This window comes from Triticum urartu, chromosome 3 (genome assembly GCF_003073215.2).
Source record: "Triticum urartu cultivar G1812 chromosome 3, Tu2.1, whole genome shotgun sequence".
In the NCBI taxonomy this organism is placed as follows: Eukaryota; Viridiplantae; Streptophyta; class Magnoliopsida; order Poales; family Poaceae; genus Triticum; species Triticum urartu.
Window position 1 is genome coordinate 667,927,165 of NC_053024.1, and position 72,089 is coordinate 667,999,253.

General features: G+C 45.4%; 1 protein-coding gene across 1 annotated transcript; it reads left to right on the plus strand.

The window, feature by feature from the left end:
- Positions 1 to 4,995: 4,995 nt before the first annotated feature.
- Positions 4,996 to 7,729, plus strand: LOC125545789 (G-type lectin S-receptor-like serine/threonine-protein kinase At2g19130). Its single transcript, XM_048709824.1, has one exon. The coding sequence runs from the start codon at positions 5,050 to 5,052 to the stop codon at positions 7,561 to 7,563; it is 2,514 nt and encodes an 837-aa protein (XP_048565781.1). The 5' UTR covers positions 4,996 to 5,049; the 3' UTR covers positions 7,564 to 7,729.
- Positions 7,730 to 72,089: the final 64,360 nt, after the last annotated feature.

A 72,089-nucleotide genomic window follows, 5' to 3' on the forward strand; every position in this document is an offset into this window, starting at 1 on the left:
AGTAATTATGCATTAGTAAGAATATTGGTGTTAAGGTTTGTGATTCCCTATGCAAGCATGAAAGTCAATAGTCATGCAATGAAATTACATCATACTTGTGGTGCATTATTCGGTGTTAATTATGCTTAATGCTCGCTTATGAGATTATTTGTTTCTTGGTTGGTCGCTTCTCAATCTTTTGCTAGCCTTCATTTTGCACTAAGTATGATCACTACTTGTGCACCCAAAATCTTTTAAACCAGTTTTGCCACATGAGTCCACTATACCTACCTATATGTGGTATCCTTTTGCCGTTCTAAACAAAATTTTATGTTCCATCTCCAATATTCAAAATAAATTTCTCTTTTGTGTGCTCGTACCGCTCACGAGGCGGTGAGGGGTGACTAATATTTTCCATGGTAGATGTGTTATTCTCACGATGAGTGTTTATTCACTTGTCATTGCACGAGAGTAAGGCAAAGGTATTAGGGATGCCTAGTCCCAAAATGAAAAAAATAAATTTACTTTATGTTGTCAAATAGTAAATTCCTTGGAAAGTGTTGGTATGGAAGGAACTCGTGGATACTGTTAGCCATGGAAAGTGAAAGTATGGTGGAAAAGGGAATAAACTTTATTTTCTGTTTGGGAACCGCCTATGATATATCTAGCATGGAAAGTGTTGGGAATTCTAAGTCGTTTTCTTTGGTGGGAGAAGTATGCCTCTCAAAATGTTTTTATGTCTTAATTTTCGCTTTGAGCTCTAGCACCTCTACAAATCCCTACTTCCCTCCGCGAAGGGCCTTTCTTTTACTTTATGCAATTTTTATTTTTAATTTGAGTCTCCATCTTCTCTTATAAAGAACCAACTAGGGGGCACTATGATCGTACTTGAGCATTGGGTGTAGTTAATATGCGAGTGTGTTTCATGAATGGATCAATGATTGAGGATGATGGGCTAGGGATAACTTATTTTAGCATTGATATTTTGAAAGACATGGTTGCTTGTTGATATGCTTGAGTATTAAAGTCTCATGTCAAAACTAGACTATTGCTTTGAATCATATAAAAGTCCAAATGTCCATGCTATAAAGAAAATAATATGAGATGACATGTTAGGCAGCATTACACATCAAAAATTCTGTTTTATCATTTACCTACTCGAGGACGAGCAGAAATTAAGCTTGGGGATGCTGATACGTCTCCAACGTATCAATAATTTTTTATTGTTCCATGATATTATATGATCATTCTTGGATGTTTTATAATCATTTTATAGTCATTTTATATCATTTTTTGGTACTAACCTATTGACATAGTGCCAAGTGCCAGTTGTTGTATTTTGCATTTTTTTAGATCGCATGTAATCAATATCAGACGGAGTCCAAATGCAGCGAAACTTTTTGTGGTTTTTTTTGGACCAGAAGACATCCAATGGGCCAGAGAAGCGCCCGGGGGTGCTCTGAGGGGAGCACAACCCACCAAGGCACGCCTGGAGGCCCAGGAGCGCCCTGGTGGGTTGTGCCCACCTCGGGTGCCCCCAGGCCGCATCTTTGCTCTATAAATACCCCCAATATTCAAGAAACCCTAGGGGAGTCGACGAAAATTAATTCCAGTCGTTGCAGAGTCCAGAACCACCACATCCAATCTAGAAACCACCAGGGAGGGGCTCACCACTTCCATTGGTGCCTCTCCGATGATGTGTGAATAGTCTTTTGTAGACCTTCGAGTCCGTAGTTAGTAGCTAGATGGCTTCCTCTCTCTCATTTGATTCTCAATACAATGGTCTCTTGGAGATCCATATGATATAATTCTTTTTGCGGTGTGTTTGTTGGGATCCGACGAACTTTGAGTTTATGATCAGATCTATCTCTTTTTAGCCATGAAAGTTATTTGAGTTTCTTTGATATCTTATATGCATGATTGATCATAGCCTCGTATTTCTTCTCCGATATTTGGATTTTGTTTGGCCAACTTGATCTATTTATCTTGCAATGGGAAGAGGTGCTTTGTAGTGGGTTCGATCTTATGGTGCTTGATCCCAGTGACAGAGGGGGAACCGACACGTATGTATCGTTTCTACTAAGTATAAAACGATGGGGTCTATTTCTACATAAATAGATCTTGTCTACATCATGTCATCATTCCTATTGCATTACTCTGTTTCTCCATGAACTTAATGCACTAGATGCATGCTGGATAGCGGTTGATGTGTGGAGTAATAGTAGTAGATGCAGGCAGGAATCGGTCTATTAATCTTGGACGTGATGCCTATATGATGATCATTGCCTGGATATCATCATGATTATTTGAAGTTCTATCAATTGCCCAACAGTAATTCATTTACCCACCATTTGCTATTTCTCTCGAGAGAAGCCACTAGTGAAAACTACGGCACACGGGTCTCTTTCTCATATTATTTGCCTTTGCGATCTATTTTATTTGCCCTTTTATTTTCAGATCTATTAAACCCAAAAATACAAAAATACCTTGCTGTAATTTATTTTATTTGGCGTTCAATCTATCAATATTTACAACTCTCTCATGTCTGTTTGCCAATTTCTGGCACCATTACCCGAAAGGGACTGACAATCCCTTTAATACGTCGGTTGCGAGTATTTGTTATTTGCGTGCAGGTGTTGTTTACGTAGTGTTGCTTGGTTCTCCTACTGGTTCGATAACCTTGGTCTCATCATTGAGGGAAATACCTACCGTTGATGTGCTGCATCATCCCTTCCTCTTTTGGGAAATACCGATGTAGTTCTAGCAGACATCAAGCACCAGTACCCCGAGGCCTGCACCCGAGCACCGGCACCTCGAGCGGCGCTGCCCAAGTCAAGTCTGTGACTCCACCTATGACGAGCTCAGACTTGTCCGACGCCAAGGACAACACCACCACTCCTCATCGGTACCATCGCGTCGATGACCTTCTCGGCGTGCCTACCGAACCGCCGTAGCTGGGGGAGCGCCTCTTCAATGATAAGGTGATGCATCTGTTGGTCGGGGAGGAGCTGACGACGTCGCTGAGGCAAAGCTCGAGGACTGGTGGCACCGCGTGATGCTGGATGAGTTGCAATCGATCGATGACAACCACACCTGGACACTCACTCGGCTGCCGGCCGGGCACCGCCCCGTAGGCCTCAAGTGGGTGTTCAAGGTAAAAAAAGGATTATCATAGCGTCATTGTCAGGCACAAGGCATGTCTCGTGGTGAAAGGATAAGTGCATCATCCCGGAGTGGATTTTGAGGAGGTCTTTGCACCGGTAGCCAGGCTCGAGTCCGTACGGCTGTTTCTCGCTCTGGCGACGCACCGGGGCTGGGAGGTGCACAACATGCATGTCAAGTCCGCCCTCCACAATGGAAACCTCAACGAGGAGGTCTATGTCTCGCAGCCACTGGGGTTCACCGCCGACGGACACGAGCACGAGGTGTACCACCTACATCAGGCGTTGTATGGCTTGCGCCAGGGCCCGTGCACCTGGAAGGCCAAGCTGGACGCCAGCCTCGTATCCCTCGGCTTCACTCGTAGCATCACCAAGCACGGGGTGTACGCGTGAGGCAGGGACGCTGATCCGCTCATCGTCGACGTATACGTCGACGACCTCATCATCACCGGAGTGAGGCAACAGGAGGTGGGCCGCTTCAAAGGGGAGATGCAGCGTCTCTTCGGGATGAGCAACCTCAGGCTCCTCCGATACAACCTGGGCCTCAAGGTGAGCCAGGGCGGTGCCAGACCACGGTGACGCAGGCGGCGTACGCCGGGAAACTTCTGGAGAGGGATGGCATGGGCGAGTGCAAGGCCACACACACCCCGATGGAGGGAGGCACGCTGTCAGCTGAGCAAGAGCAGCTCCTCATCACCGGTGGACGCGACGTTCTACCGCAGCGTCATCGGGAGCCTCAGGTATCTCGTGCACACGAGGCCGGACATTGCCAACATGGGATCTAGTTTCGAAGGTCTCGTCGCGACGAATCTTATTTGTGAAGAAAGTTTTTCATCAGACCGACGGTTTGAGATATAAAACATTTATAAAGTTTCGAAATAGGAATAATCTTTTGTTGACATCATATGTTTTGTCTTGTAGTTTGCATGCATGCATGAAATCACAAATCAACACCTACATGTCCTTAATCGGCCGCGAATGGGATTAGCAATTAAGGAAAAAGGAGAATTAGATGTGTAATTATCAATTAAGCGAGAGAAAGGGGCGTTCGGATCTGTCCCTAAATTCCGACTAGTCGGAAGTTAGAACAGTCCATATAAATTTCAGTTTGTAAATTATGTTGATGCATGAGATTGTGCTATGTATCCACACTGTATGGCATGTGTTGACAACCGTGGTTTTTTCTGGGGTTTATTGTCTACACATGCCTGGGACGATCCTCTGACGATCTCTTATGGTTTGGCGATGGTGACCGAAATAGCTCAATCCTTTTTTGTTAAGACCAGCATAAAAATATGCCGGGGTCGAAGATCGTGTGCGTGCGTCGATCGGCCTCCTTGGGGGCAGCGGCGTGGTAACCGTAGGGGGTGGTCGGGAGGTGGAACTTACACATATATATTTTTCTCGAAAATGGAAACATAAACGATAACTATATATCGAAAAGTATCAAAATCGAATACGGCCTGCTAGTTTTCGGAATTTCGGAAATCGATCACGAGAGTTCTCACTTCCATTTTTATCCCTCGTGCGGAAAGCTCATAAGAACATGTACCTGGTCCATGATTAGATGGTACGGTGCCACTACTAATACAAGTGGACAGACCCAGTGGCGGCTAGCTCGTCAAGAACATGTACCTGGTCCATGATTAGATGGTACGGTGCCACTACTAATACAAGTGGACAGACCCAGTGGGCAGTGGCGGCTAGCTCGTCAAGAACGTGCACCTGGTCCATGATTAGATGGTGCCTACTAATACAAGTGGGCAGACCCAGTGGCTGCTAGGCAAACAAAGGAGTCAGACCCAGTGGCTGGCTGCTCGGCAAACAAAGGAAACGTCTGACTTGACCCGCTGCATTGTTGCCGGTATCCCCATCGTCGGTGAACACGCATGGAAGTTGCATCGACTACATGCCCTTCCTCCATATATATAGCAGAGTAGCTAGCATTCTCATTCCGCCTCTTCGCCACGCCATGTCTCCTCTCTACATATTACTACTCTGGCCTCTTGTTCTCTACACACCATCATCTTCCGCCGCGGACGATACTCTGAAGGCAGGCCAGGCGCTCGCCGCTGGCGACAAGCTCGTCTCCAGCAACGGCAAGTTCACGCTCGGCTTCTTCCGGCCAAGCATCAGTAAGTCTGGAACAAACATCATCTCCCCCAACTGGTATCTTGGCATCTGGTTCAACAGGAAGCCGGTCTGTACTCCTGTATGGGTAGCTAACAGGGAGAATCCAATCACTGGCCCCAACCTCAAGCTAACGCAGCTCAAAATATCACAAGATGGCAATCTTGTCGTCTCACTAAGCAATGCCACCGAATCCATCATATGGTCATCCACTCACCTTGTCAATAGGAGCACTAGTGCCGTTCTCTTGAACAGCGGGAACCTTGTGGTCGTAGAGAGGAGCCCATCCAATGCAACGCTATGGCAGAGCTTTGACTACCCAACGGATATTGTGCTTCCCGGCGCCAAGTTTGGCCGGGACAAGGCCACCGACTTGAATCGTGAGGCCATCTCAAAGAAGAGCCTCATTGATCCGGGTCTGGGCTCGTACACCATTAAGCTAGGTGCCAATGGGATGGTCCTCACGCGCCGCAACCCCTCAGTGGTGTATTGGCATTTTTTCAATTGGCCATCCCCAAAATCAGTACTGCACGTCATACAGCTGATCAACATGACACTAGGCATAGATCCCCGGACCCGAGGTTTGATTAACCCCATTTATGTCAATAACAATGAAGAGGAGTACTATGCCTTCACTTTGTTGAATGAGTCAGCTTCTACATACTTTTCAATAGACATCTCTGGTCAGGTCATGATAAATGTTTGGTCGGAAGCCGGGCAGTCTTGGCAAAGTATATACGCCAACCCGCTCGATCCCTGCACTCCGTATGCTACCTGTGGGCCATTCACGGTCTGTACTGGTAATTCACATCCATACTGTGACTGTATGGAGGGATTCTCTCAGAAGTCACCACAGGGTTGGGACCTTGATGATCGAACAGGAGGGTGCATCAGAAATACTCCATTGCAGTGCACTAGCAAGAAGAACACGATAAATTCAACGGACAAGTTCCACCCCATTGCTCGTGTTACATTGCCCTATGAACCCCGAAGCATGGGCAATGCTACCACTCAGAGCGAATGCGCAGAAGCTTGTCTCGGTTCCTGCTCCTGCACTGCTTACACCTATAACAGTAGCGGGTGCTCTATCTGGCATGGGGAATTGCTTAGTGTAAATCTGAATGATGGCATCGGAATCAATGCTCAGGATGTACTTTACCTTCGTCTTGCCGCCAAAGATTTGCCAAGTTTGAGAAACAGAAAAAGGAAACTAAACATTGGAGTCGTTGTTGCTGCCAGCATTATTGGTTTTGGATTACTGATACTCATTATGTTGTTAATGATTTGGAGGAAGAGACTCAAGTGGTGTGGTGCATCATTACATGGTACTCAAGGTAGCGGTGGAATTATAGCCTTTAGATACACTGATTTGGCTCATGCTACTAAAAAATTCTCAGAACAGCTAGGAGCGGGTGGTTTTGGTTCTGTATTCAAGGGAGTGTTAAGTGACTTGACTACTATAGCAGTGAAAAGGCTTGATGGAGCCCGCCAGGGAGAGAAGGAATTTAGAGCTGAGGTGAGTTCACTTGGAGTGATCCAACACATCAATTTAGTCAAATTGATTGGTTTCTGCTGCGAAGGTGATAATAGGCTACTTGTGTATGAACACATGTTGAACGGATCTCTTGATGCCCATATTTTTGAGAGCAGTGCTTTGGCCCTAAATTGGAACACCAGGTATCAAATAGCAATAGGAGTTGCTAGAGGATTGTCCTACTTGCATCATAGTTGTCACAAATGCATCATACACTGTGATATTAAGCCACATAACATACTTCTAGATGCCTCATTTGTTCCTAAAATTGCGGACTTTGGGATGGCAGCAGTCGTCGGAAGGGATTTTAGCCGAGTTTTGACTGCATTCAGAGGAACCGTTGGGTATCTTGCCCCGGAGTGGCTTACCGGAGTTCCTGTTACACCAAAAGTTGATGTTTATAGCTTCGGTATGGTGCTGCTAGAAATTATATCAGGAAGAAGAAATTCAGCTCAAGTACACAGTGGCACTGGCAGTACTAGTGGTCATGTTGAATACTTTCCTGTGCGAGCCATCAGAAAGCTTCATGAGGGAGATGTGCAGACTTTGATGGATCCGCAATTACATGGTGACTTCAATTTAGAAGAGGCTGAAAGAGTTTGCAAAGTTGCATGTTGGTGCATCCAAGATAATGAGGATAACAGGCTTACAATGATTGAAGTAGTCCAGATCCTTGAGGGTCTACAAGAGGTTGGCTCTCCCCCGATGCCAAGACTACTAGCAGCTATGACCCAATCCTCCGACGGCGCTTCGGCGTAACAATTCATAAATACTTCATAGTTGGTGTCGGTGTTACTTATATCGTCGTTCTAGCGATTTCTGAATTGTATTGTTGTCTTGTGCGTGTGGTTCCAATTTCTCTTATGTAAGCAAAATTGTATGCTTTTCAATTACTTATAATTTTAGCTCGAAGGATTGGTTGCTCTATCTAAGAAAAACAGAGTCCGACAGTTAGTGAGCAGAGCACCCAAACAACAAGGATTCCCCCTTTATGACAGTTAAGCGAACCCGCCACAGCAATTCTATGTAGGCGTCTTGACTGATATCTGCTGGAGTTTCGTCTCCTGAAGGCAAGCAATGGTGCAGCACGATGTCTGTAACATCCCCCTGACAATATCACTCCAATTGAAGGTTGAAAGTGATTGATCATTCTTTGGCCGTCGACATGGCCGCAACGCTTTAGGGAATTAAAATCGAATACAGCAACAGGGACTAGACGGCTTGCAAAGATAGCAGGCAGTGGCATCACTTTGGGGAAATACAAGAACTAAGAGAGAGCGAAGCAGTAGGGTCTAGCATGGATGATGAGCGGCGATCAGCACTTCAGCAACATCGGGAACTAGATTGCACCGGCAGAGGAGTCTTGTCAAGGCGGCAGATGGGTGTAAAGTGCTTGCTAGACCTTTGATGACAGGGGCTTCTTGCACATCTTGTGCTAAACACCTTCCGATCTGTCTTAGCGTGACACCTGCATTTCTGTTACATGTTAAAAACTACTCCCTTCGTCCCAAAATTCTTGTCTTAGATTAGTCTAGATACGGATGTATCTATTCGTATCTACATACATCCGTATCTAGAGTAATCTAAGACAAAAAAATTTGGACGGCGGGAGTACTAAATTTTCAGATAAATTCAAACGGTTTGCTCGAATTTAGAACAAATCTCCAGAAACAATTTCAAAATAAAATTATGTGTTTTAAAATTTTGCATAAACCTAAACCATGTTGCATTTTTGTTTTATTTGAACTTTATTTTGCTTGTTCAAATTTAAGTTGATTTTTGGTTGAATTCCAGAAATTTAAAAAGCAGTTTCTAAATCCAAAAAGCCTTTCAAGCAGAGACTTAATCACAACCCAACCCGGTGTTTTTTTTTCTTTTTTCTTCTGTATTCTGTGAGGCGGTTCAACTCGAAATCACTAATTAAGAAGTACTTATTGCAAAGCACACTTCACCTTTCCAGGTCGCGACAAATGACGCACATGCAGCACGTCACTTGTCGCAACCTGGGAGCTTTTCCTTTTTTTCATAGATCCGTTTATTCAAAATATTTTATCTCTTAAACCGTGTGTTTAAATCTCGAATCGTTTTCACCATTGGATTCCTCACGTCGAGATCTTCAAAATTAGATCCCATGTTGATAGGTTTTGACGATTTTTTTTTCATGAAAAAAACCGGACGAAAAAAAGGACGAAAAACCGAGCCGGGAGCACGGTTTTTTTCCCTTTCCGAAAGAGGCACGCCCGTGCCTCTCGCGAAATCACAATCGTGCCTCTCGTGGAAGCAAAACCGTGGCCCTTGTGGAAGGAAAAAAACAAAAAAACGCGTGTTTTTTTGTGTGTTTTCGAGAGGCACGGCCGTGACTCTTGCAAAAGCACAACCGTGCCTCTGGCGAAAGCAAAACCGTGACTCTCGCGAAAGAGATAAAAACAGAAAACACGTTTTTTCCCTTTCCGAGAGGCACGGACGTGACTCTCATGAAAGCACAACCGTGCCTCTCACGGAAGCAAAACCGTGACTCTCGTGAAAGAAAGAAAAAAACAGAAAACGCGTTTTGTTTTTCCCTTTCTGAGAGGCACGGCCGTGACTCTCGCAAAACACAACCGTTCCTCTCGCGGAAGCAAAACCGTGACTCTCGCGAAAGGGAAAAAAACAGAAAACACGTTTTTTTTCGTTTCTGAAAGGCACGACCGTGACTCTCGTTAAAGCACAACCGTGCTCTCGCGGAAGAAAAACCGTGAATTTTCGCGAAAGAAAAAAAAGAAAACGCGTTTTTTCACGTAATTTTTTTCTTTCAAAAATTGTTTTTTGGTTGAAAAGTTAAGGAAGACCGGGGGAAAACCAAAACGTCAAAAAAACCTGAAAAAAACTATTTAAAAAGCCGAAAACGCGTGCAAAAAAATAAAAAAAATAAAATCCAGAAGAAGCGTCCAGAGCGCGACACATGGCGAATGGCTGTGAGCGCGCCAAATGGCGCTGATCGTTGCGAGGCTCCCGAAGGAGCGCTCGTTAACTAGTTGCTCTCGGTTCAACTCCTGTCCATCTTACCAGGCCTGCTCCAACCGCCACAACCTTTTGACCCATCCTGCTTCACCTCATTCTGGCCCAACATCACCTCCAGCCCGTGCGCGGCCTAGACACCACTCGGCCTCTTCTTTTCCTCCGCCCAATAATCAAACCAGCCTGAAACCAGGCATTTCCTATTTAGCGGTGCAGGCGCCGGTTATAGCTGTTTCCGTAAACCGGCGCCTGCAGCCGCGGTAACTGGGCCTGGCCCATCTTTTTCCTTTCCTTCCTGTCGTGAGGACAAAAAAGGCGCGCTTTGGATGGGAATCGATCCCGCGACCTCATGGTCGTTCGCCTCATGCACACTAATTCGTATTAGTTGCCCAAACTCCTGCTTCTTCACCTTTTCTTCTTACAACGATTCCTTTTTCCTATTTCTTTTTCCTTTTTATTCGGAACGGTTGTGTTATGTTTTTTGTTCTTTTTCTTTTTTCTTCTTTTCGGAATGGTTTTATTTTCTTTTGCTAATTTGAAAGAACTATTTTTCAAAATCGTTGAACTCTTTTTCAAAATCGGTGAACTTTCTTTTACAATCGATGAACTCTTTTTCAAGATCGATGAATTTTTTTCTAAATTGATGAACTTTTTTCCTAAATTGATGAACTCTTTTTCAAAACTGATGAACTCTATTCACAATCCATGAACTTTTTTTCAAAATGGATGAACTCTTTTTCAAACTCAATGAACTGTTTTTCAAAATTGATGAACTTTTTTCAAAATTGATGAACTTTTTTTCTAAATTGATGAACTCTTTTTCAAAACCGATGAACTCTTTTCACAATCCATGTACTTTTTTTCAAAATCGATGAACTTTTTTCAAAATCAGTAATCGGTGAACTGTTTTTCAAAGCTGATGAACTTATTTCGAAATATTTTTTCCCCAAAAAATCAATGATTTTTTTGGCTAAAAATCAATGAACTTTTCAAAAAACGATGATCTTGTTTTGTTAAAAAGAATTTAAGAAATTATATTTCTTATAAGGTAACGTTTTACTAAAGGAAACATTAACTAGGGCGGTTTTGTTTGCAATTCACAGAAGAGCTACGATGGCCTAGTGGTTATGGCGTTAAGCTGTGAATGTTGAGTTCAAATAACGTTTTCAATACTTTTTTTCAATATTTTTTTCAAATTAAGTGATGCAATAGATTTCTGCAATGAAATAGCGTTGTGTCCTTTGTTATTAAGCTTAAGCATTTGCCTCTGTAACTAATCATAGAAGTTAAATAGCTCGGTTGGCTTGGGTTGCCCAGCACGACCTAGCCTGCACCAGCCTGCTTCACTTTTATATGGCCCGAGACTGGCCAAGTCATCTCCCTCCTTGACTGTCACACTGCTAAGCGGGGCCCGCACCTTATTGTGTTCCCTAAGACGAAAATATGTGCCACCTGACCTCTCCTCTCTCACTCGTCGATGATGTCTTGGTATTCTTTGGGATCTTTTTGGTAGATATGTGGCAGTGCACACGTCCACCACTGACCCCGCCACAACAAGCATGTCGTGACAACCCTGACTACATGTCCACCACGATTCCATCCCCTGTCGACGCTCGTCCTCTACGCGCTCTCCCTGCCCTCTTGTCCGCAACCCACCGTCCCGCTTGTACTTGCTGTCGTGTTAAGGCGGATGTATCGCCGAACTTCCGACGACAAACATTGAGGAAGATGATCTTGGCTCTGCCGCCTGGTGAGGAGCCCAAAGTGAAACCATCTGCTCTGTAGCTCCATCACGCATAGCCCCTACTTGGCGCGTCAACCGTCGTGGGAAAGTCATGGCAGTAACCATTTATATCTAGTAATGGGGGTTCACGTGTTTTATCATGCGTGATGGAAGAAACAGATGGCTTACGGACACAGAGATTTATCCTGGTTCCAGCTCCCAAGATGGGATAATACCCTACTCCTGAGTACAAGATTCTCTTAGAGAGCTCAAAGTCTAGAAGAGTTGGATCTAGAAGAATCCATCATCCGGCTGGGCACTCCACCTATGCCTTACTCAGCACATGCGGGGCTTAAAGGGGCTGTGATTGTAGGGATGTGACCGGGAGCAAGTAGGCGAGGCCGTGCGTGATGTCGTCGGTCGTGACGTCGCGGCTGTGGCCAACCGTCGAAGCCGCGGCCAGCCGTCGCAGCCGTGGCCTCTCCAAGACACTGTGCATGACGTTGTAACCGCTGACCTCGCGCCTGTCATGGCCGGTCAGCTCCGCGGCACTGTGCGTGACGTCGTAGCCACGACTCGGTGTCGTCGCCCATCCCACCTTGTCTGCTCGCCGTCTTGGATGTCCGCCTGAGCAAGTAGGTGAGGCCAACTCCACCGCGCGACCCTATCCTATCCGGCCCCGTCCGTTTGGGGTAAAAAGGACAAAAAATGCGGCCCAGCGCGCGGGAGCAAACGGACTTTTGTCCGCTTTGTGTCCGCTTTCGACCCATCCCCGGCCCAAACTTGCGCCGGTTTTGGGGTGAAATGGACAGCGCGCGGACGGGCGGGACGCACGCGCTTGTCCTCCCCTGGCCCGCTTGTCGGTGGGAGAAACCAAAAACCCCCCACGGCCATTTGGCGCCATTTCCCCCAAACCCTCCCACGTCCCTCCCGCCGCCCCCCTCTCTCCCCCGTCCATGGCCGACGCCCCGCCGAGTTCCGGCGGCATGGCCGTCGACCCGACCGCAAAGGTGAAGAAGAAGGCGCCAAGGAAGCCGCGGTCGGAGTACACGCCGGAGGAGATCGCCAAGTTGGACGCGGAATCGGCGAAGAGGAGGGAACGGAGAGCGGTCGTCAAGATGAATGCCGCCACGGCCAAGTTCGCCGCCCAGCGCGAGGAGCTGGAGGCCGCGCGGCGCAAGGCCGCTGCCGACGAGAAGGAGGACCTCGTCAACAAAGCGCACGCCATCCTCATGCTTGGCATGGGCCGTCCGGCGGGGTTCCATGCAGCGGCCGTCGGCCCGGCGAGCACAGGCTCGTCGGTCGCCCGGCCTACGCACTGCCAGTCGCCGACGTCGTGTGCCGCGCCCATGTCGCCCGGCTTTCCTCCACCCAGGCACGACGGCCAGACCCGTTTCTCGGTGTCGCCGGACGTGGGCTTGTTCGCGCCGTCCACACCACGCCCCGCGGCCGTCATCGACCTCAACGTGACGCCTGGGTCCAGCAGCGGCGGGCGGCCTTCCGTCGAGATGCAAAGAAAGCAGGCGCGTGCACCGTTCACGGGCACCATGCCAGCCCCCCGCGTGTTGTTTGACGAAATGCCAACCTCAACGCGGACGGTGGACGACCCCTTCTACAACCAGTACATGGAGGACGTGATCTTCCAGGGTGGGCATGGCCGTGCCTACGACCCCGAGGAGACCCAAAGTCAGGATAGCCGCGCCCAGTATGTGCCCGATGAAGAGGCCGACGACCGTGCTGACTACGACCATGGTGATTCGTGGCATGAAGACGATGACATCTATGTCGAAGGTGAAGATGAAGATGAAGCCAATGATGTTGATATTAGTGGCGCTCCATTGTTCATAGACGAGCTCACCCAAAGAGCGGAAGCACAAAAGAAGTGGAAGAGCATTCGCACCGGTTCATATACACAAGATGAGGACAAGTTGATTTGCCAATGTTGGATGGAGATTAGCCAAGATCCAAGGACCGGCGCGCAACAAAAGGGCATTGTTTTTTGGACGAGAGTCCACAAAACATTCCATGAAAGGAAGATGTTTGAGCCCTACCAAATTACAAGCAACCGTGGCATCGGTTCGATTCAAAAAAGATGGTTGTTCATCCAACAAGAGTGCAACAAGTATTGTGCCGCATTTGAGAGCGTTGAAGCACGGCCCGTGAGTGGTCTCGGCGTTGGGGACATGGTATGCTCTTCTATTTCTAGCCCTTTCCTTGCTATGGCCATGATACTTCGGCCATGTATATGTTTGCATGTTCACTTGCTGTTGGTCATGTGGTGTAGGCATTTCAATCTTTGGAGGCATTCAAGGCCCGGCACAATGACAAGCCATTTACTCTTACGCATTGTTGGACGATCATCAACAATTGCCCTAAGTTCAAGGATCAATACCGTGAACTTCAAAGGAAGAGAGGCAAGAAGACGGCCAAGTTCGCCGGAGGTGGGGATGGCAAGGCGTTGAAGAGACCGAGGGGCAAGACCAACTCCAAGGTGGACGACATACGTGACGCCTCATCCATGGCCTTGCATGAGACTTTGCATGGCATGATGTCACATAAGGATGTGAGGGACGAGAAGAAGCGGCAAAGCAAGGACGAGCAAATGAAGCAATACCTAGACCTTCAAAGACAGAAGCTTGAGATGGAGGAGGCGGCCAAGAAGAGGAAGATAGACATGGAGGAGGTGGCCCGGCAAAGGCAGCTCGACATGGAAGAGGCCGCCCGGCAAAGGCAGCTCGACATCGAGGCCGACAACGTCAAGGCCAGGCAGAGGCAGCTCGACATCGAGGCCACCAATGCCGCCACCAAAGCGAAGGAGGTGGCCCTTGCGATCATGAGCGTGGACTTGTCGAAGATGAGCGACAAGACGAGGGCCTGGTTCGAGGCCAGGCAGAAGGAGATGCTCGACGCCGAAGGCCTGAACTAGGTCGTCCGATCGGCGTGGCCGTTCTTTTTGGAGGCTGGCATGGGTGTCGCCCGCCCGCTGGGCCGCTGGCAGTGTGCCGGCGAAAAAACATTCATTTTGGAGGTCGGCTGTGTTGCCGGCCGCTGGCTGTGTTGCCGGCGAGGACAACTATTCATTTTGGAGGCTGGCTGTGTTGCCGGCGATGGTCGTGTAGGCCGCTGGCTTTGTTGCCGGCGTGATGAACTGGGGTCGTGAACTGGGGCTTGGCATTTGAAACGTCCCTTTTTTTAGAATAGACGCGGACAGGATGGGGCAAAAGGATGCGTCCGCGCGCTGGGCGCACGGCCACCGCATCCCAAGACAGGCCCGGACACGACCCCAAATCCCTACCCAAAGGGACAAAAACCGGACAAAACGAACGTCTGTTTGGGGTCGCGCGGTGGAGTTGGCCTCATCTGACCAACTTGAGGGAGTCAGTCGTATTCAGGTGAGCTGCCTTGATGGCTTCTGACTGATGGAATCCCGGAGAGTTGGCCTGGCGAAAAGGCTTCCCGCCATGGGCCTAACCTATCCCGGCACAGCTGGGCTAACTTTAGTGTCCTGGGGATACCTGGTTGGTATTGCCCAGTCAGTAGCCCCCGAGTCTGTCATGACCTCGAGGTTGGGGCTGAGTCCTTCCCTGAGGGAAAACGCGTCTTGGCCGAAGGGCACCTTGTGCAACTCTGAGTCACCAACAATCAAGGTTGTGATGGACTCCAGAAGTTTTCCCTGGAGAAGGTGAGTCAGAGAAAATAGCGGAAAGACCCGGTGATACCCGATCATCTCTTCACAAAGAGGATGTCTATTGGCCCGCATGGAGGCATATCATGAAATTTTGAGTGAGGGAAGAGACGCCTGGATTTATCTGATCTGGTCGGCGTCGGTCATTATCCTCAGGACGAACGTCTTCGACCGTCAGCTCCTGAACCGAGTCTACGAACTTGGCATTTGGCTCTGCGCTAGAGTCTAATCTACGTCCCGGGGGGTATCAAGTTCGCCCCTTACTCCGAGTCGTCCGATGAACCGAGTCCATCAGGTTTTATCTCCATGCTGCGGCAAGGGAGGACTCCGAATGAATCGCATCCAGTGTGCCCCGGGTAGTTTGAGAAGGTTCGTCTGGGCAAATAGTTGAAAGACTCGGTGATACCCGATCATCTCTTTGGAAAGAGGATGGCTAGTGGCCTGCATGGAGGTGTATCATGAAATTTTGAGTGAGGGAAGAGACGCCTGGATTTATCCGATCCGGTCGGCGCCGGTCATTATCCTCGGAAGGAACGTCTTCGACCGCAAGCTCCAGAACTGAGTCTAAGAACTTGGCATTTGGCTCTACGATAGAGACCAATCTGTGTCCCGGAGGATACCGAGTCCGCCCTTTGCTCTGATTCGTCCAATGAACCGGGTCCATCGGGTTTTATCTCCATGCTGCGGCATGGGAGGACTCTGAGTGAAACGCAACTAGTGCGCCCTGGTAGTTTGAGAAGATTCATCTGGGCAAATAGTGGAAACACTTGGTGATACCCGATCATCTCTTCGGAAAGAGGATGGCTAGTGGCCCGCATGGAGGTGTATCATGAAATTCTGAGTGAGGGAATGAAGGAAATATGCCCTAGAGGCAATAATAAAGCTATTATTTATTTCCTTATATCATGATAAATGTTTATTATTCATGCTAGAATTGTATTAACTGGAAACATGATACATGTGTGAATACATAGACAAACAGAGTTTCACTAGTATGCCTCTACTTGACTAGCTTGTTGATCAAAGATGGTTATGTTTCCTAACCATAGACATGAGTTGTCATTTGATAAACGGGGTCACATCATCAGGAGAATGATGTGATTGACTTGACCCATTCCGTTAGCTTAGCACTTGATTGTTTAGTATGTTGCTATTGCTTTCTTCATGACTTATACATGTTCCTATGACTATGAGATTATGCAACTCCCGTTTACCGGAGAACACTTTGTTTGCTACCAAATGTCACAACGTAACTGGGTGATTATAAAGGTGCTCTACAGGTGTCTCCGAAGGTACTTGTTGAGTTGGTGTATTTCGAGATTAGGATTTGTCACTCCGATTGTCGGAGAGGTATCTCTGGGCCCTCTCGGTAATGCACATCACTATAAGCCTTGCAAGCAATGTGACTAATGAGTTAGTTGCGGGATGATGCATTATGGAAGGAGTAAAGAGACTTGCCTGTAACGAGATTGAACTAGGTATTGAGATACCGACGATCGAATCTCGGGCAAGTAACATACCGGTGACAAAGGGAACGACGTATGTTGTTATGCGGTTTGACCGATAAAGATCTTCGTAGAATATGTAGGAGCCAATATGAGCATCCAGGTTCCGCTATTGGTTATTGGCCGGAGACGTGTCTCGGTCATGTCTACATAGTTCTCGAACCCGTAGGGTCCGCACGCTTAAAGTTTGGTGACGATCGGTATTATGAGTTTTTGTGTTTTGATGTACCGAAGGTAGTTCGGAGTCCCGGATATGATCACGAACATGAAGAGGAGTCTCGAAATGGTCGAGACGTAAAGATCGATATATTGGACGACTATATTCGAACACCGGAAGTGTTTCGAGTGGTTTCGGATAAAAAACCAGAGTACCGGGGGGTTACCGGAACCCCCCGGGGGAGTTAATTGGGCCTTATGGGCCTTAGTGGGAGAAGAGGAGGGGCGGCCAGGGCAGCTGCGCGCCCCCTCCCCCTCTAGTCCGAATTGGACAAGGAGGGGGGTGGCGCCCCCCTTTTTCCTTCTCCTCCTCTCTCCCTTCCTTCCCTCTCCTACTCCAACAAGGAAAAGGAGGAGTCCTACTCCCGGTGGGAGTAGGACTCCCCCCTGGCGCGCCCTCCTCCTGGTCGGCCGCCTCCCCCCTTGCTCCTTTATATACGGGGGCAGGGGGCACCCTAGAACACACAAGTTGATCTGTTGATCTATTCCAGCCGTGTGCGGTTCCCCCCTCCACCATATTCCACCTCGGTCATATCGTAGCGGTGCTTAGGCGAAGCCCTGCGTCAGTAGCAACATCATCACCGTCATCACGCCTTTGTGCTGACAGAACTCTCCCGTGAAGCTCTGCTGGATCGGAGTTCGCGGGACGTCATCGAGCTGAACGTGTGCTGAACTCGGAGGTGTCGTACGTTCGGTACTTGGATCGGTCGGATCGTGAAGACGTATGACTACATCAACCGCGTTGTGCTAACGCTTCCGCTTTCAATCTACGAGGGTACGTGGACAACACTCTCCCCTCTCGTTGCTATGCATCACCATGATCATGCGTGTGCGTAGGAAATTTTTTGAAATTACTACATTCCCCAACAGGGAAGAGATGTCTGGACTTATCCGATCTAATCGGTGACGGTCATTATCCTCGGGAGGAACGTCTTCGACCGTCAGCTCCAGAACCGAGTCTACGGACTTGGCATTTGGCTCTATGATAGAGACCAATCTGTGTCCCGGAGGATACCTAGTCCGCCCTTTGTTTCGGGTCGTCCGATTAACCGGGTCCATCAGGTTTTATCTCCATGCTGCGGCATGGGAGGACTCCGAGTGAAACGCAGCAGGTGCGCCTGGGTAGTTTGAGGGACCGAGCCTTTCAGGCCTATCTCCGTGTTGTAGCTACTCATATGTTCTTCCTCTGCTCTCTGTTCTTCACATTCTTGGTGAAGGAAACAACAACCATCCCGCGTACGTGAGAGAAGTTAGGATTGAGAGCTTTTGCCAACAAAACTTTTCACCTGAAATTTTCAAATGAATTTAGAATTCAAAAACATATTTTTAAATATATTATACTTAACCCTGCATGTACAGAAAGTACAAGTACTTTCTGTTCAAGCAATCAGGGCCCCTTGCTTTGTTCTGAAGCTCGTGGTTTCGAGCCACCCCTACCGTGCCACGGCAAGGTGCCCCACAAACATGCATTCAAACTCCATTCAACATTAGCTAGGTGTTTAAATTCAATAAATTTGATCTTTCTTTGAAAGGCATAAAACTTTGCTTTGTGTGTGTGGGGGGGGGGGAGGGGGGAGGCCATCATGGCTAGTTTTATTAAATCAAACAAGAATTACATCATTCACTAGCTGGGTAATTAGGAACCCAGGGAGTTCAACAGTCCAACTAGATTCACACTTATTACAAAAACTGAATTTAGCTAGCTCATGAGTTACTGAATTTGTTTCTCGAAAACAATGAGTAAAGATGACCTGTCCTATCGATGTAGCCAAATCAATGCATTCGACGAAGACTGCCGCTCCTGCATCCCACCATTGGCTTTGCACTTGTTGACAACAATTTACCACGCTCAAGGAATCGAATTTCGCTTCTACCCTGTTAAAGGCCAAAGTGTTTGCCAAATCTAGGCCATCACGCATAGTCATGGCCTCCATCGTGACCACATCAGCTGCCCACTGAATGAATTTACACCGAGCTGCAATAAATCATCCATTCTCATCTCGTAAGACAGCAGCTATGGCACCTGATCCTTTGTCGGCATGAAAGGAAGCATCCATGAAAGGACATGGCATGCAAGAGGACCACGCGTACGTCCTCGTAATGCCACGTGGTTCAATGCACCAACCCATTCAGATCCCTAGCCAAAATGCTGGATATGAGCCCTAGTTTTTGGACTCTCTCTCCCTCCCTCTCTCTCTCTCTCTGAATAATAAGCATTGGTTGCAAAGTAAGAAGGACAAAGGGCACTCCGCTGCCTAGAAAAAATAATTCTCTTTGTGTGCCCCCTACTCATGTGTTCTTCGTCTGCTCTCTGCTCTTCACATTCTTGGTCAGGGAAACCACAACCATTTCGTGTACGTGAGAGAAGTTAGGATTGAGAGCTTTTGCCAACAAAATTCAACCCTGCCTTTTTCTTTCTTTTCAAGCTGAATTGAAAACTTAAACAGAACAGCCTTGTTTATGGGGAAAGCTGGACCGAAAAACCACACAAGCAATGAAGCCATATGAACCACACGATACTAGGCCATAGTTGCACCAAAACACACACCCGGATCCGGGGCCACCACTTCAACTTCCCCCGTTCACACGCGTGCTGCAACGTCGCACTGACTCATACACATTGTTGCCGATGCTACATGCAACAACCACCCACAGACCACAAACATTGCGCCAAACATCCGTGGCTTCCCCCGCTCACACGCGAGATGCAACGTTGCACCGACTCAAACACATTGTAGCCCATGCTACACGGAACGACCACCCACAGACCACAAACATTGCGCCAAACATCTGTGACTTCCCCCGCTCACACGCGAGCCGCAACGTTGCACCGATAAAATAGTCACTTGAACTCATCATTCTCGCTCTTCTTGACTGCATGTTAGAACTTGAGAACCGAATCAAATTCATAGTTGTCTAATCCTCTTTGTGGACAATCTTCTATATACCCCACGGCTATAGCACTATACCTCCTTCTGCATTTGTTACCCGCACTTCGACATGTACACTGAACACCACAAAATATACGACCATTGTTGGGGAACGTAGTAATTTCAAAAAATTTCCTACGCACACGCAAGATCATGGTGATGCATAGCAACGAGAGGGGAGAGTGTTGTCTATGTACCCTCGTAGACCGATAGCGGAAGCGTTATGACAACGCGGTTGATGTAGTCGTACGTCTTCACGACCCGACCGATCAAGCACCGAAACTACGGCACCTTCGAGTTCTTGCACACGTTCAGCTCGATGATGATCCCCGGACTCCGATCCAGCAAAGTGTTAGGGAAGAGTTCCGTCAGCACGACGGCGTGGTGACGATCTTGATGTTCTACCATCGCAGGGCTTCGCCTAAGCACCGCTACAATATTATCGAGGATTATGGTGGAGGGGGGCACCGCACACGGCTAAGAGATCAATGATCAATTGTTGTGTCTATGGGGTGCCCCCCTGTCCCCGTATATAAAGGAGCAAGGGGGAGGAGGTGCGGCCAGGCAAGGGGCGCGCCAGGAGGAGTCCATGTTGGACTAGGACTTGGGGGGAAGGAGAGAGAGGGGAAAGGAAAGGGGGTGGGGGCGCCGCCCCCCTCCTTGTCCAATTCGGACTTGGCGGGGAGGGGCGCGCGGCTGCCCCTTGTCCTCCTCTCCTCTTCCTCCACTAGGCCCATTAAGGCCCATTAGGTTACCGGGGGGTTCCGGTAACCTCCCGGTACTCCGGTAAAATGCCGATTTCACCCGGAACACTTCCGATGTCCAAACGTAGGCTTCCAATATATCAATCTTCATGTCTCGACCATTTCGAGACTCCTCGTCATGTCCGTGATCACATCCGGGACTCCGAACAACCTTCGGTACATCAAAACATATAAACTCATAATGAAACTGTCATCGTAACGTTAAGCGTGCGGACCCTACGGATTCGAGAACAATGTAGACATGACCGAGACACGTCTCCGGTCAATAACCAATAGCGGAACCTGGATGCTCATATTGGCTCCCACATATTCTACGAAGATCTTTATCGGTCAGACCGCATAACAACATACGTTGTTCCCTTTGTCATCGGTATGTTACTTGCCCGAGATTCGATCGTCGGTATCTCAATACCTAGTTCAATCTCGTTACAGGCAAGTCTCTTTACTCGTTCTGTAATACATCATCCTACAACTAAATCATTAGTTGCAATGCTTGCAAGGCTTACGTGATGTGCATTACCGAGAGGGCCCAGAGATACCTCTCCGATAATCGGAGTGACAAATCCTAATCTCGAAATACGCCAACCCAACATGTACCTTTGGAGACACCTGTAGAGCTCCTTTATAATCACCCAGTTACGTTGTGACGTTTGGTAGCACACAAAGTGTTCCTCCGGTAAACGGGAGTTGCATAATCTCATAGTCATAGGAACATGTATAAGTCATGAAGAAAGCAATAGCAACATACTAAACGATCAAGTGCTAAGCTAACGGAATGGGTCAAGTCAATCACATCATTCTCCTAATGATGTGATCCCGTTAATCAAATGACAACTCATGTCTATGGCTAGGAAACTTAACCATCTTTGATCAACAAGCTAGTCAAGTAGAGGCATACTAGTGACATACTGTTTGTCTATGTATTCACACATGTATTATGTTTCTGGTTAATACAATTCTAGCATGAATAATAAACATTTATCATGATATAACGAAATAAATAATAACTTTATTATTGCCTCTAGGGTGTATTTCCTTCAGTCTCCCACTTGCACTAGAATCAATAATCTAGTTCACATCACCATGTGATTAACACCCATAGTTCACATCGTCATGTGACTAACACCCAAAGGGTTTACTAGAGTTAATAATCTAGTTCACATCGCTATGTGCTTAACACCCAAAGAGTACTAAGGTGTGATCATGTTTTGCCTGTGAGAGAAGTTTAGTCAACGGGTCTGCCATATTCAGATCCGTATGTATTTTGCAAATTTCTATGTCAACAATGCTCTGCACGGAGCTACTCTAGCTAATTGCTCCCACTTTCAATATGTATCCAGATTGAGACTTAGAGTCATCTAGATCAGTGTCAGAATTTGCATCGACGTAACCCTTTACGACGAACCTTTTTGTCACGTCCATAATCGAGAAACATATCCTTATTCCACTAAGGATAATTTTTGACCGCTTGTCCAGTGATCTACTCCTAGATCACTATTGTACTCCCTTGCCAAAATCAGTGTAGGGTATACAATAGATCTGGTACACAGCATGGCATACTTTATAGAACCTATGGCCAAGGCATAGGGAATGACTTTCATTCTCTTTCTATCTTCTGCCATGGTCGGGTTTTGAGTCTTACTCAATTTCACACCTTGTAACACAGGCAAGCACTCTTTCTTTGACTGTTCCATTTTGAACTACCTCAAAATCTTGTCAAGGTATGTACTCATTGAAAAAACTTATCAAGCATCTTGATCTATCTCTATAGATCTTGATGCTCAATATGTAAGCAGCTTCATCGAGGTCTTTCTTTGAAAACTCCTTTCAAACACTGCGTTATGCTTTACAGAAAATTCTACATTATTTCCGATCAACAATATGTCATTCACGTATACTTATCAGAAATGCTGTAGTGCTCCCACTCACTTTCTTGTAAATACAGGCTTCACCGCAAGTCTGTATAAAACTATATCCTTTGATCAACTTATCAAAGCATATATTCCAACTCCGAGATGCTTGCACCAGTCCATAGATGGATCGCTGGAGCTTGCACATTTTGTTAACACCTTTAGGATTGACAAAACCTTCTGGTTGCATCATATACAACTCTTCTTTAAGAAATCCGTTAAGGATTGCAGTTTTGTTATCCATTTGCCAGATTTCATAAAATGCGGCAATTGCTAACATGATTCGGACAGACTTTAAGCATCGATACGAGTGAGAAAATCTCATCGTAGTCAACACTTTGAACTTTGTCAAAAACCTTTTTCGACAAGTCTAGCTTTGTAGATAGTAACACTACTATCAACGTCCGTCTTCCTCTTGAAGATCCATTTATTTTCTATGGCTTGCCGATTATCGGGCAAGTCAACCAAGGTCCATACTTTGTTCTCATACATGGATCCTATCTCAGGTTTCATGGCCTCAAACCATTTCACGGAATCTGGGCTCATCATCACTTCGTCATAGTTCGCAAGTTCGTCATGGTCTAGTAACATGACCTCCAGAACAGGATTACCTTACCACTCTGGTGCGGATCTCACTCTGGTTTACCTGCGAGATTTGGTAGTAACTTGATCTGAAGTTACATGATCATCATCATTAGCTTCCTCACTAATTGGTGTAGTAGTCACAGGAACAGATTTCTGGAATGAACTACTTTCCAATAAGGGAGAAGGTACAATTACCTTATCAAGTTCTACTTTCCTCCCACTCACTTCTTTCGAAAGAAACTCCTTCTCATGAAAGGATCCATTCTTAGCAACGAATGTCTTGCCTTCGGATCTGTGATAGAAGGTGTACCCAAATTTCTCCTTCGGGTATCCTATGAAGACACATTTCTCCGATTTGGGTTTGAGCTTATCAGGATGAAACTTTTTCACATAAGCATCGCAACCCCAAACTTTAAGAAACGACAACTTCTGTTTCTTGCCAAACCATAGTTCATATTGTGTCGTCTCAACGGACTTAGATGGTGCCCCTTTTTAACGTGAATGCAGCTGTCTCTAATGCATAACCCCAAAACTATAGTGGTAAATTGGTAAGAAACATCATAGATTGCACTATATCCAATAAAGTACGGTTATGACGTTCGGACACACCATTATGCTGTGGTGTTCCAGGTGGCGTGAGTAGTGAAACTATTTCACATTGTTTTAACTGAAGGCCAAACTCGTAACTCAAATATTTTACCTCTGCGATCATATCGTAGAAATTTTTATTTTCTTGTTACAATGATTCTCCACTTCACTCTGAAATTCTTTGAACTTTTCAAACGTTTCAGACTTATGTTTCATCAAGTAGATATACCCATATCTGCTCAAATCATCTGTGAAGGTCAGAAAATAACGATACCAGCCGCGAGCCTCGACACTCATCGGATCGCATACATCAGTATGTATTATTTCCAATAAGACAGTTGCTCGCTCCATTGTTCCGGAGAACAGAGTCTTAGTCATCTTGCCCATGAGGCATGGTTCGCAAGAATCAAGTGATTCATAATCAAGTGATTCCAAAAGTCCATCAACATGGAGTTTCTTCATGCGCTTTACACCAATATGACCTAAACGGCAGTGCCACAAATAAGTTGCACTATCATTATTAACTTTGCATCTTTTGGCTTCAATATTATGAATATGTGTATCACTACGATCGAGATCCAACAAACCAGTTTATTGGGTGTATGACCATAGAAGGTTTTATTCATGTAAATAGAACAACAATTATTCTCTAATTTAAATGAATAACCGTATTGCAACAAACATGATCAAATCATATGCATGCTCAACGCAAACACCAAATAACACTTATTTAGTTTCAACACTAATCCCGAAAGTATAGGGAGTATGCGATGATGATCATATCAATCTTGGAACTACTTCCAACACACATCGTCACCTTACCCTTTAACTAGTCTCTGTTCATTCTGCAACTCTCGTTTCGAGTTACTACTCTTAGCAACTGAACCAGTATCAAATGCTGAGGGGTTGCTATAAACACTAGTAAAGTACACATCAATAACATGTATATCCAATATACCTTTGTTCACTTTGCCATCCTTCTTATCCGCCAAATACTTGGGGCAGTTCCACTTCCAGTGATCAGTTCCTTTGCAGTAGAAGCACTTAGTCTCAGGCTTAGGACCAGACTTGGGCTTCTTCACTTGAGCAACTTGTTTGCTGTTTTTCTTGAAGTTCCCCTTCTTCTTCCCTTTGCCCTTTTATTGAAACTAGTGGTCTTGTCAACCATCAACACTTGATGTTTTTCTTGATTTCTACCTTCGTTGATTTCAGCATCACGAAGAGCTTGGGAATCGTTTCCGTTATCCCTTGCATATTGTAGTTCATCACGAAGTTCTACTAACTTGGTGATGTTGACTAGAGAATTCTATCAATCACTATTTTATCTGGAAGATTAACTCCCACTTGATTCAAGCGATTGTAGTACCCACACAATCTGAGCACATGCTCACTGCTTGAGCTATTCTCCTCCATCTTTTAGCTATAGAACTTGTTGAAGACTTCATATCTCTCAACTCGGGTATTTGCTTGAAATATTAACTTCAACTCCTGGAACATCTCATATGGTCCATGATGTTCAAAATGTCCTTGAAGTCCCAATTCTAAGCCGTTAAGCATGGTGCACTAAACTATCAAGTAGTCATCATATTGAGCTAGCCAAACGTTCATAACGTCTGCATCTGCTCCTGGAATAGGTCTGTCACCTAGCGGTGCATCAAGGACATAATTCTTCTGTGCAGCAATGAGGATAAACCTCAGATTACGGAGCTAGTCCGCATCATTGCTACTAACATTTTTCAAAATAGTTTTTCTCTAGGAACATATCAAAATAAACATAGGTAAGCAACAACGCGAGCTATTGATCTACAACATAGATATGCTAATACTACCAGGACTAAGTTCATGATAAATTAAAGTTCAATTAATCATATTACTTAAGAACTCCCACTTAGATAGACATCCCTCTAATCATCTAAGTGATCACGTGATCCAAATCAACTAAACCATAGCCGATCATCACATGAAATGGAGTAGTTTTCAATGGTGAACATCACTATGTTGATCATATCTACTATATGATTCACGCTCGACCTTTCGGTCTCAGTGTTTCGAGGCCATATCTGCATATTCTAGGCTCGTCAAGTTTAACCCGAGTATTTCGCGTGTGCAAAACTGGCTTGCACCCGCTGTAGATGGACGTAGAGCTTATCACACCCGATCATCACGTGGTGTCTGGGCACGACGAACTTTGGCAACGGTGCATACTCAGGGAGAACACTTTTATTCTTGAAATTTAGTGAGAGATCATCTTATAATGCTACTGTCAATCAAAGCAAGATAAGATGCATAAAAGATAAACATCACATGCAATCATAATATGTGACATGATATGGCCATCATCATCTTGTGCCTTTGATTTCCATCTCCAAAGCATCGTCATGATCTCCATCGTCACCGGCATGACACCATGATCTCCATCATATTGATCTATATCAATGTGTCGTCACATGGCCGTCTTGCCAACTATTGCTCTTGCAACTATTGCTATCGCATAGCGATAAAGTAAAGCAATTATTTGGCGCTTGCATCTTATGCAATAGAGAGACAACCATAAGGCTTTTGCCAGTTGCCGATAACTTCAACAAAAACATGATCATCTCATACAACAACTTATATCTCATCACGTCTTGACCATATCACATCACAACATGCCCTGTAAAAACAAGTTAGACGTCCTCTACTTTGTTGTTGCAAATTTTACGTGGCTGCTACGGGCTTAGCAAGAACCGTTCTTACCTACGCATCAAAACCACAATGATAGTTTGTCAAGTTGGTGCTGTTTTAACCTTCGCAAGGACCGGGCGTAGCCACACTCGGTTCAATTAAAGTTGGAGAAACTGACACCCGCCAGCCACCTGTGTGCAAAGCATGTCGGTAGAACCGGTCTCGCGTAAGCGTACGCGTAATGTCGGTCCGGGCCGCTTTATCCAACAATACCGCCAAACCAAAGTATGACATGCTGGTAAGCAGTATGACTTATATCGCCCACAACTCACTTGTGTTCTACTCGTGCATATGACATCTACGCATAAAACCTGGCTCTGATACCACTGTTGGGGAACGTAGTAATTTCAAAAAAATTCCTACGCACACACAAGATCATGGTGATGCATAGCAACGAGAGGGGAGAGTGTTGTCTACGTACCCTCGTAGACCGATAGCGGAAGCGTTATGACAACGCAGTTGATGTAATCGTACGTCTTCACAGCCCGACCGATCAAGCACCGAAACTACGACACCTCCGAGTTCTTGCACACATTCAGCTCGATGATGATCCCCGGACTCCGATCAGCAAAGTGTTGGGGAAGAGTTCCGTCAGCACGACGGCGTGGTGACGATCTTGATGTTCTACCGTCGCAGGGCTTCGCCTAAGCACCGCTACAATATTATCGAGGATTATGGTGGAGGGGGGCACCGCACACGGCTAAGAGATCAATGATCAATTGTTGTGTCTATGGGGTGCCCCCTGTCCCCGTATATAAAGGAGCAAGGGGGAGGAGGTGCGGCCAGGCAAGGGGCGCGCCAGGAGGAGTCCTACTTCCCACCGGGAGTAGGACTCCTTTCCTTGTTGGAGTAGGAGAGAAGGAAAGAGGGGGAGAGGAACAAGGAAAAGGGGGCTGCACCCCTTGTCCAATTCGGACCAGAGGGGGGGGGGCGCGCCTCCTTCCTTTTGGCCTCTCTCCTCTATTCCCGTATGGCCCATTAGGGCCCATATACTCCCCGGCGAATTCCCGTAACTCTCCGGTACTCCGAAAAATACCCGAATCACTCGGAACCTTTTCGATGTCCGAATACAGTCGTCCAAATATATCCTAGAAGTACGGACAAATAAAAGAATTATTTTAATTAAATTATAACCTGTATTAATTCCTTTTTTGATGCAGTGAGCACTTATATATGGCAGTTCGTTTATTCATTGCTATAACTGCACTTATTACACCCAGAAGAAATTGACGTATATAGCCAAATACGCCTTGAGATCATATTCTTAATCGCTTTAGCTTCGTTTATGACCTATAAAGTTAATGGGGCGTTCTAAACAATAGCGCTCCTATGGTGTAGGGACGTCTGAGTTGACTTAGGCAGACTCGCCCAATTTTTATGTGTTTTTATTCACTTGCTTTCTTAACAGTTCTCCTTCTTATGATATTCGTACTGTAGAATCTAATTATCATTGAGAGACCTGTCGTGGTTTAGGCGCTATGGTTTTGATAACTGGGTATCATCTGAGATCTATTTGGTATGAAAATGTAAGTTGTTTGGTTATGGGATCGACGACCACACGTAATAAGCACCTACGATGTGCAGGTAAGCAGCAAAGAAAGATCGTGTAGTTCGTTTGCTAGAGCTTTTCCAATGTCAAGACTCTTTTGCCTTTTGACCGGATGAGAGTACGAATAGTGTGACTCACATTGTTGAAACTGACATGTCTTAAAAAAAACCGCAAGAATACTTATCAGCCGCTTACAGAGAGGATAGTGGGCTTTGTGTCTATGTTCTATAAATTTGGGGTCACGAAGAAGCGTGCTAATATTTAGTTAGAGTTATTTTTGTCAGTGACTTATATGGAAAGTAGTTACTAATATAATATACATGGCATATGCTCCGTGCACCCACAATTAGTTATTTTTGAAGATACTTGTTTTTTTTTTTTTATTTGAATCGAGAGCTGGGATTGTGTCTACCTCCGAAATGTATGTACGTGGTAAGGCTACCAGATTACTGACAGACGGTGTTTGGTTGAAGCAATTCTGTTTTCGTGTGTGTATTGCTTAGATTTTAGGATACAGTAAGATGCCCTACTCGGTAATGCATCATTCATTATGAGCTCTTCAAATGGCGTATGGTGAAAACTCGCAAAGTGTTGGTGTATATAAACCATTAGAGAAGTTGTAAGTAGTCCAGGGGATCTAGAGTGCATTACGTGATCATAACGCACCAGTATAAATATAAAATAAATAATGAGTTTCATTACAGTAGACTTGAATGAAGTGATCTTTGTTTTTCTTCTTGCCGTAAGCGAGATTGAACAAGGTATTGGGTGGTGACGAGTACCGGACGCTCCAGACTCGAGATATGTTCTCGCGGCAAGTTAAACTAAGTCATATTTTGTTCCGTATTGACACCATATGTGAAGTTTTTCGAGAGTATTTGATTGGTGTAAAGATTTTGATACTGGGTGGATTTTATGGATAATCATCGAAACATCGTGAACAAGGTCAATGCGTGAGATCATTCGGGGAGTCTGTGGGAGCCATCATGGGTAGCTCCAGTCCCATTGTTATTGCTGAGAGTGTCATCGGTCATGTAGGTTTGTTATCGGAGGTAAAGGGTTCATAAGAAGCTAAGGGGGATGCCCATGTCACCCCCCAAGATAATCTAAGGACACCTAAAAGCCAAAGCTTGGGGATGCCCCGGAAGGCATCCCCTCTTTCGTCTACTTCTATCGGTAACTTTACTTGGAGCTATATTTTATTTACCACATGATATGTGTTTTGCTTGGAACGTCTTGTATGATTTGAGTCTTATTTCTTAGTTTACCACAATCATCCTTGTTGTACACACCTTTTGAGAGAGCCATACATTATTTAGAATTTGTTAGAATACTCTATGTGCTTCACTTATATCTTTTGAGTTATATAAGTTTTGCTCTAGTACTTCACTTAGATTATGAGTCTATATACTCTATGTGCTTCACTCTAGTTTTGCTCTAGTTTTAGAGCACGGTGGTGGAAGTTTGTCTTCACGAGTATAGAACTATTGATCTCTCATGCTTCACTTAGATATTTATGAGTTTAATAGCATGATTTATTCGGAATATGAATTCCCGGACGTCACGAGGAGTTCCGGAATGGTCCGGAGGTAAAGAATTATATATAGGAAGTGCTGTTTCGGCCATCGGGACAAGTTTCGGGGTTATCGGTATTGTACCGGGACCACCGGAGGGGTCCCGGGGGCCCACCGGGTGGGGCCACCTATCCCGGGGGGGCCACATGGGCTGTAGGGGGTGCGCCTTGGCCTATATGGGCCAAGGGCACCAGCCCCTATAGGCCCATGCGCCTAGGGTTTCCATGGGGGAGGAGTCCCACTAGTGGAAGGCACCCCTGAGTGCCTTGGGGGGGAGGGAAACCTCCCCTGGCCGCCGCACCAAGGAGATTAGATCTCCTGGGCTGGTGCACCACCCCCCCTTGGCCCTCCTATATATAGTGGGGGAGAGGAGGGATTTTATACCTCATCCTTTGGTGCTTCCTCTCTCCCCGTTACGTCTCTCTCTCGTAGTATAGGCGAAGCCCTGCTACTGTGACGCCCTGCATCCACCACCACGCCGTCGTGCTGCTGGATCTTCATCAACCTCTCTTCCCCCCTTGCTGGATCAAGAAAGGAGGAGACGTCATCCATTCCGTACGTGTGTTGAACGCGGAGGCATCGTCCGTTCGGTGCTAAGATCATCGGTAATTTGGATCACGTCGTGTTCGACTACATCATCCCCGTTCTTTGAACGCTTCCGCTCGCGATCTACAAGGTACGTAGATGCATCTAATCACTCGTTGCTAGATGAACTCCTAGATGGATCTTGGTGAAACCGTAGGAAAATTTTTGTTTTCTGCAACGTTCCCCAACAGTGGCATCATGAGCTAGGTCTATGCGTAGTTCTCTTGCACGAGTAGAACACAAAGTAGTTGTGGGTGTTCATTTTGTTCAATATGCTTGCCGTTACTAGTCTTATCTTGATTCGGCGGCATCGTGGGATGAAGCGGCCCGGACCGACCTTACACGTACTCTTACGTGAGACAGGTTCCACCGACTGACATGCACTAGTTGCATAAGGTGGCTAGCGGGTGTCTGTCTCTCCTACTTTAGTCGGATCGGATTCGATGAAAAGGGTCCTTATGAAGGGTAAATAGCAATTGGCATATCACGTTGTGGTCTTTGCGTAGGTAAGAAACGTTCTTGCTAGAAACCCATAGCAGCCACGTAAAACATGCAAACAACAATTAGAGAACGTCTAACTTGTTTTTGCAGGGTATGCTATGTGATGTGATATGGCCAAAGTTGTGATGAATGATGAATGATCTATATGTGATGTATGAGATGTTCATGCTATTGTAATAGGAATCACAACTTACATGTCGATGAGTATGACGGTGACAGCATGATCATGGAGCCCCAAGATGGAGATCAAAGGAGCTATGTGATATTGGCCATATCATGTCACTATTATTATTTGATTGCATGTGATGTTTATCATGTTTTGCATCTTGTTTGCTTAGAACGACGGTAGTAAATAAGATGATCCCTCATAATAATTTCAAGAAAGTGTTCCCCCTAATTGTGCACCGTTGCTACAGTTCGTCGTTTCGAAGCACCACGTGATGATCGGGTGTGATAGATCCTTACGTTCACATACAACGGGTGTAAGACAGATTTACACACGCAATACACTTAGGTTGACTTGACGAGCCTAGCATGTGCATAGACATGGCCTCGGAACACAGAAGACCGAAAGGTCGAGCATGAGTCGTATAGAAGATACGATCAACATGAAGATGTTCACCGACGTTGACTAGTCCGTGTCACGTGATGATCGGACACGGCCTAGCCAACTCGGATCATGTTATACTTAGATGACTAGAAGAGGGATGTCTATCTAAGTGGGAGTTCATTAATAATTTGATTAGATGAACTTAATTATCATGAACTTAGTCTAAAATCTTTACAATATGTCTTGTAGATCAAATGGCCAACGTTGTATTCAATTTCAACGCGTTCCTAGAGAAAACCAAGCTGAAAGACGATGGCAGCAACTATACGGACTGGGTCCGGAACCTGAGGATCATCCTCATAGCTGCCAAGAAAGATTATGTCCTACAAGCACCGCTAGGTGATCCACCCGTCCCACAGAACCAAGACGCTATGAACGCTTGGCAGACACGTACTGATGACTACTCCCTCGTTCAGTGCGGCATGCTTTACAGCTTAGAACCGGGGCTCCAAAAGCGTTTTGAGAGACATGGAGCATATGAGATGTTCGAAGAGCTGAAAATGGTTTTCCAAGATCATGCCCGGGTCGAGAGATATGAAGTCTCTGACAAATGCTTCAGCTGTAAGATGGAGGAAAATAGTTCTGTCAGTGAGCACATACTCACTATGTCTGGGTTATGTAACCGCTTGACTCAGCTGGGAGTTAATCTCCCGGATGATGCGGTCATTGACAGAATCCTCCAGTCGCTTCCACCAAGCTACAAGAGCTTTGTGATGAACTTCAATATGCAGGGGATGGAAAAGACCATTCCTGAAGTATTTGCAATGCTGAAATCAGCAGAGGTAGAAGTCAAGAAGGAACATCAAGTGTTGATGGTCAATAAAACCACTAAGTTCAAGAAGGGCAAGGGTAAAAAGAACTTTGAGAAGGACGGCAAGGAAGTTGCTGCGCCCGGCAAGCAAGCTGCTGGGAAGAAGAAGTCAAAGTATGCACCCAAGCCTGAGACGGAGTGCTTTTATTGCAAAGGGAAAGGTCACTGGAAGCGGAACTGCCCCAAATATTTAGCGGACAAGAAGGCCGGCAAAACAAAAGGTATATGTGATATACATGTAATTGATGTGTACCTTACCAGTACTCGAAGTAACTCCTGGGTATTTGATACCGGTGCCGTTGCTCATATTTGTAACTCACAGCAGGAGCTGCAGAATAAACAGAGACTGGCAAAGGACGAGGTGACGATGCGCGTCGGGAATGGTTCCAAGGTCGATGTGATCGCCGTCGGCACGCTACCTCTACATTTACCTAAGGGATTAGTTATAAACCTCAATAATTGTTATTTCGTGCCAAGTTTGAGCATGAACATTGTATCGGGATCTCGTTTAATACGAGATGGCTACTCATTTAAATCTGAGAATAATGGTTGTTCTATTTATATGAGAGATATGTTTTATGGTCATGCTCCGATGGTCAATGGTTTATTCTTAATGAATCTCGAACGTAATATTACACATATTCATAGTGTGAATACCAAAAGATGTAAAGTTGATAACGATAGTCCCACATACTTGTGGCACTGCCGCCTTGGTCACATAGGTGTCAAACGCATGAAGAAGCTCCATGCAGATGGACTTTTAGAGTCTCTTGATTACGAATCATTTGACATGTGCGAACCATGCCTCATGGGTAAAATGACCAAGACTCCGTTCTCAGGAACAATGGAGCGAGCAACCAACTTATTGGAAATCATACATACTGATGTGTGCGGTCCAATGAGTGTTGAGGCTCGCGGTGGCTATCGTTATGTTCTCACCCTCACTGATGACTTAAGTAGATATGGGTATGTCTACTTAATGAAACACAAGTCTGAAACCTTTGAAAAGTTCAAGGAATTTCAGAGTGAGGTTGAGAATCAACGTGACAGGAAAATCAAGTTTCTACGATCAGATCGTGGAGGAGAATACTTGAGTCACGAATTTGGCACACACTTAAGAAAATGTGGAATAGTTTCACAACTCACGCCGCCTGGAACACCTCAGCGTAATGGTGTGTCCGAACGTCGTAATCGCACTCTATTAGATATGGTGCGATCTATGATGTCTCTTCCGATTTACCGCTATCTTTTTGGGGCTATGCTTTAGAGACTGCGCATTCACTTTAAATAGGGCTCCGTCGAAATCCGTTGAGACGACACCGTATGAATTATGGTTTGGGAAGAAACCTAAGCTGTCGTTTCTAAAAGTTTGGGGATGCGATGCTTATGTCAAGAAACTTCAACCTGAAAAGCTCGAACCCAAGTCGGAAAAATGCGTCTTCATAGGATACCCTAAAGAAACCTATTGGGTATACCTTCTACCTCAGATCCGAAGGCAAGATCTTTGTTGCCAAGAATGGATCCTTTCTAGAGAAAGAGTTTCTCTCGAAAGAAGTAAGTGGGAGGAAAGTAGAACTTGATGAAGTATTGCCTCTTGAACCGGAAAATGGCGCAACTCAAGAAAATGTTCCTGAGGTGCCTGCACCGACTAGAGAGGAAGTTATTGATGATGATCAAGATACTTCTGATCAAGCTCCTACTGAAATTCGAAGGTCCACAAGGACACGTTCCGCACCAGAGTGGTACGGCAACCCTGTCTTGGAAATCATGTTGTTAGACAACGGTGAACCTTCGAACTATGAAGAAGCGATGGCGGGCCCGGATTCCGACAAATGGCTAGAAGCCATGAAATCCGAGATAGGATCCATGTATGAAAACGAAGTATGGACTTTGACTGACTTGCCCGTTGACGGCGAGCCATAGAAAATAAATGGATCTTTAAGAAGAAGACAGACGCGGATGGTAATGTGACCATCTATAAAGCTCGGCTTGTCGCTAAGGGTTATCGACAAGTTCAAGGGGTTGACTACGATGAGACTTTCTCACCGGTAGCGAAGCTAAAGTCCGTCCGAATCATGTTAGCAATTGCCGCATTCTAGCGATTATGAGATATGGCAAATGGACGTCAAAACGGCATTCCTTAATGGTTTCCTTAAGGAAGAATTGTATATGATGCAGCCGGAAGGTTTTGTCGATCCTAAGAATGCTGACAAGGTGTGCAAGCTCCAACGCTCGATTTATGGGCTGGTGCAAGCATCTCGGAGTTGGAACATTCGCTTTGATGAGATGATCAAAGCGTTTGGGTTTATGCAGACTTATGGAGAAGCCTGCGTTTACAAGAAAGTGAGTGGGAGCTCTGTAGCATTTCTCATATTATATGTAGATGACATACTTTTGATGGGAAATGATATAGAACTCTTGGACAGCATCAAGGCCTACTTGAATAAGAGTTTTTCAATGAAGGACCTTGGAGAAGCTGCTTATATATTAGGCATCAAGATCTATAGAGATAGATCAAGACGCCTCATAGGTCTTTCACAAAGCACATACCTTGATAAGATTTTGAAGAAGTTCAAAATGGATCAGTCCAAGAAAGGGTTCTTGCCTGTTTTGCAAGGTGTGAGATTGAGCTCAGCTCAATGCCCGACCACGGCAGAAAGATAGAAGAGATGAGTGTCATCCCCTATGCCTCAGCCATAGGTTCTATTATGTATGCCATGCTGTGTACCAGACCTGATGTAAACCTTGCCGTAAGTTTGGTAGGAAGGTACCAAAGTAATCCCGGCAAGGAACACTGGACAGCGGTCAAGAATATCCTGAAGTACCTGAAAAGGACTAAGGAAATGTTTCTCGTTTATGGAGGTGACGAAGAGCTCAGTCGTAAAGGGTTACGTCGACGCTAGCTTCGACACAGATCTGGATGACTCTAAGTCACAAACCGGATACGTGTATATGAATGGTGGGGCAGTAAGCTGGTGCAGTTGCAAGCAGAGCGTCGTGGCGGGATCTACATGTGAAGCGGAGTACATGGCAGCCTCGGAGGGCGTATGCGGCGTGAAGGAGTTCATCACCGAACCGGAGGAGCTGCAGTAAGGATAAACATCTACGCGAAACGCCGCCATGTCGTAGGGACAAGCCAGCAGGTGGCGGACCCATATAGATCAGGAAGGAGTAGAGAGGAGGTTCCAGCTCACCGACCCTTAGGAAGTCATAAAGCCCCCAATGCGTCGGGGGCTCGTGAATGGCAGATAGAGTCACTCTGGTTGGCGTAGGTGCACAACACTTAGAAGGCTCGGCACATCATTGTGGCCATCACGTTGACCCAGGACACCGCAGGCCTGTCACCATGGAGCAAAGACAAGTGCACATGTCAAAGCGTCTGACTAGGAAGAGAAACAATCAAGATCAATCTCCATTCGTGAATCGTCTCAAATAATTTGGAGACATACGAGATATGTAGTAAGTACGATGTACGTGACTGCTGGAGATGTAGCAGATCCGTGGCGAATAAACCTTGCGTCCTAAGGGCACAAACAGTGATCGAACAGATATGTCTATAGGGTTGTGTCACATGTCGATGTGAACTCTATGGGTGTTCGATTCATCATCATGTAACTAGATTATTGACTCTATGGTGCAAGTGGAGGAGACTGTTGGAAATATGCCCTAGAGGCAATAATAAAGCATTTATTATTATATTTCCTTGTTCATGATAATTGTCTATTTTCATGCTATAATTGTGTTATCCGGAAATCATAATACATGTGTGAATACATAGACCATAACATGTCCCTAGTAAGCCTCTAGTTAACTAGCTCGTTGATCAACAGATAGTCATGGTTTCCTGACTATGGACATTGGATGTCATTGATAACAGGATCACATCATTAGGAGAATGATGTGATGGACAAGATCCAATCCTAAGCATAGCACAAAGATCGTGTAGTTCGTTTGCTAGAGCTTTTCCAATGTCAAGTATCATTTCCTATTGACCATGAGATCGTGTAACTCCCGGATACCGTAGGAGTGCTTTGGGTGTATCAAACGTCACAACGTAACTGGGTGACTATAAAGGTGCATTACAGGTATCTCCGAAAGTGTCTGTTGGGTTGACACGGATCGAGACTGGGATTTGTCACTCCATATAACGGAGAGGTATCACTGGGCCCACTCGGTAATGCATCATCATTATGAGCTCAAGGTGACCAAGTGGTTGATCACGGGATCATGCATTACGGTACGAGTAAAGTGACTTGCCGGTAACGAGATTGAACAAGGTATTGGGATACCGACGATCGAGTCTCGGGCAAGTAACATACCGATTGACAAAGGGAATTGTATACGGGGTTGATTAATCCTCGACATCGTGGTTCATCCGATGAGATCATCGTGGAGCATGTGGGAGCCATCATGGGTATCCAGATCCCGCTGTTGGTTATTGACCGGAGAGTCGTCTCGGTCATGTCTGCTTGTCTCCCGAACCCGTAGGGTCTACACACTTAAGGGTTCGGTGACGCTAGGGTTATGAAGATATGTATATGCAGTACCGAATGTTGTTCGGAGTCCCGGATGAGATCCCGGACGTCACGAGGAGTTCCGGAATGGTCCGGAGGTAAAGAATTATATATAGGAAGTGCTGTTTCGGCCATCGGGACAAGTTTCGGGGTTATCGGTATTGTACCGGGACCACCGGAGGGGTCCCGGGGGCCCACCGGGTGGGGCCACCTATCCCGGGGGGCCACATGGGCTGTAGGGGGTGCGCCTTGGCCTATGGGCCAAGGGCACCAGCCCCTATAGGCCCATGCGCCTAGGGTTTCATGGGGGAGGAGTCCCACTAGTGGAAGGCACCCCTGAGTGCCTTGGGGGGGAGGGAAACCTCCCCTGGCCGCCGCACCTAGGAGATTGATCTCCTAGGCTGGCACCACCCCCCCTTGGCCCTCCTATATATAGTGGGGGAGAGGAGGGATTTTCATACCTCAGCCCTTTGGTGCTTCCTCTCTCCCCGTTACGTCTCTCTCTCGTAGTATAGGCGAAGCCCTGCTACTGTGACGCCCTGCATCCACCACCACGCCGTCGTGCTGCTGGATCTTCATCAACCTCTCTTCCCCCCTTGCTGGATCAAGAAAGGAGGAGACGTCATCCGTTCCGTACGTGTGTTGAACGCGGAGGCATCGTCCGTTCGGTGCTAAGATCATCGGTAATTTGGATCACGTCGTGTTCGACTACATCATCCCCGTTCTTTGAACGCTTCCGCTCGCGATCTACAAGGTACGTAGATGCATCTAATCACTCGTTGCTAGATGAACTCCTAGATGGATCTTGGTGAAACCGTAGGAAATTTTTTGTTTTCTGCAACGTTCCCCTGTCCCCGTATATAAAGGAGCAAGGGGGAGGAGGTGCGGCCAGGCAAGGGGCGCGCCAGGAGGAGTCCTACTCCTACCGAGAGTAGGACTCCCCCCTTTTCCATGTTGGACTAGGACTTGGGGGGGGAAGGAGAGAGAGAGGGGAAAGGAAAGGGGGGCGCCGCCCCCCCTCCTTGTCCAATTCAGACTTGGGGGGGAGGGGCACACGGCTGCCCCTTGGCCTCCTCTCCTCTTCCTCCACTAGGCCCATTAAGGCCCATTAGGTTACCGGGGGGTTCCGGTAACCTCCCGGTACTCCGGTAAAATGCCGATTTCATCCGGAACACTTCCGATGTCCAAACATAGGCTTCCAATATATCAATATTCATGTCTCGACCATTTCGAGACTCCTCGTCATGTCCGTGATCACATCCGGGACTCCGAACAACCTTCGATACATCAAAACATATAAACTCATAATGAAACTGTCATCGTAACGTTAAGCGTGCGGACCCTACGGGTTCGAGAACAATGTAGACATGACCGAGACACGTCTCCGGTCAATAACCAATAGCGGAACCTGGATGCTCATATTGGCTCCCACATATTCTACGGAGATCTTTATCGGTCAGACCGCATAACAACATACGTTGTTCCCTTTGTCATCGGTATGTTACTTGCCCGATATTCGATCGTCGGTATCTCAATACCTAGTTCAATCTCGTTACCAGCAAGTCTCTTTACTCGTTCTGTAATACATCATCCCGCAACTAACTCATTAGTTGCAATGCTTGAAAGGCTTAAGTGATGTGCATTACCGAGAGGGCCCAGAGATACCTCTCCGACAATCGGAGTGACAAATCCTAATCTCGAAATACGCCAACCCAACATGTACCTTTGGAGACACCTGTAGAGCTCCTTTATAATCACCCAGTTACGTTGTGACGTTTGGTAGCACACAAAGTGTTCCTCCGGTAAACGGGAGTTGCATAATCTCATAGTCATAGGAACATGTATAAGTCATGAAGAAAGCAATAGCAACATACTGAACGATCAAGTGCTAAGCTAACGCAATGGGTCAAGTCAATCACATCATTCTCCTAATGATGTGATCCCGTTAATCAAATGACAACTCATGTCTATGGCTAGGAAACTTAACCATCTTTGATCAACGAGCTAGTCAAGTAGAGGCATACTAGTGACATACTGTTTGTCTATGTATTCACACATGTATTATGTTTCCGGTTAGTACAATTCTAGCATGAATAATAAACATTTATCATGATATAAGGAAATAAATAATAACTTTATTATTGCCTCTAGGGCGTATTTTCCTTCAGTCTCCCACTTGCACTAGAATCAATAATCTAGTTCACATCACCATATACTCTCCAAGATTTTGACATTCAGACTTTCCACCAGTTCACAGATTCTCCATGGTCAACTCATGTCCATCTCCTGGTAACGATAGACCTAGTCACCAACTTGAACCTGATTCTCACCAACATTGCTTCATCCCAGTCTCAAACATTATCTAGCCTGCAATTTCCCTTTTTTGCCGTGTTTCGTGCATGCCACACGCCTTGACGCTACCGTCACGTCGAGTCTTTGTTGTCTCGGTCGGATTTCTAGGGACCCGAACTCACATCACCTCAACCCCCACTACAGACAACCACCGGTCATCACCGAACGATGTCGAGTTTCACGTATTTCTCGGGCCACCAAGATTCAACCCAGACAACATGTCTCCCCTCTTTCCCACTGAAATATGCTTCAACTCTCTGAGCTCTTACGTCGTACCCCCTCCATTAGCCGAATGAAGACTTCCATCAAACTCCAACTTCAACTTCAACTTGACTCCATGGTAGATAATCGGTCCATACCCATGCCTGTTGACTCTAAGCTCTGATGTGAGCACTATCTTGAATCAACACCACGACATCGCCATGTCAAAGCGCACAAGCCCTCGAGAATATGTCGCGTGTTCCCATGCCGAGAAGTCCATCACTATCAGCATCACGCTCCTATGTTGTTGTCGCTGGGAACATCATCCTCTTTTATTCTGATCGACGTCACTGTCAATCCATCAAACTGGCCGCCTACCTTTTGTGTCTGACCATAGTCGAATGTATCCGACGGCAACCATGCTCCACCTCACATCGTATCAATTCAACACATTGTCGTGCATTGCTTGATGTCTCGTAAAACAAGAACTTTGTGATGCACTCGAGGTTCCTCTGAGCCTTATTTGTCATGGTCCCATGTGCCCATGGAGCTTATCTATAAAGTTTTGCCATGGTTTATTTTGCTAGATTCCATTTTTTCCTAGGAGGGACCGGAAAAGCGGTTTCCGTAAAATCTTAGAATTTCCGGATTTTATTCACCTGAAATTTTCAAATGAATTTCGAATTCAAAAACATATTTTAAATATATTATACTTAACCCTACATGTACGGAAAGTACTTTCTGTTCAAGCAGTCAGCGCCCTTTGCTTTGTTCCGAAGCTCGTGGTTTCGAGCCACCCTAGCTACCTCGCCGAGGCAAGATGCCCCCCAAACACGCATACGAATTCCATTCAACATTAGCTAGGTGTTTAAATTCAATAAATTTGATTTTTCTTTGAAAGGTATAAAACTTTGTTGGAGGGAAAAGAAACGCTAGTTTTCAAAAATCTCGACCGAGAAAAAAAAACCTTGAGTTCTGCGGACTCATGTGTAACCTCCCAGCCTAACTTGCACAAACCTGCAGCGTGGTATTAATTTCAAAAAAAAAAGTTTCAAAAAACCTGCAGCGTGGTATCCGTCTGACGCGCTTCCTGGCATAGCTTCGGCCCTCCCGACTAGTATTGGCCGCCTAGGCCTCCACAGTCGAGTGGGGCTATGTCTCGCTTGAAGCGAGACAGTAGCTCGCCTCGCCTCAAGTAAGAGCATGTAGTGGAGCGACCCAGCGGTCGTTTCTCTTTTTGTTTCGTTCTTTTTTCTTATTGGTTTTTTGTTTGCTTTCGTTTATATTTCGAATATATTTTTAAATTACTTTACTTAAAGTTCAAAAACATACAGTGCACACTAAAAAAAGTTTATGCAGTGTAAAAAATTGTTCGCGCAATTTTTAAAATGTTTGTACCATTCAGAAAAATGTAGGTGACAGTTAAATATGTACTTGCCATTGAAAAATGTTCACAAGTTTTAAAATGTGTTCATGACATTTTTTCAAATTTTTAATGAAAATAAAAAAAATATTCACATTGTAAAAAATATTTCTACCATTCCAAAAAAATGTTTAGGGGATTTAAAAATGTTCACGCGGATAGGAGTATGGTTAACCTAAATACAAAAAATATTCAATGTGTACCAAAAAAAGTGTCTCGAAGTATTTTAAAAAAAGGGAAACAATCATATTCAACTGGCTGATTTCCACCGCTCCATCAGCCGCCTTTGGTGTCTGCCACGTGCCCCGGTGGTCCCATCCCACTCCCCACGTCCCAACCTTATCCATACCGAGAATTTTCATACTCATCTCTTCCTCTCCTCTCTCTCGTGTACCCGCTGCCCCCGCACTCAACCAAAGACCGCGGCCCATCAGTCGTCTACCACGGCTGCTGATGCTTGCTGCAACTCCGGCCCACGTGCTCCCAGCCTGCCGCTTTTGCTCCTGCATCTATTGTTGCTTCAAGCGTAGTTGAGAAGCACAACAGTGGCCCCGGCTCCCGCTCCACCGTTGTCGCAACATCCACCAGTGCATCACAGCTTCGCCGGAGTCGCCGGAGCCGTTTATGAAACTGAGCTATTGTTTCTGAAACAGAGCTATTGTTTTCGAAATAGAGCTATTGTCTTTTCACGCAGGTGTTCATGATTCAGAGTGGAACAAAGCTAGTGTCAAGAGCACATCGAAGATTTGTTGATGGGATTTGCTAGATGTAGCTTCAGGAAACAAGAGCATTGCTGCAGGAAATCAGAGAAGACCAGATCTTGCAACAAGAGCGTTGTTGTAGGAAATGCTCTTGTTACGAAACCGTGCGGGGCGCAGATCTATTGGGGGGCGGGAGCAAGAGTGCTAATGTTTCTGCAACAGAGCGGTTGTTGCGGGAAATAACTAGTGGGCAGCCGGGAGCAAGAGTGCTAATGTTTCTGCAACAGAGCAGTTGTTGCAGGAAATGACTAGTGGGCTGCGGGGTGCGGACAGTAGATCTGGCGGCTATCAGGTCGGACACCCAACGGTCGTCGAGGCGACGGATAAAATCAGAAAATCAGTCGGCGGACGAGTAGCCTCGCACAAAAAGCTTAAAAAATATATAATGAACGAAAATAAAGAAAGTGAAAATGAATTGAAACAAAAAATATAAATATCAAAAGAAAGGGAAAAGAAAACCGATAAAAAAAGAACTTAATGGACCGGCCCAGTTGATCCCTCGCAATGGATGCCTCGCAATAATCGAAATATTACTTTTGCGTCGACATCCTGCAAACATGCCTTGGGCCTTGCCCCACACCATGGGCCGCTGCCCTTCGGCAACTTGTCAGGCGTGGGCCTCATCGATGCTAGAGCCTAGTTCGGCTCGACCACGTGCCGCAGCTCGGCCTGCTGCTTCTCCCAACATGCCTTCCCGCGTAGCGCGGTGAATAGCGAGGAAATTCGCACCTCACGGGCACTAGCGTTGTTGTGTAGGCCAGCCCATTTTTGAGCTACCGTTGTGTCTTCCTCCCACCGATTTTGGGAAGGTTCTGAACTGGGATTTTCTATGTGTTTATTTTCTATTGGTTTTGTTCTTTTTTTTGTGGGAGGGGGGGGGGGTTATTTTTTCCTTTTTTTCTGTCTTCTTTTCTTTTTTTAATATTCGTTGATACTTTTTGAATTTCAGATTTTTTTGAAACCATGAACATTTATTTAAATTTATAAAATTTATAAAATTTGTGATTTTTTTGAATTCATGAACTTTTCAAATGCGGGAATATTTTTTGAATATGTGAACATTTATTTAAATTCATAGCAGTTTTTTGAATTGGCGAACTTTTATTAAATTCATGAACATTTTTCAAAATCATGAACATTTTTAAAATTCATGAAAAAAATCAAATTCATTAAAAAGTTGAATTCACAATTTGTTTGGAAAATTTAAAAACATTTTTCAAAATCATGAACATTTTTTCAATTTCTGAACATTTTTTAATTCACGAACAATTTTGGAATTTGCATAGATTTTTACAAATTCACATATATTTTTCAAAATCACGAACATTTTTGAAATTCAGGAACATTGTTTTGAATTATTGAACATTTTTAAAATCCGCAAACATTTTTTGTTTTCACGAACATTTTTTAAAATTCACGGATATTTCTCAAAATAAAGATCATTTTTAAATTCATGTATATTTTATATATTAGCAAATATTTCTTTAAATTTTGTTAGAATAAAAAAGGAAAAAAAAGGGACGCCGTGCATTGCCGCACTGGGCTGGACCACAGTGCGCGGGTGGGTGGGTGGGGGGGGGGTTATTGGCGACGGCCAAGTTCGAATCCTCTTGGCTAGGTAACAACATCTCCAGCCGTTGTGTCCCCCAGGAGGCATTTTTTCGGCTTCCTAGGGTTACCCTGGCGAAATTTTTGGTAGGAGGGGTGCATTTTCCTAGTCGTTCCCTAATAGGTAGTTGTTTTTTTTTCTTTTTTTCAATTTCAGTCATTCGAACAAGCACCTTCTGGGCATGCCCACCACGCCGGACTCGAGCTCGCCGACGACGACCCCAGGCCACCCTGTCCTTCCTCCTCCGCCATGACCGTCGGTGGTGCCGGCGTTCTGCTCTGCGTGATTTGCACCCCACAATTCAAACCCATGTCATCTGCTTCGCCATTACAGAGGATGTTCTCTGGATTCCGTACCTGCACGATGCCGTTGCAAGATGCACCTGAACTCGGGATACATAGAAGACACATAAGGGCTAGTCAACTCCAGGATCTGCGCCAGACAATACAAATCTAGCCGGCGGTGGCACCTGCAACTTAAATCCCCGAACTGCAATATAGGGTTCGCCCCAAAGTCAATGAACACAGATTTACCTGATGGCTCCAGAGAACACCCACCGGCTGCTGATCTCCTCGTCGGCGGTGCACTTCTATGTCCGTCTGCCGCTCCGTCGGAATCTGATGTTTCCCCTCCCCTTCCCTATCCAGCAACCGATGCAGCTACTCAGCTCCCTCCCTTCTCCATATGCTTGTTATGACCTGCGAAACAGAGATATCCGGGCTAATATCCTTCTGTTATGGCCCCAAATCCAAACAACGAATTGCTTTTAGAACTCCGCAAAAAACTACATCCCAACATAAAAAAAGGGACTATATTTACCTTGGTGGATCCGCACGACACCGCCGGCCCAGGAGATAACCAGCGGCGATGCTCGCCCGGGTACCCCGCGCAGGATAGCACCGCCCCCAGTGCTCGTGTCGGTGCTGTAGGCCCAGACCTGCCGGAGATTCCCATCCGCCTCTAGACTAGCAACTCACTCCTCCGCTCAAATCCGTGTCATCTCCATGATCAACCTCCAATGAATGCGCCTCCCCTGCCGCCTAGCATGCTCCTTCGGATAACCAAACGAGGGGGAACGTAGGTGGAAGTGGAACTGAGTCACGGGCAGCCTGCGGGAGTGACCATGTATCTGGGAAATACCCTTTGGCTCCCGCATGTATATACATTCTATATACGGATTATTTTATAAATAATTAAACAAAAAGTCAAAATAGTTTGAAAGTATTTTTAGATTAAACTTGACTTACTTGCGCAGTAGTATACAAATTTTCACGAAAAAACCCACCTTGACTTCATAGCGAAAAAAGACAAAAATTATTTGCTATTATAAGTCACTATTCACGCTATTTTGATCGAAAATTTGTTTTTTTTAAAAGAAGTCAAAGAGAAATTTTCTTTTTGTGGAACTTTTCTCACTAGTACAATGAAAGGTCAAGTTTATTTCAGAAATATTTTCAGATTTTTTAGACTTTTTGTTGAATTTCTAATTTATTTCCATATAGGGTACATATGTACCCAGGAACCAAATGTTCCCTTCCCCATATAGCTGTCCTTTTCTGTGGGCGCAGACCCAACTCGTACAGTACCCTAGAATAGATAGTAGGCGCCGATCACGATCGCTACCACTGCTAACCCTGCGAGATAACCATACCATGTGATTCTTATGGAAACAGCTGGCGCAAATCCCTATGTATATCGACGTCCAGGATAAGGGGACCGGGGTGCAGGTGATCTATTGAATATTTTCGGGGTGGCGTCCATGGTTATGTGGACGATAATCTCAAGGCCGAGGGTGAGGGCTACCTGCGAGGATGAAGGCGAGGACGAGCTCTCGGAGGCTCTGAAGAGGAGGGGTTCGATTAGAATGAGGAGGTGTAGGACGTGGAGCCAGCACTAGACCCTGCAGAGTACAGGTTGTCACATGGCTTATGGCCCTCGCTGGGATCAGCGATTGTGAGTATGTTTTGTTTTTCAGCCCATTTCACATTTCGCGTGGGTTGCTGATGTGCGGTTTTGCTTTTGCTTTGTAGGGCAGGCAGAGGAGCATGTTGAGGATCAGATAAACGCTATGTAGGTAGTGATTTATGTTTCCTTTTCTTGGATGGATTTAATTTTTGTATTTGAAGTTGGGAGCACTCGAGTTTTGATTAAATGACCTTGGACCGACAACAATGCTTATTTTGTTAATGCGTGTGACATACACTGTAGTAGGAGTACTTATTTATTTTAGTTGAAGCAGTGGCATAATTCCTTGGTAGAGGTAAATTACTCTTTGATATAGCAAACAAAGCCAAAAGCAACTTATGATGTAGATAGTATGCTATAAGGGGTAACATTTACCTCCTGCCATGTTTTCTCCGGGGATTGTGGGATGCACCTCTAATTCGTCAAATTTTATGCATGGAGAACTTTATCTTTGTTCAAATTGTGGTATCATGTTTTTGCTTACTTATTGAAGCCAGCCAAATTTGACAGAGTACATAACACTTACAAATAGGCATGTTACTGAAGAAACACATGATTCATGGCAAGGTTGATCCAGATGAGTACTCTTATGAGGGAAGTTATTTTTGCTTTATTCCCATTGGTGCCCGGGCTTGCATATGAAGTTCCAAGATGCAATGCTAATTGTTCTAGACTTCTAATCATGATTTCAGGAATTAGTTGCATTGGGTGAAGTGGTTGGTACATAAAGTAGAGGTTTCTCTGCTGATACACTTGCTTGCTTAGCTTCAGTAACTTACAACACAAAAGATATGCAAGATGGCAACACAGAACAGTACGTTCAAATACTTTAAGTTTCATAGCCGTACAATAATATATATTATTAAAGTGGCATGCTAATGTGTAATTATTGTTGGTAGATGTGTAATTTGCCGCAGGGAATTTGAGAAAGGTGAATCCTTGGTTGCACTTCCCTGCAACCATTCATACCATCCTGACACTACTGCAGGATGCTGCTAACGCGACACTACGATCAGAGACTCTTCGACGAAACTGTGTGCGATGTCATAATCGCAAATGGTGGTGTAAAGAAACTGTCAAAAAAGTTGCAAAACGTTTGCGATGACGGATGCATCAAACACGGTTCAGATTTTAGTTCCGTGTGCGAAGCAGGGCATACGGTTGATCCAGACGAACTGTTTGCGATTAGACAAAACAACAGAAACGGCTAGCCATATCAATGCGTGTGCGATATACGGCATACGGTTCACTCCGATGAACTATTTATTACTTAGGAAAGCAACAGAAACGGTCAGCCAGATCAAGGTGTGTGTGATATACGATATACGATATACGATTCAGTCGAATGAAGTGTTTTCGATTAGGGAAGAGAACATAAACGGTTCAACTTAACAAGATGTGTGTGATACGCGGCAAAAAGGCCCGGAGGTTAATTCAAGAACAAGTACACAGAGGTTAATTTGACATACATGACTTATAAGTTTCATAGAAATCATATCACTTTTTTTGGAAAACATTTAATTGCGTTGAATGTATATAGTGCTCCGTCCTATTAGTTGATTTAACCTCGAGGCCACTTCCCATCCGGTCATCCATCTGATGACTACTCCAGCCTCAACACACTTTGGGAGTTCTATTAGATGAGCTATCGGTAGTGAAGCTGGTCCTTGCTGCTGTAGGGTCCCTCTTTGCTTCCTTTATTGGGCACCCGGATGACCGACTATTGCCCCCCAATGGTCAATGCCACGTCCCCCGCATGGCAGTTTTTGCAGCGGGTAACTGCATCGTCGTGCCGTGCCTGGCGCAACCGCATGCACACGAACATGCATGATTGTGCGCTGGCCCCAAACACTGGCAGTACAACTTATAAATTGATGGATAGAGTACTAGTTACAGTGATGCATATAATTAAGCAAAGGGATCGCACATGTCTGTATTGACTGGAATGAGAATGCAATAGCACAATAAGAATTAAGGCCACGATGATGCGATCGCAGTGGTGGTTACATGAGGCAAGAAGAAAGATGCATCCATCAATGTACGACCTCCTCCTCCTCAACTCAGTGTGCCGAGCCACCGACCGGCGGCTAAGGAGCGGCGACTTTTGTGGCGAGGTCAAGGTGCTTCTCGGCCAAGGCATCCAAGGTTTCCAGCCGGCTGAAGAAGGCCAACGTCGTAGCGTCCTCACTGGCCTTGTAGATACCTATGTACACGATTTACGCGTACACATGGATGTGTAGGTCGACAGATTCTTGCAGGGCGAGGCGCCTCGCGGCGAGCGCGACCTCCAGGTGGACATTCTTCATGGCGTCGGTGGGCAGTCGCAGGGCCTCCAGTGCTTGAAAGAGGTTCCGACCATGGACGCCGATTAGGTGTTGGGTAACGTAGCATAAATTCCAAATTTTCCTACGTGTCACCAAGATCTATCTATGGAGTCATCTAGCAACGAGGGAGGAGTGGATCTACATACCCTTGTAGATTGCGCGCGGAAGCGTTCAAGAGAACGGGGTTGATGGAGTCGTACTCGTCGTGATCCAAATCACCGATGATCCTAGCGCCGAACGGACGGCACCTCCGCGTTCAACACATGTACGGAGCAGCGACGTCTCCTCCTTCTTGATCCAGCAAGGGGGGAGGAGAGGTCGATGGAGATCCAGCAGCACGACGGCGTGATGGTGGAAGTAGCGGGATTCCACCAGGGCTTCGTCAAGCGCTGCGGGAGGAGGGAGATGTGTCATGGGAGGGAGAGGGAGGCGCCAGGGCTTAGGTTGGGCTGCCCTCCCTTCCCCCCACTATATATAGGCCAAGGGAGAGGGGGGAGGCACAGCCTTGGCCCTTCCTCCAAGGAAGGGTGCGGCCAGGGAGGAGTCCCTCCTCCCCAAGGCACCTAGGAGGTGCCTTCCCCCTTTAGGACTCTTCCTTTCCCCATCTCTTGGCGCATGGGCCTCTTGGGGCTGGTGCCCTTGGCCCATATAGGCCAAGGCGCACCCCCTACAGCCCATGTGGCCCCCCGGGGCAGGTGGTCCCACCCGGTGGACCCCCGGGACCCTTCCGGTGGTCCCGGTACAATACCGGTGACCCCAAAACTTGTCCCGATAGCCGAAATAGCACTTCCTATATATAATTATTTACCTCCGGACCATTCCGGAACTCCTCGTGACGTCCGGGATCTCATCCGGGACTCCGAACAACTTTCGGGTTACCGCATACTAATATCTCTATAACCCTAGCATCACCGAACCTTAAGTGTGTAGACCCTACGGGTTCGGGAGACATGCAGACATGACCGAGATGACTCTCCGGTCAATAACCAACAGCGGGATCTGGATACCCATGTTGGCTCCCACATGTTCCACGATGATCTCATCGGATGAACCACGATGTCAAGGACTTAATCAATCCCGTATACAATTCCCTTTGTCTATCGGTACGACACTTGCCCGAGATTCGATCGTCGGTATCCCGATACCTTGTTCAATCTCGTTACCGGCAAGTCTCTTTACTCGTTCCGTAACACATCATCCCGTGATCAACTCCTTGATCACATTGTGCACATTATGATGATGTCCTACCGAGTGGGCCCAGAGATACCTCTCCGTTTACACGGAGTGACAAATCCAGTCTCGATTCGTGCCAACCCAACAGACACTTTCGGAGATACCTGTAGTGTACCCCTTTATAGCCACCCAGTTACGTTGTGACGTTTGGCACACCCAAAGCTACTCCTACGGTATCCGGGAGTTGCACAATCTCATGGTCTAAGGAAATGATACTCATGACATGTAGAACGAGTAAAGAGACTTGCCATAGGGTCTAGGGGTACAAACTGAGCAAATTAAACATCGACAATGTAGATAGTAAAGTGAGATCACACCCGACGATCAATTTCCTCGCGCGCAAGTATGGCCCGATATCGTATCAGACAACTAAACATGAGTGACTATGTGATGCATCAGGGGATGCATTTAAGTCCGTATGTACCTGGAGTCCGTCTGTCCATCAAGGCATCCAATCCCCGATGTACTTGATACCTAACAGATGTTGATCCGTGGACCCGTTATCACCATGTGATGGAAAGTGACATCCAACCTGTCCCAACCATGGATTATGGCTCCAGAGATACCACCCCCTGTGTTGAAGCCTTAATCTTTAACCGGTTAGAGTCAATCATTACAACGAGCCTAGTCAACTGAGAGGTCATGCTCTGCATGTCGCCCGACAACCCGCTTTAGAGGCTTTCACAGGGAACATGGTCGATTCTTACTCAATTTGAATATCAAGCGCACACTCTTCCTATCTGATGTTTCCTATGGCTAGAACCCTGCACAATTCTAGCTTAGGGTATGATAGAGAATAATTTAAAAAGTCATTGGCTCCCTTATCGGTAATAGCAACCCACAGAAAGGAAGTAATTTCCGATGAATAATAACTAAAGTTCTTTATTACTCTGCCGTGCTAGGTGCATATTATCTCCCCAAACAGTCTCCCCACTGGATCGATCCTAACCGAGAGAGGTTCCAATAAGTACCGAGTTCAGCTCTCGAGTATGGTGATTAACACTGCGGTAAAGAAGCGTTTCATCATCTACCTCATTAATGTGGAAGCTAACCACCAAACAGAAGCAGTGAGTTTACTTCAGGAGTCAACCTAAACTCTAGTTTCATCATTACGCAGTGCTGATTACCACTACGATGAGTTTTCGGGTGAGGCTCACCGGATTGACCGGGTTGAACCACCCCGGAATGTAGGTCATGCTCTGTGGCAGAGATGGGTTATAGTCCACAACCGGACCCGTGCTGAATCTGTGCAGAACCACATCCCGTCATTGTCCCACGTGGGTGTAGCTGTCGCCAGAACCTCACACTTATTGTCATCTGGGCCTGTAGATGGCTGAGCTGAGCTACGCTAATTTGGGGCCAGCTTGGTACTCATCCAAATAGACTTAATTCTACTGATAGGCGCACATACCAGTCTAACTTAGCTCAGAAGTGCAACTGGACATTCCAGCCCACAAATGAGTCAAAGGCTCCTATGCGCACCCCGAACGTAGAACACGACTTTACTGGAGCGAGACCGACCATATGTGATAACCCGTCACATAATCGGATCGCAAAAGGGAAGGTCTCACTCCTCCCTTAAGGGTGCCCTTTGGGAGAGGACCCTCCTTCCCCTGGCCGCACCCTTCCTATGGTAAGGAAGGGCCAAGGCTGCGCCCCCCCCCCCTCTCCCTTGGCCCTCTAGTATATATGTGAGGGGGGAGGCTAGAGGGCAGCCCAACCTAATGCCCTGGCAGCCTCCCTCTCCCTCCCATGACAACATCTCCCTCCTCCCTTGGCGAACGCCCGTGCTTTTTTGCCTGCTGATCCGAATATCATGCCGCGTGCATTCTTGCGTGAAATCCCTCGGCTATATCCCCTCCCACCACCCCACCCGCCCGTCCGTACTGACCTCTGCTCGAGATGGCACTCCCAATCGTGACGCAACCCTCCCCTTTCTCACGTGCCGGTACACCACCTGCATCATTGGGCCAAGAGCGAAAAGGACCGGTGTACCAGACCCGCCTATCGGTAACGTGGAATAAGCATACAGGAGTCCGTCTCGGCGCCTAAGCGGACCCTTCGTCCATTCTCTTTCTTCTGCCAAGTGGTCGAGCCTTTTAAGTATCATCCTGATGAACATATCTCCACTCTGAACCGACGATACCAGACTCATCCAACACCACCGGGCTTAATGCCTTCAACTTCTCTGTCTTTGACATAACGAGTCCTATTCCACGTCGAACACCGTCCCTAAGGAGTCATGAACACAAGGTATGTAGCTCATTTGAAAGTACCATTTAACGTCGTTCAAGTGTGTGAATGTAAGACTCCACTATTTCCTCTATCCCACCCGATCTTTCCCGGTTATGCTTTCAATGTGTCAAGTTTGAAAAGCCCTTAACCATTCACAGTGGCTTATCATCATTGACCCAATATTTTACACTTTCCAAAGTGAATCCGACAAGTTAAAGGTAATATATATTGACTTTTGAATCCTTATATGCCAGAACGTTTAAACCTCCAACGTCATTTCTGATTCAGTAAGGCCATCCCACAATGAGCTGTAACAATACAAGCGATTCAATTATTGGCTGGTATTGATATCTAGCGTAATTGCCAATTCTACTAGTGCAAAATACCCAGCTAAAGCTTCTTTGGATAATACAAAGATGTGTCTACATAAAACTTTGTAATAAACAACCAAAATCTTTCGACTCCATCCCAAGAAAGTGCCCATACTTCCAAACTCGTCGAGGGCTGTGTGCATTTTTACTCTCGTTCAATATGAGTCCCTTAACACGAAACGGAATTTGGCTGGATGCTCCCCGAAAATCTGGTCTCCCAACCCTTATTAGCAGTTCTTTTCATTGATGTGACAATGAGAATAAGGGCACCAGCCTTGCAAACGCCGTTGAACGTCCATCACATACAACCTTACTCAATCCCAGATACGTACCTTACGATTCAGTCAAAGGTAGAACGTTCAACCGTTTTGACATACCTTGCGCATCTCTGCACAAGATCATCCATTAAAATAATGCAGTGTAGATTATCACACTAAGTATTAAGCTTATCGCCAACCAGACCTCTTAGAGCATCGCGTGGTACTGATCCTGGAAATACTTCTCACTCCGTCCAAGCTTTTACAGACCAAGATCTTTGATACGGATTCTATGGTCAGAAGAGAAGAAATCCTCTATCTGATAAGAACGACGAAGATCAATGAGCAATTGAGGCCTATCTATAATGTTGTGCCAACCCGTTGCTCTTGGTTATCCTTGCAGTTCTAGTTGGTTCCAAAATCTAATAACACATTCCCTAAGATATTCTCTTCATCCTTGCAGGCTCAAACAGAACCCCATTTAGATGAGCCCATCGAAGTACTGAATTCGTGTCCAAAAGCCCTACCACTTTTTTCCAATACATAGAGAATCCTCTCACTTGCGGACCAAAACATACCCTATGCAGCTCCTATCGAGGAGAGCGCTACTTATAATCTGTGTTATTCATCCATGGGAACCCATCCAATTGCGCCCTATGTTGATTGTGACTCATGCGACATAGCTAGCAGTAAGAAGCTTCATTGATTGGTATGAATTCTAGAAGGCAACATGACTTTCAAGACTCAGGAGTGTTGATGATTATTACAGGTACCAACTCTTTGATGAGTCTAGTACTCCACGCATGCCTTTGTTTTTTCCCATTTCCACTGAAAGGTTTTCAGGGAATATGTAACCCGAGGTCGTGAATTGTTCGAGTCTAATCACGTATCATCAAGCTTCCAACTTCAATTGTGGTGGTATTGGATTGAGTCCCGAACCCGAAACGGACGCCCCACAACATCCTGTGCCCTGTCACACAACTCACGTTGAGAGACGCGTAATCAACAACAGCTCATGCGAGAGTTCTCGGCGCCTCTACTCTTCCAAGCTTCAAATTGCTTCCTCGACCGGAGAATAAAACTAATACATAATCCTCGAAAAAGGACAACTCGTATGTAAATCTATAGCACTATAATCCCTTATACTGCTTCAACAGATCTGAGGACTGGAGAGGTGAAGTACCGCAACTGGTATTTAAGGGTATGACATTCTGTCCTATTGAAGCAGTGCAAAAATTAAATCCGCCCATTTCCCGGGTTCTGGAAGCTTATCAGAGAGCCTGAGAACTTTTTCATACATAATCGTCGCAGCTCACAAAACTGGTTTAATAAATCGACAAGTCTTGAGGTTTCCCTAAACCATAGTTCATAGCACAGGTGGTCATCCTCATCGGAATCCTATGTGCGTGGCCCTTATTTAAAACGGTGAATGGTGAGAATTGGAACTTAATGCCTAGACCCATAAGACCTAAGTCTTGTATGATGTTCGGTACCTAAAGGATGATACAGTCATCCCGGACTATTGTGACTGCATCATATCCTCGATCTAGGGTTTCTGTCTGACTTTTAGTATACTAGTACTTTTCGGATTTTCGACTCACACTACTTTAGTTAACCAGAGCTACGATATGATAGTTTAATGTTGAAAATCAAAGTATTCGACCACACAACATCAGTCTATAATTCTTTGCCAAACTCTGGTACAAGATTAGCAGATGATTCATCTCCTATGACGCGATGACATAGATCCTTTGTATCCTCTGTGTCACGAACTGATCTTCTCGATTACTTTCTACGCCACAGTCGACCAACGTATCTCGTAATGAATCCTGGGGGTCAATATCTCAGACTTCGTGATTCACTCCAAGTAAATGCTACTCAACATCTACTCAAATGTCTCATCTGTCAATGATTCAGTAAGAACACTATCACTACAATGCTGCCAGGCGTACGACTCGACTCAGCAGTCTCATTGGCCCATGCAAATATCACTAACCAGGCCAACTGAACTATTCCACCATTCTAGCCAACGAAGTTGGACTTTCTAGTTCCTTAGTATCTGTAGCCTGCGTTATAACAACTGGAGTTACTTCCCTCAGTCACACACTGGCTTCTCGCGCCATGTACAGCATAATGAGATCTCCTGGCATGCCCCAAGGTGATTCAAAATCTAACCGAAGCGATCCAGAAACGTCCATTCCATATTTGCGTGGAGTTCTCATGCATTACACGCAATGCTGACGATGTTTCGCATCGTCTCAAACCTTTCAAATGAGTGAAGCCCGAGAGAGATTCACATACCACTATGGAGCACTTCGCTTCATGCTTCCTAACACCGAAAGTCATATGTAGACGATTAAAGTATTGCCCTGAGATTGCCATCGAGAGTAGTAGGTCATACTGATTCGTATCCTCTCATACTTTTGGCTGATGAATTCGAGGAACACAGCGACCTGATCCACACCGATCAGTATCTCACGAATAACACCAATCAGTTTCAAGTCGAGCTTATGATGAAGCACTCAAGGATTGAAGTGAGGAATTGTACCCTACTACAGAGTGAGAGTAGTTAAACAGCGAGGTAAGCCATAATCTCCTCTTAAAATAAATATATCCCTATCTGCGGAATAGACATAGATACTCACCAAAAGTGCATTCTTATGCTCACTATCGCCAACAAAATTATTAGTCACCGCTTAGACCTCGCCGATCCCACATAATTTATCCCTTATGTGCTTTTAATACCAATCTCGATGCGTAGACGGATGCGTGCGATTTAGCATAATGATTCTCACAGTATGCAACAACCTTGTATCTAAGTCTAGACAATGTTGACACGATCTCACAAGCTAATCTGTCAGCTGCAGCGCTTACTATACAGCGTTAGTCCGTTATAATCCGTCCTAGCGCAGTTTTGGATTTGTTCCTCATTGCCTTCATAGAAGGCTATGTCACCTTTAATGGCACCGCTCAGCTGTGCTCCCTTCTCTAACTAGCAAGCACATCCGAACTCCGTAATGGTACTGCGTAATACCCATATGCTGCTATCTAAGCGGAGAATTACTACATATATTAGTACTACATCAACATACACTACGTCTTATGAGTATTCTCCAATTTACTAAAATCCCCCAGTTATCTTAGATCTATCTTCTCGCAGCCCAGCCTTGCTGCACTCATACCCAGAGATATCATACCGGTCTATTTACTGCATCAACAAGTGGGCTCACTGCCTCGCCTTATCCAATACAAACATAGCAGCTCAAGTCTCACAGGATGTGTGGGCTTCCTGAGCCTATGGGTAATCTTGTCTCCACATAGTCCCGCAGACAAGCCGAATGCGCTACGTCTCTCACTGTCAAGACATTCCCTTTGGGTTCACAACTGACTCTCCGCTTCTACGAAACTTTCTCGTAGGTGTGTCACCCAATCACACAACATCAATTGATGCTCCGCTTCTTGAACAGTGACTTAACTTTCAAGCTCAAATTGTTGAGGCTGATGCTCAGATTGCTAAGGTACAAACCAAGGTCGTCCTCATCACATACTCGCGAATATCTCCAGAGTGGGATACATCTATTATGATGTACACCTCCTGATCCTACCATCAGTAGTTATTCATCACGAAGCTATGCTCTGCAGTGCGTTCTCCCGAGAAGTGTGGTAAATCATCTTTACGCCAACCAAGCTAGCTAGAGCTAGTACAGTCTCTATCACTAGTTTCATCTGAATGAACTAAGAATATCAAGATCAACTCCCACTCGATTCAAGCGATTGTTATACTCAGACAATCTGAGCACAAGCTCAACAATTGAGCTTTTCTCCTTAGTTTGTAGGCTAAGAAAATCGTCGGAGTTCTTATACCTCTTGACGTGGGCACGAGCCTGAAATCCCAATTTCAGCCCTCGAAACATCTCATATGTTTCGCGATGTTTCAAAAACGTCTTTGGTGCCTCAATTCAAAACCATTTAGCATTACGCACTGAACTATCATGTAGTCATCAAAACGTGTATGTCAGATGTTCGCAACATCCACAGACAACGTTCGAGGTTCAGCACACTGAGCGGTGCATTAAGGACATAAGCCTTCTATGAAGCAATGAGGACAATCCTCAGTTTACGGACCTAGTCCGCATAATTGCTACTATCAACTTTCAACTAAATTTTCTCTAGGAACATATCTAAACAGTAGAACAGAAACGTGAGCCATGACATAATTTGCGAAGACCTTTTGACTATGTTCAGGATAATTAAGTTCATCTTATGAACTCCCACTCATATAGACATCCCTCTAGTCATCTAAGTGATTACATGATCCGAGTCAACTAGGCCGTGTCCGATCATCACGTGAGACGGACTAGTCATCATCGGTGAACATCTTCATGTTGATCGTATCTACCATACGACTCATGCTCGACCTTTCGGTCTCTTGTGTTCCGAGGCCATGTCTGTACATGCTAGGCTCGTCAAGTTAACCCTAAGTGTTTTGCATGTGTAAAACTGTCTTACACCCGTTGTATGTGAATGTAAGGATCTATCACACCCGATCATCACGTGGTGCTTCGAAACGACGAACTTTAGCAACGGTGCACAATTAGGGGAGAACACTTCTTGAAATTTTAATGAGGGATCATCTTATTTACTACCGTCGTTCTAAGCAAATAAGATGTATAAACATGATAAACATCACATGCAATCAAATAGTGACATGATATGGCCAATATCATATTGCTCCTTTTGATCTCCATCTTCGGGGCTCCATGATCATCATCGTCACCGGCATGACACCATGATCTCCATCATCATGATCTCCATCATTGTGTCTTCATGAAGTTGTCTCGCCAATTATTACTTCTACTACTATAGCTAACGGTTAGCAATAAAGTAAAGTAATTACATGACGTTTATGTTGACACGCGGGTCATAAATAAATTAAGACAACTCCTATGGCTCCTGCCGGTTGTCATACTCATCGACATGCAAGTCGTGATTCCTATTACAAGAACATGATCAATCTCATACATCACATATATCATTCATCACATCCTTTTGGCCATATCACATCACATAGCATACCCTGTAAAAACAAGTTAGACGTCCTCTAATTGTTGTTTGCATGTTTTACGTGGCTGCTATGGGTTTCTAGCAAGAACATTTCTTACCTACGCAAAAACCACAACGTGATATGCCAATTGCTATTTACCCTTCATAAGGACCCTTTTCATCGAATCCGATCCGACTAAAGTGGGAGAGACAAACACCCGCCAGCCACCTAATGCAACTAGTGCATGTCAGTCGGTGGAACCAGTCTCACGTAAGAGTACGTGTAAGGTCGGTCCGGGCCGCTTCATCCCATGATGCCGCCGAATCAAGATTGGACTAGTAACAGTAAGCATATTGAACAAAATCAACGCCCACAACTACTTTGTGTTCTACTCGTGCATAGTAACTACGCATAGACCTAGCTCATGATGCCACTGTTGGGGAACGTAGCATAAATTCAAAATTTTCCTACGTGTCACCAAGATCTCTATGGAGTCATCTAGCAACGAGGGAGGAGTGGATCTACATACCCTTGTAGATCGCGCGTGGAAGCGTTCAAGAGAACGGGGTTGATGGAGTCGTACTCGTCGTGATCCAAATCACCGATGATCCTAGCGCCGAACGGACGGCACCTCCGCGTTCAACAACACGTACGGAGCAGCGACGTCTCCTCCTTCTTGATCCAGCAAGGGGGGAGGAGAGGTTGATGGAGATCCAGCAGCACGACGGCGTGGTGGTGGAAGTAGCGGGATTCCAACAGGGCTTCGCCAAGCGCTGCGGGAGGAGGGAGATGTGTCATGGGAGGGAGAGGGAGGCGCCAGGGCTTAGGTTGGGCTGCCCTCCCTTCCCCCCACTATATATAGGGCCAAGGGAGAGGGGGGAGGCGCAGCCTTGGCCCTTCCTCCAAGGAAGGGTGCGGCCAGGGAGGAGTCCCTCCTCCCCAAGGCACCTAGGAGGTGCCTTCCCCCTTTAGGACTCTTTCTTTCCCCATCTCTTGGCGCATGGGCCTCTTGGGGCTGGTGCCCTTGGCCCATATAGGCCAAGGCGCACCCCCTACAGCCCATGTGGCCCCCCGGGGCAGGTGGTCCCACCCGGTGGACCCCCGGGACCCTTCCGGTGGTCCCGGTACAATACCGGTGACCCCAAAACTTGTCCCGATAGCCGAAATAGCACTTCCTATATATAATTCTTTACCTCCGGACCATTCCGGAACTCCTCGTGACGTCCGGGATCTCATCCGGGACTCCGAACAACTTTCGGGTTACCGCATACTAATATCTCTATAACCCTAGCATCACCGAACCTTAAGTGTGTAGACCCTACGGGTTCGGGAGACATGCAGACATGACCGAGATGACTCTCCGGTCAATAACCAACAGCGGGATCTGGATACCCATGTTGGCTCCCACATGTTCCACGATGATCTCATCAGATGAACCACGATGTCAAGGACTTAATCAATCCCGTATACAATTCCCTTTGTCTATCGGTACGACACTTGCCCGAGATTCGATCGTCGGTATCCCGATACCTTGTTCAATCTCGTTACCGGCAAGTCTCTTTACTCGTTCCGTAACACATCATCCCGTGATCAACTCCTTGATCACATTGTGCACATTATGATGATGTCCTACCGAGTGGGCCCAGAGATACCTCTCCGTTTACACGGAGTGACAAATCCCAGTCTCGATTCGTGCCAACCCAACAGACACTTTCGGAGATACCTGTAGTGTACCTTTATAGCCACCCAGTTACGTTGTGACGTTTGGCACACCCAAAGCACTCCTACGATATCCGGGATTTGCACAATCTCAGTCTAAGGAAATGATACTTGACATTAGAAAAGCTTTAGCATACGAACTACATGATCTTGTGCTAGGCTTAGGATTGGGTCTTTGTCCATCACATCATTCTCCTAATGATGTGATCCCGTTATCAATGACATCCAATGTCCATGGTCAGGAAACCGTAACCATCTATTGATCAACGAGCTAGTCAACTAGAGGCTTACTAGGGACATGGTGTTGTCTATGTATCCACACATGTATCTGAGTTTCCTATCAATACAATTCTAGCATGGATAATAAATGATTATCATGAACAAGGAAATATAATAATAACTAATTTATTATTGCCTCTAGGGCATATTTCCAACATTAGGGTGGCAGGCAATGAGGAGCCCGGGCGCGCGGGCTGGAGGAGTACGGCGATGTCGTCCGCGAGCTTCTTGACAATGGTGAACTTGTTGGTGGTGCGAACGATCAACTGGTCCAACTGAGAGTCGTAGCTGGTGTCGACGGCGGCCATCCACCAGCCGGTCGCCAACACCGTGTGGAGACGATCCACGGTGCCACGCCGCAGGCCGGCGTCATGGACCATTTGGCACAGCCGCTGGCCGCTCGCGCACATCGCCTCCATGGGTCTGGAGTGAGCACTTTTGCGCTTATTAGTGTAGGTGCTTAGGCAAATGCTTAGGTGCGTACGATGTGGTAGATGCATTTGAATGGAGGGGCGCCTTTATATGAGTGCAAACTGAGTTGCATTCACATCGTGCTGCCTATTTTCCCGATCCTCCTCCCATTACTTCCCTCATGCATTCACACGATGCTAATTGAAGGAGGATGCATCATTGGCCGTTCAACATTTCGGGAACCGCTAATCTCTCCCTACTCTGCATTAAAGCCGTATCAGGAACTGCGCCGCCCGCTGTAAAATCAACGATGCCCTGGAGCATGTGCATGTAGTTCAAATTTGAATTATGCACATAAAATGGCAACATACCCAATATGACAGCTGCAAATCTTACCAAATTGTTTGTACGTGGTTGCACACGGGTCATCCAAAACAACCGTTTGCGTTGAAGGGATGCACAAATCCTGCGCTGCTCTCACTTTGCATACGTGTGTTCTATCTAAAACGTTTGTGATCAAGAGCCATTAAAACCTATAGCCATTAAAAACCAAGACACGTGGCATCATGTGAATGGTTAACATAACGCACACGGTTTGAATTATACAAATGTTTGAGATATTAAAGTGGCAGCTATTTTTTCAAAATGCCTTTGTTGGCTGTTATTCGAGTGCGCCTTCTCTCAAAATGGCCACGAAAAATACCACAGCATGTCGGGTGCCACTCTATGATAGAATGCCAAGTTTCATGAATTTCAGAAGAGTTTTGGATTTACTAGAATTTAAAAACAAAGTATCTCAACATTTTGCCAGAAATCAATGGTGCCCTGTTGTTTGAAATTCATTCCCATTTCTTCCATGAGACCGAAGCATGCACCCAAGGACACAGATTTGATTTTTTAACCAATTTATATGCACTGGAGCATGTGCATGTATTTCAAATTTTAATTATGCACATAAATGCATTGAAAACTCACTTAATGCATAAAAATGTCCAAACGAACCCCGAAAAATCACAAAAAATGACACAACACTCCTGTTGTTCTATGTTGACACAAGAAAAAAAAATTGAATGCAATAAGAGGCAATGGATGTCGTTTCGTCCCCAAAGATGGGACGTTCCTTATCGAAACCATCATGCTTGTTGTGAGAAGCTTATACCAAAACTGCCCCAAATGGGACAAAAAATTTACCACGACATGTTGATGTCGTTCCATGATAGCATGCCAAGTTTCATGAATTTCAGACGAGTTTTGGATTTACTAGAATTTAATAACAAGGTATCTCAATATTTGCACCTGAGTGACGGTGGCAGGGTGTTTGACATTCATTCCCATTTCTTGTATGGGACCTAAGCATGCAACCAAGAACACAAATTTGATTTTTTAACCAATTTATATGCACTGGAGCATGTGCATGTAGTTCAAATTTGAATTATGCACATAAATACATTGAAAACTAACTTAATGCATAAAAATGTCCAAACGAACCCCGAAAAATCACAAAAAATAACACAACACTCCTGTTGTTCTATGTTGACACGAAAAAAAATTGAAAGCAAGAAGAGACAATGGATATCGTTTCGTCCCCAAAGGTGGGGCGTTCCCTACCGAAACCATCATGCTTGTTGTGAGAAGCTCTGATTTGTGAGAAGCATATATCCAAAACTGCCCCAAATGGGACAAATAATTTACCACGGCATGTTGATGCCGCTCCATGAGAGCATGCCAAGTTTGATGAATTTCAGACGAGTTTTAGATTTACTAGAATTTAAAAACCAGGTATCTCAATGTTTACGGCCGAGTGACGGTGGCAGGGTGTTGACATTCATTCCCATTTCTTGCATGGGACCTAAGCGTGCACCGAAGGACAAAGATTTGATGTTTCAACCAATTTATATGCACTGGAGCATGTGCATGTAGTTCAAATTCAAATTATGCACATAAATGCATTGAAAACTCACTTAATGCATAAAAATGTCCAAACAAACCCCGAATAATCACAAAAAAATAACACAACACTCCTGTTGTTCTATGTTGACACGGGAATTTTTTTGAAAGAATTAAGAGGCAATGGATATCGTTTCGTCCCCAAAGGTGGGACGTTCCCTATCGAAACCATCATGCTTGTTGTGAGAAGCTCTAATTTGTGAGAAGTTTATACCCAAACCTGCCCCAAATGGAACAAAAAATTTTCCACGGCATGTTGATGCCGCTCCATGAGAGCATGCCAAGTTTCATGAATTTCAGATGAGTTTTGGATTTACTAGAATTTAAAAACCAGGTATCTCAATGTTTGCGGCTGAGTGACGGTGACAGGGTGTTTGAAATTCATTCCCATTTCTTACATGGGACCTAAGCATGCACCCGAGGATACACATTTGATTTTTCAACCAATTTATATGCACTGGAGGATGTGCATGTAGTTCAAATTTGAATTATGCACATAAATGCATTGAAAACTCAGTTAATGCATAAAAATGTCCAAACGAACCCCGAAAAATCACAAAAAATGACACAAACACTCCTGTTGTTCTATGTTGACACGAGAAAAAATTTTGAAAGCAATAAGAGGCAATGGATATCGTTTCGTCCCCAAAGGTGGGACATTCCCTATCGAAACCATCATGCTTGTTGTGAGAAGCTCTGGTTTGTGAGAAGCTTATACCCAAACCTACCCCAAATGGGACAAAAATTTTACCACGACATGTTGATGCCGCTCCATGATAGCATGCCAAGTTTCATGAATTTCAGACGAGTTTTGGATTTACTAGATTTAAGTACCAGGTATCTCAATGTTTGCGACCGAGTGACGGTGGCAGGGTGTTTGACATTCATTTCCATTTCTTGCATGGGACCTAAGGATGCACCCAAGGACAAAGATTTGTTTTTTCAACCAATTTATATGCACTGGAGCATGTGCATGTAGTTCAAATTTGAATTATGCACATACATGCATTGAAAACTCACTTAATGCATAAAAATGTCCAAACGAACCCTGCATAATTCCAATTCTTTTATGACACACATATAGTTGCATGTTCACTGCAGATAAAAGGTCTATCAATTCAAACACCGTCCATGGCCGCTGTCACCCCATTATGTAATTCAAATCAAGATGAAAAATCAAGTAGATCCCACACAGTTTATTATAACGAACCATGTGAGATGGAGCACAAAATATCTTGGAGCACCGTCGGAGTATAGTATGCCACCTTGCTTACACGAGAAGGTGCGACGGCTACAGTCCACAGCCCGCTTTGAATAAGGGACCGTGTCTGATGACACTTTGCGCGCCAGTTTTTTCGCTGAAGCAATTCCAAATTTTCGGCTTCCACGGAAATATCTACCTCCCCGCCCCTCCCCCTTATCAAAAGCCACATTTCCCCTGCTTCCGCCTACCTTTCCAAGTTGAAACCTTCACTCCTTGCTTGCAGTGCTGCCTCCTCGTCGGCGATCCTCCTTCACGCTGCTCGGCCTCGCCTATCCAGGAAGGTAATCCACACCCGACCCCCATCCTCCTCCTCCTTCCACATCCCACATGCCCCGACCGTCGGTGCGATCGCGACACCTTCCACCCAAATCACCGATCCCTCCACCAAATAAGCGTCGCCCTAAGCCATGGTGCACATAGTATAGCCAGGATCTCAAGGAACATTTGGCAGCGGAGAAGCAAATCGCGGTCGCACGTGCGGATGAGGTCGTGATGGCTGCCATTCGTGCTGACCCCCAGATCTTGGAGGAGCACCTCGCCGTCGAGGCCACTGTTGATGCGTCGCGCGCCGACGCCGCGACGCGGTTGGCTACTTTAAATGACAGTTCGTGGCATTTTCTTGAGGCCACCGTCGGTGCCTTCTACGAAGACTACGAGGTGTTTTCTCAACGTGCACGTGCTTACCTCATCTCGAGAGCCAGCAGGTTGGTGCCCGGAGCGGCTCAGGCAACTCACCACTACAACGAGGGCACCCACGATGCGGAGGCCTCGCCCTCTTCCATGTCCAAGGAGCCAATCGTCATCGATATCTCCGACAATGAGGAGTAGCTTATCTTATTAACTCACTATAAGGACCCATGTTCATTTTGCTAGCTACTGCATTTCCTTAACAAATTCTAGTGAATTGTGCTATCTACTTTTACCATGCAATCTTCTGCTATAGTGTATATGTTTTATATGTCGTGCAATGTGGTGTTCAGTTAACTGCTTGGTTCAATTCTGCAAATGTGATGTTCAATTCTTCAGGATGCAATATTTCCAAGTTGTTAAGCATGCTTGGTTTGGTTAACTGTCTGATCTTCTATTACGAGTATGTTATATTGTGCAATGTGGTGCTTAGTTAACGTTTGGTTCATTTGTTGTGGTGTTTAGTTAACTGCTTGGTTCAATTCTGCAATGCAATGCTCAATTGTTGTGGCTGCATTCTGTTATTGTATACCATGTGATGAATAAATCGAATTTGGCTGTACTAAATACATGAGAAACAAATACAATTGCTATATTTCCAAGTTGTTAAGCATGCTTGGTTTGGTTAACTGTCTGATCTTCTATTAGGAGTATGTTATATTGCGCAATTTGGTGCTCAGTTAACGTTTGGTTCATTTGTTGTGGTGTTTAGTTAACTGCTTGGTTCAATTTTGCAATGCGATGTTCAATTGTTATGGTTGCATTCTGTTATTGTATACCATGTGAGGAATAAATCGAATTTGGTTGCACTTAATACATGAGAAACATATACAAGTGCTATATTTCCTAGTTCTTAATCATGCTTAGTTTGGATAAATGAGTTTTCCATGTGGCTTGAATTAATCTGATGAATCTGCAATGTGCTTATTTATCATCAACTTATTTTACTGATAGCATGCGAACCCTTACTTAACCTGATGACTAACTACATTATATGTGCTGCAGGGAAACAATGGGAAGCACCGAGGTTTACAAGATGGTACTAACTATTATACTTTGCCTTTTTTTATTCCTTTGCCCCATTTCCAATATAGAGAAGATATTTATGCACATCCTTGTTTTCAGACTTCACTGATGATTACCTCTCAAACCACCTCTGTGGTCAGGAGGCGAGGAAAGTTTTCATACAACACCACGGTTCAATATTGAAGTGTTCCTGAAGAGGTCGAAGGACGGACGGTCAATCATCCACAGGCACTGGCCTAAAGTTGCAAAGACCTTCAACATGAATGAAGGCTCAATATTTGCCTTCCGCTTCAGCAGTTTTCCAGATGAGATGCATCTCTCTATGTACCGTCTATGATGGTAATTTCGAAAAGTTCTAGATATTGCATGTGAAACTTGCTGCAGGTGCAGTTGTGTAATGGGCTAGCTGAGTGCTGAAGCTATATCATGTTGTACTCCGATGTATTTCAATTATGAAATCCTGCTTCCTTAATATGGAAATGGAATATATTATGTGCTTAATATGAATGTCAATTAGATTAGTAAATGGATTACTAATAATAGGGCAATCAGCCTGCTAATTGGCCAATTAGCTTGCAAATTGGGTTTTCCTATTGCAAACGGTTATTGAGAAAACACCATGGGTGATGATCTCAGGCAAGGCACACAGTTTCTCAGTATAAACCGTGTTGGATCAATGAACAATCACACACGACGTTCTGTTGAAAACTGTTTGCGTTACGCCACCTTCCGCAAACGTTTTCCTTGGAGCGACTGTGTGGGATGTATATATGAACGGAAACATTTAGCGGTGACTAAGTGTGGGATGTACTTACGACCATAAATGATTTCGCCTGTATAACTGTATTATTTTGAGCACTACTATACGTATTTCTATATTTGAGTGCTCGCCGATCGCACACGACCTCATATTGCCAAGCGTGTGTGCAAGGAGGGCATATCCCCGACGGTTTCTGGGTCGTGTGGGAAGGACCCCCCTATCGCCCACACTCACTTGGCGAAGGTTCCAAATGCCGTCGCGAAAAGGGGTTAAAAACCGTTTGTATAGCACCGTGATACGTCTCCAACGTATCTATAATTTATGAAGTATTCATGCTATTATATTATCTATTTTGGATGTTTAATGGGCTTTATTATGCACTTTTATATTATTTTTGGGACTAACCTATTAACCGGAGGCCCAGCCCAAATTGTTGTTTTTTTGCCTATTTCGGTGTTTTGAAGAAAAAGGAATATCAAACGGAGTCCAAACTAAGTGAAACCTTCGGGAGAGTTATTTTTGGAATGGAAGCAATCCAGGAGACTTGGAGTAGACGTCAGGGAAGCTTCGAGGTGGCCACGAGGCAGGGAGGCGTGCCTGCGCCCCCTGGGCACGCCCCCCACCCTTGTGGGCCCCTCGTGGCTCCCCTGACCGACTTCTTTCGCCTATATATGTCCATATACCCTAAAAACATCGGGGAACAGAATAGATCAGGAGTTCCGCCGCCGCAAGCCTCTGTAGCCACCAAAAACCAATCGGGGCCCTGTTCCGGCACCCTGCCGGAGGGGGGAACCCTCACCGGCGGCCATCTTCATCATCCCGGCGCTCTCCATGACGAGGAGGGAGTAGTTCACCCTCGGGGCTGAGGGTATGTACCAGTAGCTATGTGTTTGATCTCTCTCTCTCTCGTGTTCTTGAGGTGATACGATCTTGATGTATCGCGAGCTTTGCTACTATAGTTGGATCTTATGATGTTTCTCCCCCTCTACTCTCTTGTAATGGATTAAGTTTTTCCCTTTGAAGTTATCTTATCAGATTGAGTCTTTAAGGATTTGAGAACACTTGATGTATGTCTTGCATGTGCTTATCTGTGGTGACAATGGGATATTCACGTGATCTACTTGATGTATGTTTTGGTGATCAACTTGTGGGTTCCGCTCGTGAACTTATGCATAGGGGTTGGCACACGTTTTTGTCTTGACTCTCCGGTAGAAACTTTGGGGCACTCTTTGAAGTACTTTGTGTTGGTTGAATAGACGAATGTGAGATTGTGTGATGCATATCGTATGATCATACCCACGGATACTTGAGGTGACATTGGAGTATCTAGGTGACATTAGGGTTTTGGTTGATATGTGTCTTAAGGTGTTATTCTAGTATGAACTCTTGAATAGATCGATCCAAAAGAATAACTTTGAGGTGGTTTCGTACCCTACAATAATCTCTTTGTTTGTTCTCCGCTATTAGTGACTTTGGAGTGACTCTTTGTTGCATATTAAGGGATAGTTATATGATCCAATTATGCTATTATTGTTGAGAGAACTTGCACTAGTGAAAGTATGAACCCTAGGCCTTGTTTCCTAGCATTGCAATACCGTTTAGGCTCACTTTTATCGCTTGTTACCTTGCTGTTTTTATAAATTCAGATTACAAAAACCTATATCTACCATCCATATTACACTTGTATCACCATGTCTTCGCCGAACTAGTGCATCTATACAATTTACCATTGTATTGGGTGTGTTGGGGACACAAGAGACTCTTTGTTATTTGGTTGCAGGGTTGTTTGAGAGAGACCATCTTCATCCTACGCCTCCCACGGATTGATAAACCTTAGGTCATCCGCTTGAGGGAAATTTGCTACTGTCCTACAAACCTCTGCACTTGGAGGCCCAACAATGTCTACAATAAGAAGGTTGTGTAGTAGACATCACACCGACACGCACCAGTGTGACTGCATTATTCAGTGGTGTCAAATAAATAAGGTACAGTGCCACTTTCAACCTAGTTATTGTCAGAACATATAGTTCCACATAGATGAGTATTGCATTTTTTTCATGGTATGAAGCATATCAGGCAATCACACCCGCGCCATGGAAAATGCAGGGTTCCTTTGTACCTCTACTACACAACCACACGTCTATGTTTATTAATATAGTCACCTGAATAGAAAATGTAGGGTTCCTTTGTACTTGTGCCACTTTTTTTTACATATTTTAGTATTTGTATTTGTAGATGTCTTGGGCCTCTAGAACTCGGGTTTGGCTATCTTATTTTTTTGGGGGGTTTTATATACTGGGCTATTGGTATTCCATGTAGAATTTTGGCACCTCCAACAGTGTATGTAAAAATGGGTATTTCAAAAATTGCATTGGAAGTGCTTAATGTAATATGTCCATAGATGCATGTTTCAGCAACATACATATATGGTGAGTATTTACAATATGATGTCTTGTCTGCAATTATTTACATGTCAGGACCATTTACTTTTCACTATAAATGATCCGATGTATCATGATACTTTTGTGCTAGCAAATTTTTATTCAAATTCAAGTTAAATAGAAAGCTTCTGATCTCGCTAACATGTGTGTGTGTGTGTGTGTGAATTCATACTAATGCTCAAAGTTAAGGTTCTAACACCCAATTAATGCTGAAAATTAGGGCATAATGATTGTGATGTCTGATGAGACTTGAATATAGTACCATTTATGGAAGTTCCATTTTATATTATTGCACATATAGTATAGAGAAGTAGAAATATGCAAATGGACGAGCATTTAACTTATGTAGTGTTGTGTACAAGAAATCAACGTTTACTCCTGCCTTATCAGGTTCTAGCTGTATATACTGATGTTGTTTATCTCCTGCTAAGCTGGTTGTAACCTTCTTTCTGTATGGTGTCCTCTTAGTGGGTAATCCCGTGTGTGTTCTCCAGGCTGTTGCTTCCATGTTTTTCAAATGGACAAATTGGTGATCATCAACTCGTCATGATTCACGAGCTTTCAGGTAAAGCATCTTGTCTGACCGCCGCTGCAGGCCATTGTTGCGCCTGATAAAATCTTGTGTGATGTTGATTTGCTTCGGGGGCAGTTCTTCTTCTTAGGTTTTTGGTTACTCCGGGCATATTTCAGTATGCACCTAGGTGTTTTGCAGGTTACTCAGGCCGCATTTCGATTGATTATAAGTTACTTTATAAATAAAATATGCAATTAAGTTTTTCTATCGTTACAGATCTGGACGCAGCTGGCCTCCTCAACATGTAGCTGCATGCATTCATGCACTGCATGCACGCACGCCGTCTCCAAGGCTCCAACCTCGCTCGTCAATGCATGGCCAAGCAAGCAGAGGTAACGTAGCACTCGCCGCCAAACGCTTCTGCGGGAGAGTCTCATGGTCCCACAGGTTTTTACTTTTTAGAGAGAGAGAGAGATGTCGGCTAGTACGTGGAGGACCCATGCAACGAGTCGACCGGACGCCCATCTGGCTGCATCCGGTATCCTCAACCTCTAGCTCCTTAATGGGTACTGGACGCCCATCTGGCTCCATCCGGCCAGTACATGAAGTTACTTATCGATCTTTGTAACTTCTATGGTCCCTATTAATTGGTATCAAATGGTATATCTTTGCAATTTTTGTTGACCCCAATGGGTAGATCTGAGTAATTTTTGTGAAAGTTCCTGGTTTTGTGTCTGTGTTCAAGCCACTTTTATTTTTGTGAAAATTCCTGGTTTTGTGTGTGATAGCCTGGCTTATTAGGGATGATAGACTACTCATATCAATAAGGAATTCCTTCTTTTCCGGGAGCCCATTCGGACAGAACTCCAAAGTTAAGCGTGCTCAGCTTGGAGTAGTGTCAGGATGGGTGACCGACCGGGAAGTTGCTCCCGGGTGCGCACGAGTGAGGACAAAGTGCGCAGAAAAGACTAGTATTGATTTATGGGGCCAGTCTAGATCCCGCCAGGAGTAACGACCACCGGCGGGTGTGTCCGGGGCGTTACATTGTGTCTGTGTTCAAACCACTTTCTGACCCAGCAAAGAGCAGGAGGATTCCGACGGAGGAAACGATGCATTTTCGCACCAGGTCCAATTTCATATCCAGAACTCCCCCAAGGTATGCTATGAATTGGATCCATCCTCAACTACAAAGGAACTTATCCAAGTAGTTCCAGTCCGATGATGCCACATATGTTCGCTCTGACTTCTGCCCTTTCCTCCCCGCCCACCTTCCTTTTGTGGACCGCGAAGACGGTAACGCTCCTAGGTCATCTATCTCTATCCCTTTCCTTCCATAGCTGGCCAAGAGTAAGTGCTCCGAACTAATGAGCATCCATTCCAGAGATTTGCTTAACGCGACACCGTGTAATGGAACATTAGTCCAGGACGCGTAGTGGCCACGGGGAGGATGAGGAAGATGCAGGCACAAGATCGAATGGGTAGGCCGAGGAGATGAGACGACACAGACGGCCTGCAGGAGACCAGCGTGGCGGCTTGTCGGAAGGGATGTTGCCCCGGCGACGGGGCTCGAGGGACAAACGAGCTCATAGGGATGACTTGCGTTGGGCCGGACTTTGGGCACTACTGGTCTCAGTAAGTATAGTGGCGGTTCCACACGCAAAAATAAAAAGGGTGTACCATATGTACCCATGTTGTGTTGGTAACCTGTAGTATACTCCCCATGTATGCCCCATTGTTGTGTTATGTAGCAGCATCCTTGTTTAAGGGTAAACATAGCTGGATTTTTGAACAATGAAATATAGCTGGGTTAAACTGTTCTTTTGCCGAGAAAAATGTACTCAACTCCTTGAACATGCTTGTTGTACTAGTTAAATATGATATTTCATGGTTTCATTATGGTTGAAGCCAAGCATGTCGCTATGGTGTTTCTTGGAATGGGCAAATTGATCTGGACACTTCTCTTGGCTCAACTTTCAGGTAAATCAGTTTGTCTTACTGCCACTCAAGACATTCGGCTTTGTTAGACCTTTTTACATGTTTCCTTATCAAAGTTTTGTTGCACCTGTGAAAATTCTATGCGTCTATTTAGCCTTATTGATCAAACCAGATGATCATAAGAAATGATTTACTAGGTTTCTAGAACTCTGATCTGACACCTATATTTAGAAACGGAGGGAGTATATATATACCAGATCCCTTTGATCCCGCATCGCACTATCGCGCACAAGGAGGATTCAAAAGGGAGTAGCGGTGGCGGGAGGCTCGGGGCCGATCACAACCCTAGCCTGAATCAGCACCCGCCGACCGACGCTTCCGGAGGGGGCCGCTGCGGCAGCCGATGCCGATGACGAAGCGCGGCGGGGCGCCCGTTCACGGCCCTCAGCTAGGTCCATGCTGACCTCCAGGAGTAGGCAAGTTGGCTAGATCTTGCGGCTCCGGCCGTCCCATCCCCGTCGCTAGGGTTCCAAGGTGCGTGACTGATATCCTGATGTTTTAATTTTTTAGGGTGCGACCAACATATAACATCCCTTTTGGATCGATGCAGAAGAGGGCGTACATGATGCTGCTGATGAACGGAGGCGGTGAGGCAGCAATTATGGGAGCTCGGAGGCTGGGAGCTACGAGCACGAGCATGAGGAGGAGCTGGGGCACCACCACCACGTCCACCACATGGAGCACCCGGGTGGCGTCCATGGTGATGGGGACGATGATCTCAAGGCTGAGGGTGAGGGCTATCTACGAGGATGAAGGCGAGGATGAGCTCTCCGAGGCTTTGAAGAGGAGGGGTTCAATTAGGATGAGGAGGTGCAAGACGTGGAGCCAGCGCTAGACCGTGTAGAGTACAGGTTGACACATGGCTTATGGCCCTCGCTGGGATCAGCGATTGTGAGTATGTTTTGTTTTTCAGCTCATTTCACATTTCGTGTGGGTTGCCGATGTGCAATTTTGCTTTTTTGCTTTGTAGGGTGGGCAGAGGAGCATGTTGAGGATCACATAAACGTTGCGCATGTAGCAATTTATGTTTCCTTTTCTTGGATGGATTTAATTTTTGTATTTGAAGTTGGAAGTTGGGAGCACTCGAGTTTTGATTAAATGACCTTGGACCGATAGCAATGCTTATTTTGTTAATGCATGTGACATACAGTGTAGCAGGAGTACTTATTTATTTTAATTGAAGCATTGGCATAATTCCTTGGTAGAGCTAAGTTATTCTCTGATATAGCAATCAAAGCCAAAAGCAACTTATGATGTAGATAGTATGCTATAAGTAGTACTCCCTCCGTAAAAAAAACTTTTCCCTCAAATGGATGTATCTAGCACTATTCGGGCGAAGGGAGTAACATTTAACTCCTGCCATGTTTTCTCCGTGGATTGTGGCATGCACCTACAATTCGTCTAATTTATGCATGGAGAACTTTATCTTTGTTCAAATTGTGGTATCGTGTTTTTGCTTACTTAGTGAAACCAGCCAAATTTGACAGTGTACCTGACATTTACAAATCGGCATGTTACTGAAGAAACACAGGATTTATGGCAAGGTTGATCCTGATGAGTACTCTTATGAGGTAAGTTATTTTTGCTTTATTCCCTTTGGTGCCCAGGCTTGCATATGAAGTTCCAAGATGCAATGCTAATGGTTCTAGACTTCTAGTCATGATTTCAGGAATTAGTTGCATTGGGTGAAGTGGTTGATACAGAAAGTAGAGGTCTCTCTGCTGATACACTTGCTTCCTTAGCTTCAGTAACTTACAACACAAAAAATATGCAAGGCGGCAACACAGAACAATACGTTCAAATACTTTTAGGTTTCATAGCCTTACAGTAATATATATTATTAAAGTGGAATGCGAACATGTAATTATTGTTGGTAGGTGTGTAATTTGTCGCAGTGAATTTGAGAAAGGTGAATCCTGGGTTGCACTTCCCTGCAAGTGTTCATACCATCCTGATTGCATTATTCAGTGGCGTCAAATAATTAAGGTACAATGCCATTTTCAACCTAGTTATTGTTAGAACATATAGTTCCCCATAGATGAGGATTGACTATGTTTTCATGGTGTGAAGCATATAGGGCAATCACACCTGCGCCATGGAAAATGTAGGGTTCCTTTGTACCTCTACTATACAACCACACGTCTATGCTTATTAATCTAGCCACCTGAATATAAAATGTAGGGTTCCTTTGTACCCGTGCACCACTTTTTTTTACATATTTTAGTATTTGTATTTTTAGATGTCTTGGGTCTCTAGAACTCAGGTTTGGCGATTGTATTTTTGTTTAGGGTTTTATATACTGGGCTATTGGTATTCCTTGTAGAATTTTGGCACCTCCAACAGTGTATGTAAAAATGAGTATTTCTAAAAATTGCATTGAAAGTGCTTAATGTAATATGCCCATAGATGTTTCAGTAGCATACATATATGGTGAGTATTTACAGTATGATGTCTTGTGTGCAATTATTTACATGTCATGACCATTTACTTTTCACTGTAAATGATCCCATGTATCATGATACTTTTGTGTTAGCAAATTTTATTCAAATTCAAGTTAAATTGAAAGCTTCTGATCTTGCTACCATGTGTGTGTGAATTCATACTAATGCTCAAAGTTAAGGTTCTAACACCCAGTTAATGCTGAAAATTAGGGCGTAATGATTGTGATGTCTCATGAGACTTGAATATACCATATA

Coding starts and splice junctions, on each gene's coding strand:
- LOC125545789 (XM_048709824.1), top strand. CDS start 5,050: ATGCCCTTCCTCCATATATATAGCAGAGTAGCTAGCATTCTCATTCCG.